This window comes from Leucopleurus acutus (assembly GCF_964270905.1).
Source record: "Leucopleurus acutus genome assembly, chromosome: 13".
Classification (NCBI taxonomy): Eukaryota; Metazoa; Chordata; class Mammalia; order Artiodactyla; family Delphinidae; genus Leucopleurus; species Leucopleurus acutus.
This window is the reverse complement of record NC_139155.1, coordinates 5,665,594-5,737,682: the sequence shown is the minus strand read 5'-3', so window position 1 is coordinate 5,737,682 and position 72,089 is coordinate 5,665,594.

The following is a 72,089-nucleotide window of genomic DNA, read 5'->3' as shown; positions in this document are numbered from 1 at the left end:
TAATCCATAAAATTTATATCTATTTTATCATTTTATTTTGTTTTTTTGTCTGAGAATTATGAAGTATAAATGGTAAAATCAGCAATTTAACAACATTGAAATTATTATTATATAAGATGTTTGAAGGATGCATTCTAACTAAAAATTCTACCCTTGAAGTTGAAGAGCTAAGCCTACACATAACACCTAAATAGTTTATGAGCAAGTTCTACCAAATGTTCAAAGAACAGATAATTCCCAACTTATACAAAGCATTCCAGAGAGAACAATGGAAAAATACCCAAATTATTTCCTGAGACCTAACTAACCATGGTATTGTGCCAGAAAATGATAGAAAAAGAAAGAAAATTATAATTCAATGTTAGTAATAAACAGGGATGTACAACACTATGTATTTTATCAAAATGCATTAAAATTTAAAAACACTCCATGATCAACTACGATTTAGCTCTGTAATCCAAGACTGTTCAAAGTAGATCATATGATATTGTAATTTTCTACATTAAACTGAGGAACATCCATGATCATTTTAGGTACAAAAAGAAAACAACTAAAACATTCAATAATGTTCAATATATATCACATGTAAGAAGGATTATTTAGGAAACATGACAAAATAATAAACTTAATAATTGAATGAAAGTTTATGACAATTCAAATAAGGAACAAAGGATGAGGTTATGTCTTTCCAGATACTAAAAAGTACATATACTTAAATCTGTATGAATTACCTATTAATTGGTGTAGGAATAAACAATAGAATGGAAACAGAGAGAGAGGCTAAAAACAGGCAAATACATTTGAATTTGATTTATATTTCTAAGAGTTAAAATTGCATTTGGTTGCATTTAACAGAAATCCTAACTAACACAAGAGTAAATAAATTATAGTTAATATTTCAGCTCTGAAAACAGTGGTTTAGTGATGCGTCAGAGACGTGGTTCTTTTCTTCCTTCCATTACAGGGTTCTTTATACATCTTTGTCACACGTGGCTTCAAGATGTTTGCACCTTCAAACTCACTTTCATATTCTAAGCTCGAAGAACCGGCAGAGCAAAGGCCAAAAGGGGCGTGTTAGTTTGCCCAGTAGATATACCTTTTGTAGAAACCCCCATTCACTAACTTCTGCAAACATCACCTTGGCAAGAACTAAATCACATGACTACTTCTACCAGCAAGGGAATCCAGCTTAGTGCATGTATAAGCCTTCCAACATCTACCATAAAGTGAAGCAAAGTGAGAAGGAGGTCTTAGCTGGCTTCTGTGTGGCCAACCCTTTGACAAACTTAGCAAAGTGCGGCATTCAGATCAATGGGGGAATACTTTAAATGATGGTATTTATACAATTGTCTATTCATATGTAAAATGTAAGATTAAAGTCACTCATCACACCATTAAAAAAACATTCCAGATCAATTTAAAGGATCACAAAACAAAAATATGAAGATATAGAGAGTTATACTGGGTGAAGTAAGCCAGACACAGAAAGACAAATATCATATGCTATCGCTTATATGTGGAATCTAAAAAAAGGTACAAATGAACTTATCTACAAAACAGAAATAGATTCGCAGATGTAGAAAACAAACTTATGGTTACCAGGGAGGAAAAAGGGGGGAAGGATAAATTGGGAGATTGGGACTGACATATACACACTACTATGTATAAAATAGATAAATAATAAGGACCCACTGTATAGCACAGGGAACTCTACTCAATACTCTGTGATGACCTATATGGGAAAAGAATCTAAAAAAGAGTAGATACATATATATGTATAACTGATTCACTCTGCTGTACGGCAGAAGCTAACACAACATTGCAAAGCAACTATACCCCAATAAAAATTTAAAAGAAAAGATACAGGGAGAAAATACTGGCATGCTTGCTTAGATGCTTAGTCTCAACAGATCCTAAAGCAAAACACAAATCTAAAAATCCACAAAGATTAATGCAATTTATTGCTTCAAGTTTTAAAATTGCTTGAAAGCAAAATATATTATAAATAAATTTAAAAGTAAAATCACAGATCAGGGAAATTATTTTAAAATAAATATCAAAGAATTCATACGCAGAATATTTTCAAAGGCCTGTATATCTTTATGCAAAACCAACCCAGTAAAAGGAATAGGCACAGGAACTGAATGATTGATTCCCTAACACATCGCTAAGAACCCTAGAAAAAGATGCTTAATCTTAGTAATAATAAAACGAAAAGTAAATAATGGGATACAATTTTTCTTAACTGCCAGATTAGAAAAATCAGGAAGTTTGAAGATAAAAATTTGTTATGACAATGTGATAAATTTTTTAAATGCTACCTATCTTTTAGTGGGAAATTTTTCCTAGCCTAGTAAAAGTTTCCCGAAACAACATAGTATTCAAACATTCAAAAATTGTGAAATTTTGTATCTATTGGGGAAAAAATACTTGCACAGATACAAAAGATGTTTATAATGGTGTATGTTGCATGATTGTTTGAAGCAGAAAAGTTGCAAATTACCTGAATTTCTACCAAGAGAGAGGTACACATATCTAAAATATATGAGGTTCTATACATAGAAATAGAAAAGCCCTCTACAGCATGTTATTTGTTAAGTGAAAATAAGCAAGAATAATTTACAGTATCATTTATATTTAAAAAGTAAAATGACAGATTATACAGACAGGTACTTAGATGATTGATAGATACAGAAATATCTGTTGTTATGTATATATTTATATTATTCATATATATACACACTATATATATGTATATATATAGTGTGTGTATGTATATATATACATATATATATAGAGAGAGAGAGGATTATAATTCACCATGACAATAGTGGCTCTTTCCAGGAAGAAGACTGAGATTAGAGTAGATGACTAAGCATCATTCTCAATCATTGAAAAAAGATCACTGAATCTTTTTTCAATGAAAATGCTTCTACTTGCATAAAGGAGCAAGGTTAGAAAAAAATGTAAGAGAAGCTGGCACGAACACAAAATAATTTTCAAGACACCATTTTCTCTGGCACTGTCATAAGGATAGAACGAAAGGTGAATAACAATTTATACAATTTACGTTGCCACATTTAAGACCGTCACTACTGCAGAGCTATGAAATTAACGTCCAGAAACACGAGCAGAAAGGCAAACATACTGTGGACATTAAACAAGGACTTTGTTCTTAAAATCAGGTGACGTCAAATACCAGAATGGCAAGAATATTTCTACTCATTTAACAAAAAAACAAGAACCTTTCCCTCTCACATTATAAATGTTCATTTGTCATGAGAATCAGACAAAAACAAAGGCAAACAACTTAGATCACTGACCTACGGAATCGAGGCTGTTCCAGAAATGAGGTCACCGTACAAATCTGTCGTAACATATGTTTTACTGAACCAGAATGGACGCACTGAAACCCCAGCTTCAACCAAGGGCAGCCTCAGCTGATGCACCCTTATGCATCTAGGCAAATAAGAAACGAGGAAGGAAACCCAAGCTTTCCTAGAATCACTAAAAGGGTGAAAATGATACTGTTCAACCCCAGTTGACATTGTGGACACTGGAGTAACCAGGCAAGTGCATGACTGCCAGCACTGAATAAGATGTAAATGTTGTTAGCGCACATGTTAACTAGGCAGAATTTTCCTTAATTACTCTAAGTTGATGATGCAGAGGTTAATTTTTCAAACTTCTCCACGACACAGGCTAAACTTGAGCACGTATTCAAGCAGTCGAAACTTCTTGGAGCTTCAGAACAGATCATAAAATTATGGAAAATTCAAAGAGAAGTGACGTCAACCAATGTTTAAAAGGCGTGTGCCTCAGGCTGAGGTTGGACCCGTCCTCAAAGCCCTGTCAGAGGTATCGTCTCTGCTGAGGTCACATCACTTAGCTCTCCTTCGGCATTTGATAGCATTTTGTTGATGGACTGACCAGAGTCTGAAGGTTGGCTTTATTTCTCCCACTTGTTAGCTGTAATCAACCCCAATAAATTATTATTTGGAGAAAAGGAACCCCACAACAGTCGTAACATAGGAGGAGATGCATCACAGTATTGCTGCACAGGAATTTCCCAGTAGCTCTTACGGTTCTGTAGTGGAGGTGGACTGGGGTTTCACAGTGACAGTCAGCTACATAAGAGCAACCACTGCTTCTGCTAGAGTAGTCATCCTCAAAAGATAACTTCCCCTTCTCTTGCCTTTTCCATCTGCCTCCAGCTGAGGCATTCTATGTATTCTGCTCTGTCATTCTGTAGAGAATGTTGCTTTTCCAATATATTGGTTCAGACATGTTGAGATTGCTGGAGAATTCCAAAATGCTCTAAGGAATAGACAGGGGAGACTCAGGATGCCTTGCAAAGGTGACCAGACATTATGTCCGTGTCATAGTGATTTCACATAAGGTAATTATTTACTTCTTGGGATTTTTATTTGTTTCATTGAAATATCATTGACGTACAATATTATGTTAGTTTCAGGTGTACTGCATAGTGATTCCACACTTATATACACTATGAAATGATCACCACAGTACGTCTAGTAACCTTCTGTCCCCGTGAAGTTTTTACAATATTATTGACCATATTCCTTATGCTGTATAAGCCATCCCCATGGCTTATTTATTTCAAAACTGGAAGTTTGCACCTCTTGGAACTTTTAAATGTGTGCAGATTAATCACTTATAGATGTTCAAAGAATCATCAAGCATCATGCCCATGATACAGCCTCGAGTGTGACTCAAACATTTTCCATAGAGCCAAATGTTTGCTCTCGGATGCAGGAGTTGGTATTATGGACCACGTACACAGTGTAACTGGGATCTCTTTCCAACTTCAGCATTGATATAATCTCCTGCAATGGTATTTGACACCACACTTTCTCCTACTGGTAGATTAGAAGGCAATGCTCCCATCTCAACATTTATTCATACTAGGTTCACAATGATTTTGTTTTTCCTTCCTTGTCTCTTCTAGAATTTCTTAACTTCCAAGGTTAAGGTAATAGGAGTGTGCTGGGAAAAAGACAGACATACTTTTGGAATAATGAACTATGGGGCCTATGCTTGCTGGAGAATAAAACTTCCCTCCTCCCTCCCTCCCTCCCTCCCTTCCCTCCTTCCTGTTGGTGGTCTCATGCTCATGTGTCATATTCCCAGTGGAGCTCCTGAATGGCTTGCTGGTCACCACTATCAATGCACATGCCATTGATCATATTCAGTACTTTCCTTGTATGGCTCGTTTCAAACCGTTTGAACAAAAATGTATCCTAAAAAAAGTTAATGGCTTAAGTTGTTTATACAAACTAGTATTTTATCATGATGATTTTTTAATAATATGACAAATATAATAAACACAAATCCATAAATTAGGAAGAACAATGAATGCTTAGTCAAAGTTAAAAAGAAAAAAATCGGTGAACCTATAACTAGACATAGCTTTTTCTTTGTCTCAGGGTAATATTACAATGGAGATAATAATAAAAGTGGGATTTGTTGATACAAAAATAAACTTCCTACTCTTCTTAAATGGAGTTCGGCAGAAATTTAATAAAAGTTATACAACGCTTTTATACTGTACTTAAAGAAGTAGTCTGATAAGATACTTATGAGTCAATTTTGTGATATTGAGAATAATGAAATTGAAGAGGATTCACCCATGAAATAAGAGCATTGTCAACACAGCCTGTTTCTTAACTAATTAGCAAATCAGTCCTAAGTGGTATTTCAGCTTCAAATGAGCTTCTTATGGCTTATTTACCTTGGCCTTCCTGCATAATTAATCAAATTCATGATAAGAGGAAACAATTAGAATGACAATCTATTTAGAAGAATAATTTAATGCTGTTTTTCCTATTTTACATTATTCCATAGTGTTGAAAGCAAAGATTCCATAAGTTGAAAAACATTTACTTGGCATGTGGGGAGATCACGAGTCCCATATGATCTTTACATTCCTTTCCTACACAAAAGTGGGACTCACTGCAGGAGCAAATGGACACCAGGACCTACTCTGTTGCTGTTACTCTAAGCAGGACATCTGGCAAATACACTCATGATACGAGCATGTCGCCTTTCAACGTATTCCATGTGCCAAGGTTAAGTTACCGAATATACGTGGGGAGCTACAAAAATAATTTTGTTCCTGTTCAGATTTCATTAAATATTCACATCAGGTTTTGCTGGAAGTCACTAATATATTAAAAATAGGAAAAAATGTTATTTATCTACAGACCAGTAAATCGACCACATAGAAAAGTAATCAGATAAACAATACCTCTTCCCTCAAAAAAAAAAAAAAAAAAGTTCCATTTTCCCTCCAGTTTATTTGTTAACTCTCTCTGCCTGAGGCCACATTAACTAACTGCATGGCAGGGGTTACTTAATCTACAGAGAGAAGAAAAAAAAAATCAAGTGTTCCTTCTGCATTTGCTTTTCTCTGATTCTCTAGCACTTACTCTGGAACCCTCTGTACTTTCATTTAATCATTTCATAATCATTCATCGATCCCTGCCACTGAGGAATGCATTGAATAGACTGAGGAAACAAAGTTTTCTGAGGCCCAGACTTATTTTATTCAAATCAAATCAAGCCCTCTGAATCAATCCTGTAGTCTCTTTAAGCACTTATTGAAGTTATCAATATATACACAGAAACTGGGCATTGCCTATACAAATTGTTCTTGGACCCTTTAAGATTTCGAATGACATTCAGAAAATACGTTCCCAGGTGAGCTAGCAAAAACAATTTGGGTATAGAAATCAGTAACTTTTTGTTTCACGCCTTTTGATCAGAACGGTACTTATTACTTGCACAGAAGCACACCTTGGGGCATGCTGGTTTATAGTAAAACGACAAGTGATCTACAAATGCATTTTGGAAATCATTCATTTGCATGCAGCAGAGATGCCAAATAAAATTTATTTAAAACCTAAAGGACATTTATTGGCTCCCAGAACTGGAAAGGTGGCAATGTTCTCAAGCACAGCTTGATCCAGGACTGGGGCCCTCAGAAACCGTGTCATGACTGGTTGCCTCCTGTAGGTTCATCCTGGGGATTTAAATGGCCCCAGGCTTTCCCCACAGGGTGCATGCTCTTAGAAGCCCCACTGTGTCCTTACTGACCAAGACCCTTCTAGACCTAATTGTGGTGCAATGAAAATGAGATACTATGATTGTTTTAAATCAGAAAAATTCAAAATGACATGAACAGATGTGGGGAGGGTTGGTTACCAAAGGAAATTTGGGGCTCCATCCCCAGGAAAAATGGGAGATGAGTTTGGAGGCAGTAATAAAAACATGTATCTATTAAAAAGTGATACATGACAGTTCTTTTATTAGAGCACAGCACACACTGTCATATGGTTATCTAGTGATATGTCCTTTCTGCTTGAAGGTGATGTGTTGGAGGAGACATACGTCTCGCTTTGAACTCTGTCTCTCTCCTTTGAGGATGGTACCTGATGGTGAGAATAAAATGGTCATTTATGAAATGAACAGATGGATGGATGAAAGAAATAGTGAATGAACAAGTATAACATGGACCAAGCTTGGATGAGGGATTTTGTAAGAAAATAGACAACTGTAGGAGGATTAAGGCTGCAGTTGAGGAAATAATACAACCCATTCAGTAGGGCTTCTTTTAGCCCAACTTGTGTTTCTTCAAATACTTCCAGCCAAAGGCAGTATACACCCTTAAGGCTCTCAGGGTGGACCTCCACCTTTCTGTAACAATGGCCCCAGGACTTCAGGGAAACACAGATGAAAATAGAGATAACTTAGTTACAGAATTATTGGCCTTAAGACATACCCTGCAGCTTTGGAGTCACTTAAAAACTGGATTAAATCTCTCTCAGAGATATAAACTGTCACAGAAAAGTAATAAAATCTACAATTCTTATAACATCATATCTTCCTTAATTATCTCTCCTTAAATGTGAACCTCTAAGTATCTGGGTGGAGGAGGGGCCGTTAAGGAGAAAAACAAACAAAACTGCTTTTTTCTGCAACTTTCACCGAGGTTAATTCCATTCTTACCTCTCTGATGACCACCTTCTCTTCTTTTTATACCCCAGCTTAGCCATTACCAAACTCATTGGCTACTGACGGCAACCCCCTGAAATCCTACCTAATTCTACCTGATGTAGGTATGTACCATTTTGAGGAAAATACATACTCTTCCTTTTTCACATCTATAATCTTGTTGTAATCTTGTTGACAGGGGTTCTGCAATTTGGCACTCATAAAAAAAAAAAAAAGAAACCTGGCTCTTGTAAACAATCAGATGGGAATAAAAAGAAAAGGAAAACTATTTTAACATAGTCAAAAACATCAATAAATTGGGTTTCAGCAGTTTTTCCAGAGTTCGTAGAATCTTCACTCTCAATATTCAGTTTGCATCTCAGAAATTCTAAAGCGAGGCCGAATGAGCTGTATCCTTTTGTTAGTTTGTTTTGGCATTTTATTTTATTGATTAAAATTTTTATTCATGAACATAGTTTTTAAAAACTAAATGATGCTGAACACTCATGCTAACAGGCAGTGGTCCCTCGCTCTCATCCTTTTTCTCCACGGCCCCTCCCCACCCCAATCTCAAGGCAACGGCTTTCGACTCTTTCGTCCATTGCTTCCCTATTTCTAAATACTGTGCTTATTTTCCTCTCTCTCCATTCATCAACCTGTCACAATATTGACTGACTTCTCATGTTAAATGAGGGTCTTCAGCCCTCCCTTCAAATGAGCTGTATTTTTTTTTTTTTTTTTTTTTTTGCGGTACGCGGGCCTCTCACTGTTGTGGCCTCTCCCGTTGCGGAGCACAGGCTCCGGACGCGCAGGCTCAGCAGCCATGGCTCACGGGCCCAGCTGCTCCGCGGCATGTGGGATCTTCCCGGACCGGGGCACGAACCCGTGTCCCCTGCATCGGCAGGCGGACTCTCAACCACTGCGCCACCAGGGAAGCCCTGAGCTGTATTTTTAACAAAAACTTCAGGAGATGCACTTTGAGAAATGTTGACCTATAAACAAAGTTAAAGGCAGACCTCGGACATATTGCAGGTTGGGTTCCAGACCATTTTAATAAAGTGAATATTGCATAAGGCAAGTCACGTGAATTTTTTGGCTTCCCGGTAAATATGAAAGTTGTTTGGTTTCACAGGGCATATAAAAAGTGTACTCTATTAAATGCGCGATCGCCTTATGTCTAAAAACACCAATGTACATACCTTAATTTAAACGTATGTTATTGCTAAAAAATGCTGACCATCGTCTGAGCCTTCAGTGAGCTGTAATCTTTTTGCAATAGTAACATCAAAGACTACTGATCACAGATCACCATAACAGATACAGTAATCATGCAAAAGTTTGAAATATTGTGACAATTCCCAAAATATGACACAGAGAAATGAAGTGGACAAATGCTGTTGGGAAAATGGCACTGATAAACGTGCTCAATGCAGAGTTGCCACAAAACTTCAACTTGTTTAAAAAAACAAACAATCAAAAACAGTATCTGGGAAGCACAAGAAAGCAAGGCTCAGTAGAATGAGGTATGCCTGTACCTAGTTATAAACATTGCTGAGCATTTAAGATCATTTAGTAATCTAGCGATACGGGCCAAATCTATCATGTGATACAGAAAGACTGGACTGCATCTTATCAAGATCCTGGTGTATTGATTCTGGGACAAATACTGACATTAGTTGTAGATTGGTGACCCATCATGACAAGTTCCTACCCTTTAATGACTCTTTTTATAAAAATACACCTACTATAGAGAGTCACCACCACAGAACAAAAATCATATGCAGCTTTTTTAGAGATTGACTCAAAATTATACCTGGAATAATAATAAATAATAATCTAATAAGATGGAATAATCTAATAATAATAATAATTATTATTATCTGGAATAATCTAAAAAGATGACTTCGTGTCATTCTCACTTTAACACTCAGCCTCTCTTAACTAAGCCACTGGTGAGGTCACTTGCCAGACAAAACCAAAAGAGAATTCTCCAGACTGAGCTGTTTTGTAACGTCCTCCTCTTTCTAACCTGGTCCATTTTCAGTGACCGTGCTATTTGTGTCATGCACCATCTGTATTGAATTGATCTTTTTCACAGATCAGAACCATTGGTTTGGTTTGTGCAAAATTCTCACTTTCTCCATTACTATTGAAATGTCATACTTTTAAGTTCACAGGCTCCCTGACCTGTGTTTACAGTCATCTTCTTTCCCATTTACACAGATACGGTCAATTTTCTCCTTTAAGGTTTTCTTGGTCTCCTTTAAGATATTTCTTGGCATATTAGTATGTTGAGCACTGGCGACATGCCCATGCTTGTAACTCAGTCATTCCAATTCTGTGTGCAGCATCTCTGATTTGTCCGGTCTCCTAGAGGTGCACAATGACAACAGAAGCGGCCGTGGTGCACCTGGACGTGGGTGGAGAGGAACAACGAGTAGGCTGAGTGTGATTCAGACAAAGGTCCCCCGTCATGCAGAAAAAAGGAATTTGGAATACCTCTTGAGTCAAAAATTCTCATTCATACTTCCTCAATACAGCAGCTTACAGTTTTATCATTTTACCATGTTACGCTCCCGACTGACAAAAGTACTTTTTCCCCTTCAAAAGGCTCTATTGAAAAAAACAGTGTCTGTGCTCGAATTTATGTTCACCACAAAGCCAAAGTCTGGAGTGATGTACAAACTTATTCTAAATAATATTTGATTAGAAAATTCAAAGGAAGAACAAGCTAAGGGTGACCTCTTTTGACAACATCTGGGGTGTGTGTGTGCACGTACACATCTGTGTAATTGGCTTAGTGCCAGGAGGCTGAAGAAAGATTGTGGCCTAAAGAAATTATTAAAAATAAAATGAGAAAAGAAAAATAAGTGCTTTTTTCTTCCTAAGCATACTAGTATCTTGAGCATTATGATCACTAGAATCTGTGTAATATTTTAATTAAATGTGTGTATTTATGAGTTAGATAAGTCATCCTCTGGAGTTCTGTCTTCCCTCTACAAGTCTAAGATTACGTAAAATTAAGCATGGAGTTTTAGCAATGAAGGAAATGTTCACAGTTAACTAAGTCTGATATCTTCATTTTATGGTGGGAAAAAAGCAAGGAACCAAAAGGTTCGCTGTTAAACGTCACATCTGGGACATCTGGGCTGAGAACCCACACTTTTTTTCACTTCAAGAATGGTATTCTTTCCTCTCTCTTTTAACTTTTTACCTACAGATACAAATACATGTTTTGAGTTTTTCTTTGTTTGAGTAAAGATAAAAGTGAAGCAAAATAACAGGATTGTTCATCTCAAAGATATACAGTAAAAAATTCTTCTCCTTGATGAGAGTTACCAGATATTAACTAATTCTACTTTGGAAGTTCAAAGCCCCAAGACTCTTATGTATTAACATATTTAACTAAGCATCGGACCTCATTGTAGAGACAAAAGACAAATTTGTAATAAAGTGTGCAGGATGGTCAACTGCATTCAAGCAAGCTGAAACAAGTTAATTCACTCCTGTTCAGTAGCTGGACTCCAAAGATTCCCTCCAACGAACCGGAGATCCCACTGTTCACATGCTGGAGTTGTCCCTCGCACGTGGGAGCTGAATTTGTCTGTTACTCAGGTCAGTGAATCAAATGTGGAAGAAGTGGACCAGTTCCAAGCTATCTTTTAGGTGGACTGACAACTTATGTTCTGTCCCTTTTGGAACACTGGTGTTTTGGGAGCCATGAACCACCCTGTAGGATGGCTCAGCCACTCTGCTAGGTAAGCCACGGAGTGACCATGGGGGACACTGTAGTTTTCCATTATAAAATAATAACATCCAAACCCTTTACTCTTAGTAAATCAGTGAAAGGCAGAGCAGCAGATTCCACAAACGAAAGACACTCAAGTGAGGCAAAGAGGAAATTGAGCTATTTGATAGGTTTTACAGTAAGTGTATTCAACACCTTCCATGAGAAACCGAAGGAATAGCACCCACAAAACAGACACTGGGTTACAAAACATGAACACAAGAAAAGGAGGTTAAGAATTATAAAAGAGCTGAGAAAAGAAAATGATTAATTTTTTATAATTTTTTTAAGATAAAGAAACCATAGTAGATATATTGAATACAAAACTAGTCACCACTGAAGCATGAACTACTAAACTGTTAGATTTAATTGAGAATGCAGCTGAACACAGAAAAGAGATGAAAAATTTTTGAAAACAAATTTAAGCTATGAAGGCTCGATCCTTTAGCTCTAACATATACCTAATAGAGAGAAGGTTGGGGAGGGAATTTCTGAAGAGCTAATGTCTCAGAACTTCTCCGAACAGAAAGTTACAAGTCCTCCTTTTGGAAAAATCAGTGAGGATGCAGGCCAAATTAATGTAAAAATTACAGCAGACAGAATGAAATAATCTAAAGAAGGAGAGAGAGAAAAATTTACGTCAACTAGAGAGAAAAAGCAAGTTGACCACCAATAAATGAGAGTGAGGTGGATATTAGAATTCTCATCAACAACATCAGAATCTTGAAGACATCTATGTTTATCTCTCCACTTCTATCTATCGATAATTTATCTGCCCATCTATACTTTTATGTATTGATATATAGTTAGAAACAAGCTGAATTAAATTTCTAGACAAAAATACCTTGGGAGATGGAAGTGGAGATATTCAGGGATATTAAAGAATAAGATTTTTGTCTTGTTTGGAAAGCAGCTAGAGATAATAATTTGCTTTAACTCTGGTAATAAAAATTCAAAATTAAAATGTCTATTAAATAGTTAAGAGTAACCACAAAAAATAATGGTAGAATGTATAATTTCCAAATCACTAAAGAAAAAAATTAACAGCAAACATTTTTTAAAATAAAATAAAACATAGAAGCATACCATCAATCCATCTGAAGCTGGAAAAAAGAGAAAAAGCAGAAATAGGACATATGGTAAATAGAAAAGATAAATATATAGGATGACAGAAATAAATTCAAATACATTCATAATAAAAATAAGTAAAAATGATAAACCACCCTAATAAAGACAGTAATTAATCAGTTAGATAAAAGCAACTACAGTATCAACAAGAGAAACAAAATTTATATGCTATCACCCAGTGACCAAAAAACAATAATACCAAAACATTGGGGAAAAAAATCTGAATTGATACATGAAATATACACAAAACAGCTGTTATGACAGACTATTTGAAGAATAGAGAAAATTTGAAGGAAACTTTAGATAGATACATACATACATATACACATACACACATACATACATATGTATATAGATGATAGATGGAAAGAAAGAAGGAAAGAAAGAAAAGAAAGAAAGATAGGTATCAGATAGATGGGTAGGTACATATACAAAAGATGGAAACAAGTATATCACTAATTCTGAATATGGCTATAGTTCCTTATTTGAATTTTTCTGTATTTTTTAAGTTGATCAAAATTAAAAACATTACTTAATCACATTTGTCTGTGTCTCTAATCAAGAAAAAGGTGACATTTTTAGATGCTTTGCTTAAGTAGGTTGAAAATCCCTCCATTTTTACTGTGTCTGTTCTGGAACAGCTCATTTTGCAAACACTGGGGAATCAGGATAAAAGAATTCGAGTGAGAAGCAGAAGATTTTTGTATGTCTTAGCTTAGGATGCTGTATCACTCAATTCTACCATAATTAGAGTGAGGCTACGAATTGTCCTTGGTCTGAGGATCAGATATAGGGGAAGGAAGACTTGATCATGAACTAGTCATGGGCTGTTTCATTATCCTGCCAGTTTCTCCCTTCCTGCTTCTGCCATACAACAAAATTATCCTTTCACTTCAAAAAGTAATGTGAGAGACCTAGAGAACAACCTCGTGGTTTCCGAGGGGGAAAGGAGGAAGGGGAGGGTTGGATTGAGAGTGCGGGATTAGCAGATGCAGACTATTGTGTATAGGATGGATAAGCAACAAGGTCCTACTGTATAGCACAGGGAACCATATTCAATATCCTGTGATAAACCATAATGAAAAAGAATATATATATGAATAACTGAGTCACTTTGCTGTACAGAAGAAATTAAACACAACATTGTAAATCAGCTATACTTCAATAAAATTTTTAAAAAATAATGTGAGAAAAGAGCAAACATATAATAACTTAACTCAAAATGAAGTATCTGGATGAGGTTCAACAAATCTAACCCCATGAGGCTCCTTCACACCCACAGGTTAATGATGTGTGAAAAAGAAGACACGTTCATACCCTTACTTTCACACCCACTGCCTCTAGGTGAGAGTACAGGACTATTCAGCTCTTTCAACACAATTTAATTGTTCACCCACCACTGATTTTTAACCCTTTAATAATTCTCTCCATCCTCTTTGGCTTGCATGGTTACTGACAAGAAGTCGAATGTAATTTTTATCCTGTTCCTCTCAATTCTGAACTGTCATGGCAGCCCATGCGGCCGTTAAGGTTTCTCCTGCTTAGCTGTTACTGTTTTCCTTCTGATGGGCTCCTTCTGCAGGTGGCAAGCAGGATATTCTGCTCATGTCCTGACCCAGGAAATCTCCTCAGGTGAGAAAATGGTCAGTGGTGTCAGCTCATCTAAGGGTGACTGCTCGCACTTTGGAATTTTAATTCATCTAATCATCTTTGCTCAAAGCTCTCTGGTATCTTGAAAAGTTGTAACTTTTATAATTTTCTTTATTTTGTTATTGGGGTAGCAGTGATGGCTTGCTGCTACCTACGATATCCCATTTATAAGTTGCAGATTATATACATATATATGAGGTTAAATGATTTTGCCAGTTTACACATTTAATAAATGAAACAGTAAATAACTTAAAAGGCCATGTGGAGATGACCTTTAGTGATATTGCCACTAACGCTATGCATTCATCTTGGCTTGGGACGCTCCGCCTCCATAACTGATTTAGAGGACACAGCTTGCAATTAGATGGACCAGAAGTACTACATCTTTCAGCAATTTTGCAAGAATGTATTTGTAGCGTGTAGAACAGGAAGCAGCTGCTCCCATCTGCTGCTGTGTAATGTTAATGCAATTCCCTGATCTGAGCATGTTACTCTTGCCATTTAATGTAGACATCCGATTACAAAGAATGGCAAACAGCTGGAATCAGCGATGGCCTTTCTATCCCCACATACACTTAACTTTTAATTAAGGTATTTTTTCCTAGTAATGACATTAATACATAAAAGCATTTAGATCTGATTAGCAAAAATCTTCCCATCATTTAGGGAGGAGCTGTAATTACGTTCCAGCCTCATGGCTGTCATTTAGGAAATTGCAAACACAGTTCATTAAAGGGCATTTTCATCAAGTGATTTGCTTTCCATCCAAGTGATTATTCACAGCAAAGACAGGTCTCCGACGTAGGTTTACCAAGGAAACCAGAATATCTTATTATTGCGTGGTCAAGCTACCGTTCATAACACGTTCACCAGAACTGGTTCAGAGAATATTAAATCTCTACAATGAAAAACTGCTTGTTTTTTTGTTTGTTTGTTTCTGTTTGTTGATGGTAGCCATTCTAATGGATACGAGGTGATATCTCATTGGTGGCTTCGATTTGCACTTCCCTAATGATTAGTGATGATGGACATCTTTTCATATGATTGTTGGCCATTTTTATATCTTTTTTGGAGAAATGTCTATTCAAGTCCTTTGTCCATTTTTGAATTGTGTTACTTCGTCTTTTTGTTGTTGAGTTGTAGAAATTCTTTATATATTTGAGATGTTAGCTCTAATCAGATATATGATTTTCAAATATTTTCTCCCATTCCATAGCTTGCCTTTTCATTTTCTTGATTGTGTCCTTTTATAAACAGAAGTTTTAAAGTGATGTTTCACTTATCTACTTTTGCTTTTGTTACCTGTGCTTTTGATATCATATCTAAGAAATCATTGTTAAAGCCAATGTCATGAAACTTTTCCTGTTTTCTTCTAGGAGCTTTATAGACTTGGGTGTTATGTTTAGGTCTTTGATCCATTTGGTTAAGTTTTATATGGTGTTAGGCAGGGTACAACTTTGTTTTGCATGTGGATATCCAGTTTTCCCAGTACCATTTGCTGGAGAGACTGTTTTTTTCCCCATTGAATGGCCTTGGCGCCTTTATTAAAGATCATTTGTCCATATGTGTAAGAATTTATTTCTGAGCTTTCTGTATGATTTCATTATATGAGGTATCCAAAGTAGTTGAATTCATAGAATCAGAAAGTGTACTAGTCATTGCCAGCGTGGGGAGGAGGAGGAAATGGGGAGCTGTATAGAGTTTTAGTTTTTCAACGTAGAAAAGTCCTGTCACTCTGTTACATAACATTGTGAAGATACTTAACGCTACTGAACTCTACACTTAAATATGATTAAGAAGGTAAATTTTGTGATGTGTTTTTGCCACAATTAGAAATAATAACAAAACAAACAACAAAAATAAAGTGCAAAAACTTACATGTAGTATGATTTTTATTTGATAAAACAGTGACCTAACACTTGGTGTGTGAATGCATATATGTGAACTACATGTGGGGTGAATTGGAAGTGATACGAGATATAACAGAGAGATAAATACTGATAAAAGAGAGAATGTGAGGTATGATCCTGGAGGTAAGTGTGGCTTGCTGTACACCTGGTGATTAAGACAAGGAAACACGTACAAGTGTATTCGCAGCACCATTTTTTTCATTTATTGAAGTATAGTTGATGTACAATGTTGTGTTAGTTTCTGGTGTACAGCAAAGTGATTCAGTTATACATATAATAGCTTGCATTTGCTAATCCTGAACTCCCAATCTACTCCTCTCCCACCCCCTCTCCCCCTAGGTGACCACAGTCTGTTCTCTATGTCTCTGAGTCTGTTTCTGTTTCATAGATAAGTTCATTTGTGTCATATTTTAGAGTCCACACATAAGTGATATTATATGGTATTTGTCTTTCTCTGTCTGACTTACTTCACTGCATATGATAATCCTTAGGTCCATCCATGTTGCTGCAACTGGCATTATTTCATTCTTTTTTATGGCTGAGAAGTATTCCATTGTATATACATACCATATCTTCTTTATCCATTCTTCTGTCAATGGACATTTAGGTGGTTTCCATGTCTTGGCTATTGTAAACAGTGCTGCAATGAACATAGGAGTGCGTGTATCTTTTCAAATTATACTTTTGTCCGGGTATATGCCCAGCAGTAGGATTGCTGGATCACATGGCAATTCTATTTTTAGTTTTTTGAGGAACCTCCATACTGTTTTCCACAGTGGCTGCACCAATTTACATTCCCACCAACTGTGTAGGAGGGCTCCCTTTTCTTCACACTCTCTCCAGCACTTGTTATTTGTAGACTTTCTGATGATGGCCATTCTGACCATGTGAGGCGGCACCTCATTGTAGTTTTGATTTGCATTTCTCTAATGATTAGCAATGTCGAGCATCTTTTCGTGCATGGTACCATTTTCAAAATAGGTAAGCTTCTGTGAACCACTTAAAGTTTTATTAATAGGGAACAATTATCTAAAAACTTCGTAAAAAATGAATTAGAGCTACAACAATGTAGTATATCTCAAAATATACTGATTAGTGAAAAAGCAGATTATCAGATGAGAACAATGAATAGAGGATGATAGCATTTTTGATCATCTGAATGATATTCTCTATCAAAATTCTATCAGATATTTTTATTGTTCTTGATTCCATTTGTGTTTATGAATTCCTTGGATCCTCTTGTAAAGAGAAGAGAACTGTAATACGATTGATTTAAGCCAACTGAAAGTCAAACAATGTCATGGCATGCTGTGCTGATCCTATTTCTCTGAAGTTCATGGAGAAATAAGTGGCAGCATTCAGTCAGCACACAGAGACGACGGCACTATGTCCAGATGCATTTTTTGAAGAGAAAGTTTATTTCAGCACCTCTCACACTAAATACATTTGTTAATTTAATTTTGGGTTTTTAAAAAATTTACCGTGTTTTCATAATTATATAAATTTAAGAAGTTTATTTCTCCTTTTATATTAACATATTTAATTAAGATTATAATAAAAAAAAACCCTACACTGGGTGTCGATGAGGCCATTTCCCTTAAAACAGGTACATAGATTATTTTGTAATAATACTACTAAGAAAAACTAAATTTATCCAAATTTACCTCAAAGACACCCACTGAATTAAGGGCTTAATTATCTCACTTAAACTTCACCCCATTCCAGTGGGAGAGCTGAATCTTAAATCGGTGTGTCAGATAGTCCTATTGTCAACTTGATTAAGCTGGGTTTGAAATGACCAAAAACATGCTTGTGTGAGATTTGGGAGGTGGAATTGTTTGCTCCCAAAGTTTACTGCTGTTAATATAGTATATAATCTAAATGATAAAAATAGGAGTTTTCTAATATATTTTTATGCATGTCTCTCAAAGATGGAAAACGTCAGTTCTCCTGAACATGTAGGAGGAGGAAAGAGAGGAGGGGGAAGAGAAGAGAGTGTGGTTGATGGTGGTGGTCGTAGGTGGTCCTTGGGTTGGTTAAAGGAGCCTGGGGAAGAAAGAAGAGTGGAGAATCTGTCCTCACTACCACCAAGCCTCTTCTTTTTGATACTGACAATGGGACTGGAAACAATATAGAGAGACATGAAAAAGAGAGAGCCTGCTTCTTTTGCTTTTGATGTGGGGAAGAATTCCACAATTACTAGTAATCCAATGCAAAATGTTATAAATGCAATAATTGAAGAGGCAGTCACGCATTATAGAATTGTGGATAGGAAAGAATCAAGACCTACTGAGAGAATTAGGGAAAGCTTTTTGCAATGAATTGTGATCAAGATTGTTTTCAAGGATGGCGGTAGCCAGGAATTAGGGAGTGGGGGAAATGGGGAGGTATTTTAAATGATAGCTCATATTTAAAATTCAAAGGTATACAACCTTTCCAGCATTTTAATTTCACTTTTGACTCTGTGCATAGCTATTTTGTTATTATCTTCTCTAATTGATTTCTTATTACTCAAGTAATGCTTCTGCCTAACTATAGCATCATACTTTACTCACCACATAAATGCATTTTGTTACCAATTCTAACCTGGAAAATATCAGGTGCTCAATAAATAGTTGCAAAAGGTTAGCAACATATCTAGTCCATTCATAGGGAGGGCGTTTGACACTTAAAAAGGTAGTAAGATCACTTGCATTTGATAAAAGTGGAATGTAGTTATTTTATCGTTATTTTACAAACCTCCCAAGATAAATGGAGTGTCTGGTACCAGGCTAAGCATTCCTTATTTCTACGTTATCCTTTGTCACCTTCCTTCTGATGCCTTTATCCACTTCCTAGCAAAACTATACCTCTCAACTCTGACGACGCAATGGAATCGCATATTTTAAGAAAGGATTATAGTTTCATGGCTCCAGAATCTTCCGTGCTTCAGTGTGCTGTTTACTTTCAGCTTAAATCCCTAACACTGCTGGCTTTGATCAGTGACATTTGTAGGATTGGTGAAGTGCTTAGTTAAAAGAAATTGTTTGCTTTGTCAAGTGTTGAAGCACTTTTAGTGTCAACATTTTGGGGGATATTAAAATATCCCCTAACAGAAAGCCGTTATTTGGGTTTATCATTCTAATGCCAATCAGGGTTATAAAATTATATGAATCCAATTTTAAGAAACAAAGCAACTTTTGTGTACAATGAGTCTTTCTTACCTCAAAGAGGTCACGTAGAGAAGGTACATACTTAACCCATCACGATCCCACGTTTTTTGAAAACCTTTTGCTTTTGGAATGACTCAACTGAGCCCTCAATGACACTCACTGATCTCTTTAATCATCTTGAGTTGACTTTCTCCAATTCTCCACAGCAGCTGTTCTAATCTCTTTCCACTTTTTTCTGCCTCTGTAATGCACTCATTTGGTTCACTTTCAAATGACCTTGCTTCCTATTTTACTAAAAAAAAAGAGCTCTCTTTACATTCAATTTCTTTCACCTTCTGTCTACTTCAAATAACATGATTTAGTAATTCTTAAACTATTGAATCATGGACCACACTGAGACTCTAATAAAAACCTTTCCAGAAAAATTTTGTGTATAATGTCAACCCAACGTGTTAAGCCAGCTGCTCTAGGGTCCCCTTCACCCTGCCTTCCTTCTGTGCTATATGAAAGAATTAAGCGCTGCTCAGAATTTTAAAGCCAACCTCTCTGTGTCTTTAGTCCTCATCCTTCACACTTAGAAAGCACAAGGTCCGGGCTTCCCTGGTGGCGCAGTGGTTGAGAGTCCGCCTGCCGATGCAGGGGACACGGGTTCGTGCCCCGGTCCAGGAAGATCCCACATGCCGCGGAGTGGCTGGGCCCGTGAGCCATGGCCGCTGAGCCTGCGCGTCCAGAGCCTGTGCTCCGCAACGGGAGAGGCCACAGCAGTGAGAGGCCCGCGTACCGCAAAAAAAAGAAAGAAAGAAAGCACAAGGTCCAACCGAAATCCACAATCTTCACACTCAAACATGCCCTCCCTTGATCCTGCCTTTATATTGTTTCCTAAGTTTCTGATGCCCCTTGAAACCTTATGCCTGCCTCTCCCCAGCTCTCTCATCGCTCAAGCACCAGGCAGCATTTTACCAACGTGGGAACCGCCCAAACGCCTCCCTTTCCTCCACTTAAACGTCCAATCAGTTGTCAAGCCCGTTAAGTGTAGTCCAAACATTCTGCCTCTTGCAATCCACACGGCCACTTCTCCCCTGAGGTTCTCACCATTTCTCCTGTGGGCTTTGCTTAGAGTTCGATAATTGTTCTCCAAGTTTCACTGGAGTTCCCTCCCTGAAATGTGTAATTTACTGGAGTACAACTCAGCTTCAAATACTCCCGTGTACCTCCAGCACCACAAGGATAAAATCTAAATGACCTGGTTTATTAATCCATCTATTAAGGCATTCAGGGTCGTACTGTTGCCAATGTTTCTGACCACATTTATGGAAATTTTATCATTTTTAATTATTATATAATTGACATATAATAAAATGCATACTTTTTAGATGCATTTCTATGAGCCTTGACAAATGATACACACATATACCACCATCCCAATGAAGAGACAGAACATTCCCATCATTCCAGAAATTTTCCTTATGTCTCATTCCAATCAATTCTTATCTCACCAGCCAGCATTTTATCATCCCTCCTCTCATTCCCTCCTCATCATCCCTCCTCTCCAGGGAAACTATTGTTCTGATTTCTATTACTGGAGATTAGATTTATTATGTCTAGAACTTTGTATGTACGTGTCTATCTTTCTTCTCTGACAAAGGGTCAGGAGAGGAACAGATCCTCAGAGACCTATGAGGGACATCCACTTCTGACCCGCAGATGGACACAGGTAGGCCCCACCAGCCACAGCAGCAGTGAGTAGGTACCCAGCCCACCTGGGGCAGTGGTGGCGGCACCTGCCAGCACCAGAACCTGGGACACATCAGCGGCAGGCCCACACTCAGGGGCATGGGTGGCCCATCTACTAGCACCTGCAACGCCAGCTGGCCTGATGTCCCAAGGCCCTTCACTCAACAGAGGAAATTGTTCAGGGCCAGCATCTCTTTGGCCTGCATATAGCGTCTGAAAAGAGACCTGGATGAGAGTTCTTGAACCTCCCACGCAAATGTGCCTGCAGAGGTTCAAATGGGAGACTCAGGGGCGCCAGAAGAATGAAGCATAACAGACTAGTATTCCAAGGGCTCTGAAAACTAACTTGATGCTGCATATGAAGCCAGGTATGGAGCCCATAAAAATATGCCAAGACCTACAAGCTAAACATGAACAGAGTGACGGTCTGCTAAAATAGATTGAAACAGATCAAGAGTCTCCTAACATCCTATCCAGAACACAATCGAAAAGTGAACATCACACTCAGACCCAGGAGAAAGCACACCATGAACGATAAAAGACAACTGATGCCAACATCACAACGAATCCCATGGTGGAGTCATCGGACAAGGATTCTAAATCAGTAAAATCGGTGAGATGCTTCAATAATTCTCAGTTCTCTTGAAACAGATGAAGAAGTTGAACGTCTCCACAACGAAACTAAAGTTACAAGAAAGGCCCAAAGATCTGACCTATTAGCGTCTGTGTGCAAAGGGGTCTTCTTGTCAATCTCGGGGTGAGAGCTCTGAGACGGAGGCCAAGGCCACAGACATTCAGAACCGTGTTACGTGTGACACGTGGCAGACGCTGTAAGCCACCCTCTGGTTCCAGGTAAGAGGTGGGGAATTTTCAGGTCTTGTTGTGGGGACAGAGACCTACTCGTGAACGTGGCTGAAGCATCGGGGAGAAAAGGCTTGACCTCAAGTTCTGCCTTGTTTGCTTTCCACGATGGAAATTTCTTGGACTTTTCTCACGTGATGACCCGTTGCAAGATGAGCGTGTCAGGTCTGAGGGTCTCAATTTACCCCTAGGTGAGACAAAGTGTTTGCACTCGGGCTGAGTACACACAAAAATTGCACTCAGAAGGGAACAAGCCTTTAGGAGTGGGGAGAAGTCCTGAAGTCCAAATGTCTAAGGGCCAGTAAAATGCCAGATAAGTGTCATCACCAAAGGCTCTAATCAGATTTCAGGTTGGTACCAGTCACTTACAGCTCCGCGTGAAAGTTTAAGAAGATAGAGTGTGTTGTGAGCTTGTATGTGGCTTCATCTGGACGTCTAAGCTTTGTGACATATATTTTCTAAGTCTTTAAATCCTCTTTCAAAGTACAAGTGGGAACACATTACACTAACGTGTTACTTCAAGAGGAAATGTCAACTCTTCGTCTCTATATTGTCAAGTCTTTATATGTCATAAAATATGTAAATATATTTTTTAGCATTCTACCAACATAACTGTGAGGTATGACTAAATTATTTATCGTCATTAATTATAGTTAATTAAGACACTTAATTTTTAATTATTTTTCTAAAATGCTGGAATTGTTTTCTTTTCCAGCTTCCTAAATATTAAAGGTGAAATTATTTCAGTGATGAGGAGGGATAGCAGTGACTCTACAAACAGTCCATTTTCTACTGATTTCTATCTGTTCTGGCATTTTATTCAGAAAAGACTCTTTTCTATTTTTAGCACTTCTCAGTCCTAACTAAAACAAGGATTTGGGGAAAAAACAGTCTTTTGTTTTCATTGCATCTCACTTGCTTCAAGGCATGATCAAAGTCAGAAATATGAGTCCAGAAAAAGTCAACCTGAATTCTAATGTGTCCAACAATAAAAAGGTTTATTATTTTTTTATCAACTAAGTTCCCTATGTAAAAATCCACTTGGAAAATTCATAAAAACATTTTGGGGTACTTTTTTCTTAAATTAGGAAAACGGATTTTATTTTTATTATTCTAACGAGATTAGTCAAGATTGAATTTCCCTACTTTAAATAAGTTACTTCTCAAAAATTTATTTTGGGCTTCCCTGGTGGCGCAGTGGTTGGGAGTCTGCCTGCTAATGCAGGGGACACGGGTTCGAGCCCTGGTCTGGGAGGATCCAACATGCCGCGGAGCAACTGGGCCCGTGAGCCACAACTACTGAGCCTGCGCGTCTGGAGCCTGTGCTCCGCAAAAAGAGGCCACAATAGTGAGAGGCCCGCGCGCCGCGATGAAGAGTGGCCCCCGCTTGCCACAACTAGAGAAAGCCCTCGCACAGAAACGAAGACCCAACACAGCAAAAATAAATTAATTATTTAATAAACTCCTACCCCCAACATCTTCTTTAAAAAAAATTTTTTTATTTTAACCAGGCATTCTAAAATTTAACTAGAGTCCATTTTTCTTTTGGATAATCTTAACTTGATGCCATGTTTAAAAACCTAATTAAACATCTAAGTCACCCTTTCAGTTACTTAAAATTGCCAGCCCCAAAGTACGACCTTAATCGACATCCAAGAGATTATATCAGAGTTTAAAATAAAAATGTATACTGTCCTTGCTATACAGCTAAAGGTCAGCATTGTGAGCATTTTTATCTCAGCTGCAGGAAAGTAAAAATACAATCAGCCTAAGTGGTTTCAAAAGCTCTAAAAGCAAAGTGAAGCCGTGTCTTCCTGGAGTTTACTGGGATTGCACACACCGTGATGTAATTAAGAGCTGGTCCAGAGATACTGAAGAAAACGACAGCTATAACATTTAAAAACGCCAGTAAAAAATTAGCTCTTTAGCCTTTACATCTGCAATAAACCAAAGTAGCTCAGAATTAGAAGGGAACTTAATTATCTTTTAATCCAGTGGTTCTCAAGGTTCACGGTGTGCATCCGAATCACCTTGGGTGAGCAGAAAACATGTATGGTTGGGTTTCATTCCTAGGGTTTCTTCACTGGTAGGGCTCAGGTAGGACCCAAGATTTGCATTTCTAGCAAGTTCCCAGGTGAGGCTGATGCTTCAGGTCCATCCAGGGAGCACACCTTGATAACTATCATTCTAGAGAATTAAATGTGATAACGTCTATTAGTTCTAAGATAAACACAGGGCTCAGAGTACGCCCTCAATAAATCCTACCTAGCTAATAAAAGTAGTCAAAGTAGCAGCAACAGAAAAAGCAGCCGCAGCATGGGGAGAGATAGCACGCATCCTTTATCCTAATACTGCAGAAAAAAGTGGGATCTCTCTTCTGTAGACCTTTTCTCTGAACAGGATGGTTTTGTCAGGCACTGGTATTTTCTACAATAATAGAAATTTCCTCTCACTCGCCATACTTATGGCTTCATATTCTCCCTTAACTCTTCATAAGAAGGGTTATAGACTAGGAGAACAGGGAGAACTTGAGTTTCTAATATTTCAATAAATTTTAAAATATACTAAAAGTAAAATAGGAGGATGAGAAGAATGAGAGGTTATAGTTAGAAACCTATGTATTCTAGTCCAAAATTATATAAGTGGCAGAATGTTTGTTGATGACAAGACTCAGGAAATGGGCAGAGCAGGAGTTCCAGGCAGGAATGGGCTATATTTTCTTAAGCCATCACTACAAACAGCATTCATTTATAGAATGAATGAATTCAGGCAACCAGAGTTGATTGAAATTGATAAACATTGGATTCTAAATAGTTAGGTGGAGGAACGTTTGTGTGCTGATTGAGAACACTATAGTGAGCTAGGTACAGCATCATTGCCACATGAAGAGAAGTGACCAGGTATGTTATGAAAAGCCCCAAAAGGAACGCTAAATGAAGGTGCCACCAGGTGATCAGATCAGTGAATTGGAGGAGTAGATGAGCCATTGCCTAAGAGAGGAAATGTACAATTAAATCAATAAGGACATCTGTAAAGGCTCACACTAGCTATATGAACAGAGTATTTATTATGAGAGGGGGCCATCTATGTAACACCCACTGAATTGGGGAATATTTTAAAGAGGTGCAAACACTTGAGGGAGATCTCTAAAGATGAGTAGGAATTTCACAGGTGGAGAAAGAAATAAGATTATGCATGTTGGAGGGAATAGTACTTGAAAATACATGAAAGCACAAAATAATAATTGCTGACCCAGAGGGAAATTAGAAATCATTCATCACAATAAAACAACAAAAATATATGTGTGGGGGTGCGCCCCTTGAATAAATTATAGTTTTATCGTAGGTGGGAATCATTCCCAGTTCCAATTACACAGGATGCAATCATCCAAAAGCCTGGCTTCTCCATTCCTTTGTCTACTCCAAGCCTATCCTCGTAAGACTGAGTGTAGTTGAGTAAAAACACAGAACCATGCTGTTGTGTCCCTTTTAAAATTATGGACACACAGTTCCAGTGATTCCTCAGCACTTCCTGGTAGTCCTAGGACAATTCCATAGTCAACTATATTTCTACTCACTGAGATGAAAATTTCCCATCCTGTCCTCTCCTCCCCTCAGCTGGTGTCCTCACTTACCGTTTCACTGAGAGCATCAATGATATAAGAAGATTATCTTGTTTCTCTGGCATTAAACCTAACAACCAACCTGTGATGGAACTCTGGGCAGGCTGAACACATGTAAGGATGCTGAGAGCAGAGAAAGCAATTCCAGAAACACGCTCTTCCTCGAAGTCCAAATCCTAACCCAGGGCACTAGCAAGGCAACCTCTGCCTTAACCAGAGCAAAGCTCTGATTGATACTTTTTGAAGTGAAACAGGCAGAATGAACAGGAGAAACAAAATTCACCCAGAATCTTTCTAGAAGTACAAGCTTAAACCAACTCCTTAAAAACTTAATTCATAGCCTTCCACTCATGACACTATTCTTGACTCTAAGCCCCTCTTAACTTCTCACCTAACCTCCCAAAATGAAGCTAAGTGCACCATAGATGGCCCTGCTTCTGATGACCCCTCCCTACCTTTACATGCGATTTTAATTTATGAAATGCCACTGACGTACATTGAGACACAATACAGTTGGAACAACAGTGCTTTTTTTTTTTTTTGCGGTGCGTGGACTCCCCACTGCTGCGTCCTCTCCCGCCGCAGAGCACAGGCTCCGGACCCGCAGGCCCAATGGCCACGGCCCACGGGCCCAACCGCTCCATGGCACGCGAGATCCTCCCGGACCGGGGCACGAACCCGCGCCCCCCGCATCGGCAGGCGAACTCCCAACCACTGCGCCACCAGGGAAGCTCCAACAGTGCATTTCTGACCAAGACTTTTAAAAGCAACTTTAACGGGACATCATTTATAAAAAATAAAATGAGCACAATTTAAGAGTACAGTTCAGTTTTGACAAATGCCACCACCAACAACGCCTTCAGTGCTAGAATATTTGCATCACCCTCAAAAGCTCTCCTTTTAGAATTTGTGTCTGACAAGTGACATAATGAAAGATAAGGGCTTCGGGGCTGAGCGAGGATATCCTTTTAAACCTAGTAAGTTTCTCTGCAGTCACACAGGATAAAAGCAGTGTGACGACCGGCATAACGATAATAAACGAGATGGACGTTATTTACCAAACAACACATGAAGTGAACGGAAAAGAAAACAACTAAGTATCCAGCATTGCTAGAGACTGAATGTTTGTACACCACCCCCTGCCCCAACCCACGGCCAAATGCACGTGTCAAATCCGAATGTGATGTATTAGGAGGTGGGGCCTTTGGGAGGTGATTAGGTCAAGAAGGCAGAGCCTTCACAAATGGGATTAGTGCCCTTAAAACAGAGACCCCTTCTTCTCTTGCCCCTTCTGCCCTGTGAGGTTACATCAGGAAGACAGTGTCGGACTTCCCTGGTGGCGCAGTGGTTAAGAATCCACCTGCCGATGCTGGGGACACGGGTTCAAGCCCTGGTCTGAGAAGATCTCACATGCCGCGGAGCAACTAAGCCTGTGCTCCACAATGACTGAGCCTACGCTCTAGAGTCCGCGAGCCACAACTACTGAGCCCGTGTGCCACAACTACTGAAGCCCATGAGCCTAGAGCCCATGCTCTGCAACAAGAGAAGCCACCGCAGTGAGAAGCCCGTGCACCGCAACGAAGAGTAGCCCCGGCTCGCCACAACTAGAGAAAGCCCGCGAGCAGCAATGAAGACCCAATGCGCCAAAAATAAATTAATTAATTAATTAATTAATAATTAAAAAAAAGAAGACAGTGACTATGAACCAGAAACAGTTCTCACCAGACACCAGATCTGCTGGCTCCTTGATCTTGTACTTACAGCCTCCAGAACTGTGAGAAATAAATTTTTGTTGTTTATGAGCCATGCAGTCAGTGGACTAAAAGAAGCATGGCCTTAGAAATAAAATTCTTTAGCAGTTACCATTTTAAATTTGTTTCCCTAAAACATAAGGCGCTGACAGGGCACACAGTGTTGTAAATCAAGCCACATCAATATTTATTGAGTAAATACTTCACACACACTTTTCTCATTGAGCTTAGCAAGCATTGAAATGTATCACACCATAAAAATGAAATAAATTGCTCTAATCTAGAATGTAGCTCTTAAATTTTCCTACCAGCCATTTGAAAAGCTAAACTATCTGCTTTGGGGGAAGATAAAGCCAGAATTTTAAATATCATCCAGTGAACTCAAGTTGACTTTTTAAAGAAATGTTTTAAATCCTTTTAAACAAATTTATTCCATTGATTGCTACTTGCAGAACGGTGAAATACCACTGTTTTTCTTTGTTTCTATATTTCATTCTGATGTGGTGAGGTCCTCTTTTAGGAGACTCTAAATCTCTTCTTGAGATGGTTGATCCAAGATGTAATTAGTGCTGAAATTCAGATGTGCTTTGAGTGGTAAGTAATCAAAAATGACATGAGAAATTAGGCTAAAGTTAACTCAGAGAAAATATGTAAAATACAAATTACTGAAAGTCCTCTCTTTAACTTTAATGATATGTCTTAGAAATGGTCCAACTCATATAAATTCAGGCAAGACCAGTAGAAAAACCCGAAATATAAAGAGATATATTTGAACTTAGTTTAAAAAAGAAATCATCAACCTCTAAATGTTGAACGAAACACTGACAAAATGACAAAAACTACGGGATGGTGATGGGGGGCAGGGACTCCATGCTCCTAAGTGTCTGAAATTGCTTTTGCAACTAGTATGTCGTTAGATATTCATAAGTATCCTGGAGTAGAGGTAAGGGACAGATAAGGTAAGGGACAGATAACAGTTTCCCGTTTTATAGATCAAAATATATGACAGTGATTAATTCAGTGGCTTTCCAGTGTTGACAATGCTATTTATTGCCGGAGAGAGGACTAATATTCTTCTCATGATACAATACTCTCAGGACATTTTTCTCTTTGTGATAATGATGTAGCATTTAGCACTTATCACGGGCTCAGGCTCTGCTCTCCATGCAACACACGACCAACTATGTGTTTAATTCTATACTGTGTGCTCATCTGCCAGGCTTTGCACAAGACCTTGAGGAAGCCAAGAAAACAAGGAAAAAGAGAAATCCTCTTTCACTGGAATTCCATTCTACTAAGGTGACAGGCATCAGACAAGTGATCATTCCAAGACGTGTTCAATCGACTTAGTATCTGTGCATATTTACAAATAATTCAGGTGTAATTCTAGATCTATCTTTCACCAGCCGCGTACCTGGGCCACGTCTCAAAGCCTCTCTGTGCCTTAATGTGCTTCACCTGCACAATGAGGTTAATAACAGTGTCCACGATTTCTTTCTTTCTTTTTTTATAAGTTTATTTATTTACTTTTGGCTGCACAGGTTCTTTGTTGCTGCGCACGGGCTTTCTCTAGTTGCAGTGAGCGGGGGCTACTCTTCTTTGTGGTGCGCGAGCTTCTCATTGCGGTGGCTTCTCTTGTTGCGGAGCACGGGCTCTAGGCGCGTGGGCTTCAGTAGTTGCGGCATGCGGGCTCAGTAGTTGTGGCTCGCAGGCTTAGTTGCTCCATGGCATGTGGGATCTTCCTGGACGAGGGCTCAAACCCGTGTCCCCTGCATTGGCAGGTGGATTCTTAACCACTGTGCCACCAGGGAAGCCCAGATAACAGTGTCCACGATTAAATGAAGATTAAATGAAAAAAAAAAAATGTGTGTGTGGTGTTATACACTACCCTGAACACACAGCAAGTTTTCAGCAAATATTGTTACCACTCAATAATAATAACTATGATTACTACTCTACATAGAAAATACTGTTCTTACATAGATGAGATGGATTTAAAGTAATATCTATACAATTGTTTAGATGAATATACACATTTATTCAAGGGAAGATTATAGTTTTACATAAATTTCTCAGTGAACCATGTTTTTTACATCCTGAAGGGGCTTTAAGAATCACCAACAAGCCATTACATTATATTTAGATTAATTTAAGTTGTGAGGTAAGGGATGTCCCTGGCGGTCCAGTGACTAAGACTTTGCCTTCCAATGCAGGGGGTGCAGGTTCCATCTCTGGTTGGGGAGCTAGGATCCCACATGCTTCGAGGCCAAAAAACCAAAATATAAAGCAGAAGCAATATTGTAACAAATTCAATAAAGACTTTAGAAAAGTGGTCCACGTCAAAAAAAAAATCTTAAAAAAATATGCGAGGTAAATATATTTCATATATGAAGTCGATTCTCAAAAAAGTCATCACGAACACGGAATTAGCAGAACACTGAAGCATTGCTCCTAAAGGAAATATGGGGTTAGGTTCCTGCAAGATTCTGGTCCCATTTCCCTCCACAGATCAATACATAAACTTGTTTTGCATGTGTTTGTGTTTGAAGAAACCTTATTGACTAGCTACTGTTGATTCATCAACCTTGACCTCTGGACCAGAACTACGACTCATGCCTGAACCAAGCTTATTTAACACACATTTTCCCTGCCAGTGACATCCCAGCCTTCTTGAACTTCAGAACGCTGGGCAGCACTTCGGCAGCATATCTGGGGGCAGTTTTAAATGCAGAATCACCAACCAAAAGCACAAAAATGAGAGAAACATGACGCAAAATCGGCCAAGAAAAGGACACGTGTTTACAGAATAAGAGCTGAAACAAGAAGGCAGAGTGTGGCCTTGTACCTCAGCAGCTGTGGATGTGCATGTCAGGTGATTCAAACTTTTTTACCACTGCACACGCCCAGGAATAACCACCACAAGTACTGACTTGGGGGCTACAAATAAATTTTCTAAAGGAGGCAATTTCACAAATATAGAATCTGTGAAATGAGGGTCTACTGTACTTTGCTCTTGTCACCTTTTTCTCTAAGTGAAACTTGGAAGAATTTAGAAAGAGTTTGGATAACCCTGAGTTACACTAAGTGGCTGGAGGATTCTGTTCCCAGAGGGACCATATGAAACTTCAATGCCAACAGAAAAACAGCATGTACATAACAAAACTAGTTATAACCACATATGGGCTATGATTCCTTAAACTGGGGTTGATGGCCATAATCATCTGGTTAGCTTTAAAAATATATATGTTACAAGTCTCACTCCCATTCTGCTGAAGCATAGGTTTAAGGACAGTGGGAAAATAGACATTTTATTTTTAAAAACACAGGCAGATTAGGGGATTTGCGGAGGGGGTCAATAATTACAAAAGTATCTCAACATCTCATATAACGTTGTGCTCATTAATAAGTACATCCGTTATAATTAAGTATGCCAAAAAACGTCCCCTTGCTCATTTTTATTCCAGAGCATTGACTTAATTGTTTGACACTTAATAACAGATTTCATTTCAGTCGGACCTGATGGCCCAGGTTACATTGTTTCACATTATTATTTGAAGTTGAAAGAATCCTAAAGCAAGACATTCATCTTTAAAAAGAAGCAAAACATTTTTAACACACAGAGCAAAAACAGAGTGCTGTTTCTTTTTTTGTTTGTCTGTTTTTTGTGTGTTTTTTTTGCAGTACACAGGCCTCTCACTGTTGTGGCCTCTCCCGTCGCGGAGCACAGGCTCCGGACACACAGGCCCAGCGGCCATGGCTCACGGGCCCAGCTGCTCCGCGGCATGTGGGATCCTCCCAGACCGGGTCACGAACCCGTGTCCCCTGCATCGGCAGGCGGACTCTCAGCCACTGCGCCACCAGGGAAGCCCTGAGTGCTGTTTCTTGAGACAGAATTTTGAACTTCCATTTGATCAATTTATACAACATTGGGTATTTACAAATTTCAGAATCTCTCTGTGGCATATACATCTGTTGGCTTGGAGAAAATTATGCTTTATTTAAAACTCTATCATGTTAAACCCTGAATAACATCTCCTATTCTTGAATTGTTTTCTCATTTTACTTCTTAAATAACTGTTTTTCTTTTCTTTTTTTCCCCTTTCTTTCATTTCCTCCTTCATTTCTTTTTCTATTTGTTAAATAAATTCCTGTGAAACAAAATAAATCTGTCTGGCATACTACAAAAGATTAAAATTTGTTTGTAGGTGTGTGTGCATGCAAACACACGAAGCACACACATGTGCTTCTGGTCAAAACACAAGCACATGTATAATACTACCTTAAAATTCTAACTTCAGGTTGTACTATAGCATTGATAGGCTGGTTAAACACGCCCTTAAAACTATTAATTTTTCACTTGACAGGGCCAATGTGAAAAGCTTAGAAATCATAGGTCAGGTTGGTTTCGTACAACAAGTGATTTTTAGTCAAACTAAGGTATCTCTTTGTGATTACATTCTTTCTGTAAACCAGCATTTAATAAGAACATTCTCACTAAAACTTGCCTGAAAATGCAGTCTGACTAATTTGCCCTCTGTGTATAGCTTAAAATAAAATCGATTGTGTCCGCAGGCATCTTGGCCCTCATGGAGACGATAGATACTATTCTACCAGAATATTATATTATAGCCCCCATGCTTTTGTAAATGCCTCCACGGCTAATGGAAAACAGAATCAAACATCAGTGAAACATTTGTGGTGTAATGATTCTCCGAGGTGGTGGTTTTAGCATTCATTTTTGTCAGTGAAATCTGTCCTTTGTTGATAGGAAAGGATGTGTATCTTTGAAACTCAGCTTGCATTTAAATGAGGACGTAGAAACAATTAAGCGCCAGGCTCTATCATTCCTCACCAGCTTCTCCCGCACAGCTAAAAACTGAACATCTTGAACTGCATGGTACCTGGAGATGGGCCATGCAGCCTGGAATCATTCAACAGATCTGGGACTTGCCAATTACTCCGTCCTCCACATTCTGTCCCAGGAATTTCTGATTCCACCTGGGGAAGGTGATTCTTGCTTAGGACACAGTCATCCATAAACTATAAGAACTGAGATTTTCTCAGTCACTTGAGATAAGGTTCACAAACACTTTTGAAGGACACATCGTGCCAGTCCTCAAAGGTCAAGATACACAAATGGGAAATAGATGAGTAAATAATAAAAGTGTAAATATTGTGATAAAAATAGTAATCACAGGAAAACAGCAGCACCACCAGTTACTAGAACTTGCTAAGCATTTGCTCTGTGCCAGGCGGAACCGGGGAGAGAGTTTTCCTTTTTCTATTTAATCATCATGGAGACCCCTTGAGATAGATGCCATTGTCCCTGTTTTTGTCTAAAAACAAAAGCAATAATAGATGTCTGTACAAAGAACAGTGAGAACGGTGAGCATGGAAGAAAGACTGACTAACAGGAAAGAGGGACTTAGCACCCAGTACATGGTTGTAAACATTTCCCCTGATCATTGCTACGGGGCCTCCACACATAGTATCTTAGATTTATTCTCATGGAGGTTATTGCTCCTATTCTACAGACTTAAGAACTGAGGTGCACGGAGGTTAGTGACTGTCCCAAGCGCATAAAGTCTAAATGCTAGATTTCACATTCTGATGTTCTGGGGCAGGGTCCTCCACTCTTTCCTTAGTTTGTGTCCTCTCCTGGGCCACCTCATTGTAAATCCTCAACCTGTAAGTTTCTTAAAAGGTTTAGTTTTGCAAAATGACAGTATTACTGGCTCAGAGAAAATCTGCTTGTTTGGTCGGAGCTTACTAAGAATACTGCCTTGGAGGCAACAGAAGGACATTTCCATGCCTTTATCTTTGAAAATCCCCTGGATGTTTCAAACACTAACCTCAAAGATCAGTCACTCCTAGGGCTTCCCTGGTGGCGCAGTGGTAGAGAGTCCGCGTGCCGTTGCAGGGGACGCGGGTTCACGCCCCGGTCCGGGAAGATCCCACGTGTCGCGGAGCGGCTGGGCCCGTGAGACATGGCCGCTGAGCCTGCGCATCCGGAGCCTGTGCTCCGCAACGGGAGAGGCCACAACAGTGAGAGGCCCGCATACTGCAAAAAAAAAAAAAAAAAAGTATGCTCCAAGAGAAAAAAAGGCTCTCGTTGGAATCATTGTCTTTCTGTGTTGTTTATATTCCTAGGTGTGTTCACACCGTTATTAGAAGCAGCAATTTCTGGATAAGATATGCTGCTCCAGTAGTCTTCCCGTTGTGCCTTCTCTGTCATTAGCCCCTGGCTGTCTGTAATTGGAAATGCTCTTCCAACCATCTGTCGACGTGATTCACACCCTAACGTCTTTGGCAGGCTGACCAACTTCTCCACGGGACTTGTGCAGGGGCCAGACACTATCAAAGTTTCAGATGAGAACCGCCATCAGAAGTGTCAAAGGGAATCATCAGCAGTAGCCACTATTTAAATATAAAAAGTGTTGAGAGTTTATTCGCAAAGAGTTGTTTCAACAGGCAAAATCATTCCTTAGGGTGGATTCTGAACTGGGGTGGCAGACAGAGAAGTAAGAGATGATTAGTAACCAGAGAGAGAGACTGATAAAATGTTATGATTATTAAAACTTTGTTTAAAACAATAGTGAAAAATTCTGTTCTTAGCAGTTATCTGATATAGTATGGTAACATATGCTATTTATAAGGAAATATATGTTTGTGCCTATATGTGTACATATATGTACACATATACGTATATGTGTATATGCATACGCACATGTATATGTGTGTATTCCATCATATTGGGAGAGCAATCGGAAGATCCCTAGCAATGTTGGAACTAAGCATGTTTGAGGTACAGTTCATACCTGCTGAAGAATATACTTGGTCTATTAAGTGGAATGAGGTTATAATCGCATCCAACTTCCCCAACAAATGTTTTGATATTAAACTATTCATTTCTGATATCAAAACCAAAACTACAAAACCTTCAAAAGCCAAAGACTTCCTCTTTCTCTGTCACCTGGGATGCAGGCTTATTACAAAGCGCAGCCAATGACAAGCTGCCATTCAGGACTTCATATAGAATCGGTACTCATAAATATTTCATGCGTATTAGAAAAAGATGCACATTCTGCATTTGTGATAGCCTTCTACTTATGTTCAGTTGGCCAAATTTGCTAATTCTATTGTTTAAAACATCTGTATTCTCTTTGAATGTGTTTCTCCACTGGTTTTCTCAGTCTGAAGAAGGTGTGTTAATATCTCCAACTCTGATTTTGAAGTGGTTTGTTTTTCCCTGTAGTTTTATCAATTTTTGCTGTATATGTTTTGAGACTGTATGATTAGAAGGATACAATATTCAAATTGTTTTATATTCCTGGTGAAGTTGGATCTTTTACCACTATGTAGTGACAAGATTTGCTGTCCAGTTATTGTTTTTGCCTCAAAGCCTATTTTATCAGAGAGTAATATATCTACACTAACTTTCTTGCTTCGTATTTTGTTGCAACATCTTGTTTTGTTGTTTGACTTTTAGCCTCTTTGTATTTCTACGTTTTAGACTGATCTCTTATAAATAAGTCATAGTTATATTTTTTAAGTCTGACTATACTACTTGCTCTGTATTCCTTTTCTCTGTCTTCCCTTGCCTTCTTTTAGACATCAAAAAATTATTATACTTATTCTCTCTCTTATTCAGAAGTTAAACATTCTTGCTTCTGTTACATAAATTACAGCCAGCTTTTTTTAGAAGTATTTTTAAATTAATTAATTAATTAATTTTTGGCTGCCTTGGGTCTTTGTTGCTGCGCGTGGGCTTTCTCTAGTTGCGGCGAGCGGGGGCTACTCTTCGTTGCGATGCACGTGCCTCTCATTGCGGTGGCTTCTCTTGTGGAGTATGGGCTCTAGGTGCATGGGCTCAGTAGTTGTGGCGCACGGGCCCCAGAGTGCAGGCTCAGTAGTTGTGGCGCACGGGCTTAGTTGCTCCGTGGCATGTGGGATCTTCCCAGACCAGGGCTCGAACCCGTGTCCCTGTATTGGCAGGCAGATTCATAACCACTGTGTCACCAGAAGCCCCCAGCTGGTGAAGTATATTTTAATTCAATATTTGTTAAATACCATAGAGTATTATTTTATACAGTTAAATTAATTTAGAGTTACCTACTTCCTTTTTTTATTTTTATTTTTCAACCCAGAGCTACTATCAAATCAAGCTGAAGTAGGTCCTTCTGTATTGGCTTCAGAGTCAGTTTTCCCCATCCTCTCTTTCTATTCATCCTCGGACTTTCATGAAAGTCATATTAGATCTCCTTTCATCTCTATGACCCTCACTCTATCTTCTATGGTTTTTCATTATTGTTTTCTCTCTGGGAAATTTCTTTTGACTTAGCTTAAGTTTCACTATTTCTCTTTTCAGACATGTCTAATCAGTTTTTAAACTCTTAGAGGGAGTTTTCAGTAGAGTCTTGCATTATTTCTTGAAGGTTCTTTTGAAATTTCTTGAATCTGTATTGCCTCTTTTTGTAATTTTCATTTTATATGTATTCAAGCTTGCTGTTGATTTCTTTTAACACACTCTTTGTGAGTCTGTTTTCTTTATTTGTTGTTGCGTTTTATTCAATGATTCCAGATTGCTTATGTGCCCAGTTATTTTTGACTCTGTCAGACAAAATCATGAAGAAATATTTGTTAGAAGTAACATGAGGCTCACAGCAAAAAATATTTTGCTGCCGACAGGATTCGAGTTTGCTGTTATTGGTTGCCTAGGAATATTATTTCAGGACAGTTCTAAGCCATATTCAAGATTTGAGGTTTTCTTATAACACAGGGAACTGTATTCAATATCCTGTGATAAACCATAACGGAAAGAATATGAATAAGAATATATATATATGTATAACTGAGTCACTTTGCTGTACAGCAGAAATTAAACACAACATTGTTTATATACTTCAATAAACATTTTTTTAAAAGATTTGAGGTTTTCCAACACTTTTCAAGGCACACAAAACAATGCAAACAAACAAAAACCCCTGTAAGGCGGGGTAGTTTAACTCCAGTTTGCCCTGAAGTGTCGAGTTTAGGGATGTCAGGTGAGAGTGGGAGTGGTATTTATCAGTTTTCCCTCTTGGGTGGGCCCTGGGCTTTCACTCATCACCATCCGCCAGCTGAGCGGTCCCAGACCCTCTACTCACAGGCAAATGGCCTCAAGCTAAATGGCTTTGAAGTCTCATTTGACCTCTGTGGGTCCTCATCTTCTCAGCATTTCTTACTCTGCAGTTCCTCCCTATCGTATTAGTTTATAGAAACTTTTGGGAGGTAAATACATTTCGTCTAGATTTATAGTTGCCCTTAGCAAAACATTTTTCTTAGTTTTCCTAGCTCACCATGAGTTGAAGTAGATGTTCACCATATCTCTAACACATGAACTTCCAGCTACATTTCATGGTTTTTCTCAACTTTAACAGATTATTTTGAAGACACGAATGCTCTCTGGATTTTCCTGAAGATAAACATGCCCAGGCTGACCTCTAGGTATTCTGATTCAGAAAGTCTGTAGTCAAGGTCGGACGCTGATTCCCGGGGGATGCCGACATGAGCTCCCTGACTCCCATCCCCACCAGCAACATCACAACTTGGAACCCCTAATACAAATCATATGTTCTTCACAGAGGACTTCAATGTTTTCAAATAAACATCCTTGAGGCATTAACCCTTAATCATCTAGAGCAGTGGCTCACGGCTACAAGGATACAAGGGTTTTTCTCACAGGTAATAGAATCTTGGGGGTAGGTGGATTCTTAGTTTGGAAAAACCCAGGGGGAGATTACAATGTGCTCCCCACCTGATTTGCATTGCATGTAAGTATCCTCCATACCTTTCTATCGTAGCAGACTGCTTTTTGTAGCTAGACTACACTTTTAGAAACCAAGAAAACAAATAATAATGCTATTTTCTGTCCATAAAGATAATTGGCTGCCTTCCCCCTTCGTGTATTCTTTGAGTATCATATTTATCATTATGTTCCTGTTCATTTCAAATGGTGATGTGCGCATGCAGATAACAGAAAAGAGATCTTTAAAGTTCCTTGTTTTCCCCAAACCTATCTGATGTCCCACTTGAAAACAACTTCAACAAAATAAAGGGGGAAAGTAGGTAGTTTCTATTATTTTCTCCTCTTGGCTTTTATGAGCTTGGGAGGGGTGGAGGGGCAGGGGGCACACATATCAAACAATGATTTCACACAAGAGTCATTGAATACCCCAGATCACATTTAACGAAAGCACAGTGTTTATAACAGATCTACTACCATCTGTCAATAGCAGAAAATGACAGAGAACAGAGGCAAGGCAATGAAAGAAAATGATCTTTATGACACCTCGTTTTCAGGCACTTTTTCCTCACTCACACAGTAATTTCAAGAGAAGCCTAACTCAGATTGGGTGGGCCACACCCTGAAAGACCCTGAAGTTCACTCCAACTCTCCTTTGGGCGAGCGTGAGTAACTATTCAAGCAGAAGAGGGAGAAGCACAAATTACATCCCAAAGAAGCCCTGGACAAATGATGGGTTGAAAATTACATTTTTATCCCCTTCTAACACTCTCCGCACCTCATACTGTGCTGTATCATCTTTGACAAAGTGTCCCCGCTCTGAGGGAAGGACTCACAAATGTTCCTTTCAGCAGTCAGCGCACACAAAATGGGACGCTGATTTGGCTACAGGAGGACACCTCGACAGTCATCATTTCACCCATTTTGTTGAGAACAATATATTATTTATGATAATGTTGATAATGGCTGCAAATGTTCTTTACTTTTTAGACTTGCAGCAAGACCAAGAATTTTATACCATTTCCTTTTTAAAAAGAAGTACATGTGATATGACGTACTTAATGTGATGTGATTCTTAAAGTTTTGAAATGTATTCTTTTGACTCAGCGAGATGATCTCTAACAACATTTGCAGATATATCTTAAGTTCATGCAACCCTGATACAAAAAAACAAAATCAGGTGTCCTTAAAGTAATGTAGCAGGAAAGACAGCTTTACCAAAATATCACTATAGAATTCATTTAAGTAGCAAGTTCTCTTAATTAACACTAGCTAGGATGGTGAAAAAGACTTGGCTTTCTGGAAGAGAAAGGATGAAGGTATTGTAAACTGCTAAATGGAATTTGTGGGATATCCACGGGAATCAGTAGGAAACATGTTGACCAGAGTGGACAGCCGACCTGGCAACAAATGGTCCTTCAGTATATTGACTATTAGGAGAAACTGGGGAGATGGTTACAGTTTGAAACCACAAAGGAAATTTAGAGACTGCTGCCCACACGATGCTCTGGCTGTTGCTGTCTCTCTTCTGGGTGGGAGGACTTCCTGGTTAATTAGGCCATAAGTCTCAGGCTCATCCCACAGTAATGACTAGTGCTGAATGTTTTCCTGAGTGGGCAGGATATTCTAACTCCACTCAGGCTACTGTTAAAGAGATACACAATTGCACTGTGCATGATAAAATGAGAGGAATTCATGACTGCCATGGGCAGACACTAGGTGAATGGTTAGAACTTTGATGGTTTGATTGGAGGATGTCAGGTTGGGTTGCATAAACCTTTTAAAGGAGAATGGCCACACCCATAGCATTTTACAGTTTGTGATAAACCCTAACATCTTTAAAAAGGGTACAGATGAGCTTATTTACAAAACAGAAGTAGAGCCACAGATGTAGAAAACAAATCTATGGTTACCAGGGGATAGGCGGGGGGAGAGGGACAAATTGGGAGGTTGGGATTGACATAGACACACTACTATATATAAACCAGATACCTAATAAGGACCTACTGCACAGCACAGAGAACTCTTCTCAATACTCTGTAATGGCCTATATGGGAAAAGAATCTAAAAAAAGGGTGGATATGTGTATCTGTATAGCTGATTCACTTTGTTGTATACCTGAAACTAACACAACATTGTCAATCAACTGTACTCCAATAAAAATTTAAAAAAATAAATCCTAACAGCCAATGTGATGGGACCTTAGGAGGTGGGGCTTTTGGGAAGTGATTAGGTCAAGAGGACAGAGCCTTCCTGAATGGGATTAGTGCTCTTATAAAAGCAACGCCAGAGAGCTCCCTTGTCCTTTCTGCCACATGAGGTTACACAGGGAAGACAGCTGGCCATCTATGAGCCAGGAAAGTCTATGTCAAGAAAATGAGAAGACAGGAAACTGACTGGAAGAAAACATCTGCAACAGACACGTCTGATAAAGGACTGTCATTCAAAATATAAAAGGAATTCTTAAAACTCATCAGAAAACAAAAACAAAACAAAACAAACAACCTGATTAAAAATGAGCCAAAGACCTTAACAGACACCTCACCGAGGAAGCTATACAGGTGGTAAATAGCACATGAAAAGATGCTCCACATCATATGCTATATCAGGAGGATGCAAATTAACTCAATAGAGTTACATACCTATCAGGATGCCCGAAGCCGAGAACACGGAATGCTGGTAGGGATGTGGAGCAACAGGAGCTTCATGTTTCGCTGGTCGGAAGACAGAATGGTACCGCCACTTTGGAAGACGGTCTGGTGGTTTCTTACAAAATTAACCGTAATCTTGCCGTATGATCCAGCAACCGTGCTCCTTTATGTTTGCCTAAAGTGTTTGAAGGCTTGTGTTCACATAAAATACAGGCACATAGATGTTTACAGAAGCTTTAGGCATAATTGCTAAAATGTGGAAGCAACCAAGATGTCCTCCAGAAGGTGAACGGATAAATAAACTGTAGGACATCCAGCCAATGGAATGTTATTCAGCAGTAAAAAGAGATGAGCTATTAAGCCATGAAAAGACATGGAGAAATCTCTAAATGTATATTCCTAAGCGAAAAAGGTGATTTGAAATGGCTACATATCTTTGAAATTGATACATACTGTACCATTCCAACTCTATGACATTCTTGAAAAGGCAAAACTATGGAGACAGTAAAAAGATCAGTGGTTGCAAGGGACTGGGGTGTCAGGGAGGGATGAATCAACAGAGGACAGAAGATTTTTAGGGTGGCAAAAATGCTCTGTATGATACTGTAAGGATATTTACGTGTCATCACACTTTTGTCCAAACCCACAGAAGGCACAACACCAAGAGTGAACCCTACAGTGAACTATGGACTTTGGTTGATTCGGTTCAATTGTAATAAATCAATTATAACAAATGTACCACACTGGTGAGTGATGTGAATAATGGTAGAGGCTTTGCACCTGTTGTGGTAGGTGATCTATGGGAAATCCCTGCACCTTCCTCTCAATTTTGTTGGGAACCCAAAACTGCTCTAAGAAAAGGAAGTCTTGAAAAAAATGCAATCTTTACATAATGTTGCCTTATTTCTCTCTAACGTTTTGGAACCAATCTCACATAATCCAACACAAGCGTATATGTAAGAATAAGAAAGAGTGTGTCATTCATGTTCATTCTAATGTACCAGCAGGGTGTCAAACCAAATATATGCTTTGCATTTCAGAATGTCCTCATGCTGACAGGTTTAAACTACAGGATGCTTTTTTTTCATAAAAGACGTCTTATTTGCTCAGCAATGGTTGCCTTTTCGAAATGAATACCACCACAGAATTTGAGCAAACCCAGGAGGGTTTCTTCTTGTTTAACGAGTAAAATTAATTCAGCTCTATATGGAGTGATCATTATCTAATTCACTAGGCTAGTATGAATTAAATGAAACACAGGTTAAAATGCATTGTAAGCTACAGGGTGACAAACGTATAGCACGATGTCAATTTCTTGGCTATATCTATTATTTCTGGGTAGGTAAGTAAAACTATTCTTACCAAAAGAAAGGTTAAGGACATATTCTTGAGTTTTGATCTCTACAGATTTTCTACATGCGTCAGACGCCTGGGGATGTTAGCTTGCTGTTGAAAATCACCCCTTACATGTCCATTTGCCCTCAACTTCAGTAAGGAGAAAAACATTACAAGCTTTATGAAAAATATATATGATCAAATGTCCTTTTCATTAAACAGTCAATCAAGTGTGTTAAAACTGTCAAAAGTAATGGATGGCAAACATACCAATTCACCACAGGCTATATAGAAAAAGTCACTGAATTTAGCTCCATAGCAAGGGGACAATTTGAAATGAAAGAAAACATGTGCATGACTGTTCATAATGTTCATAAAGAAACTGATACTTTGGTATACTGTTCACCAGTCACTTGTTTTTTTCTTCAGATTGAAAACGTGAAAGATAGAATCCGTACTTCAATTTAGGAAACACAATGAGAGAAAGATATCATTTCCCAATGTACCCATAAGAGTTTCCCTATTGCAGTATAACATCTTGCAACCAATGTCACATACCCAACACAAGGATAAACGCGAGGATAAGAGATGGTGGATTTACGACTGATGGTTCCATAGTTGGGTATGCCCCAGTTAGGGTGGCCGAACTTAGTCAAGCATGTGATACTTAATTAGTTCACATTTCAGATAAAAATTTTTAGGACTATGTCTAAATAGTGCAGATATAGCCCATGCGATGTTGGGGTCAAAGCTCTACCAAAAAAATTGTTCGTATGTGTATCCGAAATTCAAATTTAACTGGGTCTTCTCTATTTGATCTGACAACCCTAAACCCAGTGAACTCCAAGTATTAGGTTAGCTTTGAGAAGAAACATATGGTCCACTGAATGAGGAAAGTTTGGAACGTTTGATCAAATGCTCACAAGACACCTGAAGCAAAACCTCAAATAAAATTCACTAGCCACTCACATGGATGAGCATGCAACATAGTCTAGTTTTAGGAGAGCATATTGCAGTCCGACATTTAAGGTCTATATTCTGTGCTCCACCACTCACTAAGTGGATAATACAGGCCAATTATATCATGTTTCTTAGCCTGTTATAGCATCGTTAATGTGGGAAAAATAATAATAATGGTAATATTTTGTCTTTGTTATTACCATAAAATTGTCCAAAGAAAATAGGTGTGATATAAATTATTGTTCCATTTCTTTTATTTTTATTTTGGTGAGAACAGGAAGGCTCTGGTGATTCCAAAATATATCTCTATGACTACATTTTATTTAAATATACGTCACTAGAAACTTTACTGGCTATAGAAGCTTTAGTCCCTTTGAAAATGGAAGTAGTCATCGCAACCTGATAATCCTTGGAGTTGTCTACATCTTAGTGGAGAGAAACCTGGAAGATGTTTCAGTCTGCACTGGGAGAAGTCACCATTTTACAGAATCCTTAGGCAAAAAGAGGAGCCCAGATGGACAGGCGAGATAGGAAAAAAACAAGCTTGGGTTATCTTTCGATTTAGGAAAAATACAAGCTTGGTTTATCTTTCGACTCCTACCTGATCCACTCTATCTGTGACTACTGAGGTGTGTGTCTAGACAGCAAAGTGACTTCTTGGCACAATTTTATTCTGTGAAAGCTCTAACCTATTTAAAGCAAGAGGTGTATCTAGAGGCTCATTTCTGTCCAGCCCACGTGAGGGTCCTGAGTTTTAAAACCATGTTGTGTGGTGACCCTGAGCCGTTACAATTCTAGGGCAGCCTAAGATTTCATTCCATTTTATCAGAACTTTACACGATCCTGTCTGGTTGTCTAGCAAAGTTTTCAGGATTTGTTATGTATGAGACTGCTCTGTGAAGAAGAGGATTGAGAAAAAGAAAAGATTTTTAAGAAACAAAGGTATGGGTTACAAAATGGATCACCTGTAATTTTCTTTCCAATATGTAAATAAAATATTGTGACTCTGGTTAATACTTTTGTTTTCTGGAGTGTGTGTGCGTGTGTGTGTGTGCATGTGTGTTAATGGAATTCTTGAAGATATGGGGGCAATGGTCTCAAGTATATATTAGAGTTACATCTGAAAGTGATATTCCTGAAACTTCAAAGGATTTTGTACAGAGAGTAAAAGTAGCCAGACCTAGGAAAGAAAATAAAAGCTAGAGCATTTTAATGTTGTTTTCCTAAGGCCTGAAGAACCTAACATAAGATCCTAAAATGTTATGTTCTATAGGTAAGATATAATGAGTATAATTTTCACTTGTTAGTGTTTAAGATGTATGAGTTTTTAAAATGTGTTTTCTATCCAATGTCTATATATAATTTTGGAGGAAAGGTACTGAAATATGTATTTTCTACATATGAGTTGTATTGGTTTGAATGTTTGAATAAGGACATCCTTATGATTAGAGAATGTGGAAATTAATTGCTATAAATCTAATTGTGGATTAAAAAAAGCTTAAACAAAGAGAGTTATTTAGTGATAAAGATATTTCTGGGTTTCTCATCATTGATTGCCAGTGCTAACATCCTCTGAGAGGTACCATGCTTAAATTATTGGAGCCATTTTTGAAGTGTAAACAAATATTCTAGGACTTTGATTAAAGGAAAATGAGCAGACGTTTCACCAAAGAAGACATATAAATGGCCAACAAGTATGTGAAAACATGCTCAACATCACAAATCATCCGGAAAACACAAATCAAAACCATAATGAGGTATCATCTCACACCTGTTGGAATGGATATTATCAAAAAGACAAAAGAAAACAAGCGAGGATGTGGAGAAAAGGGAACCCTTGTGCACTGTTGGTAAGAATGTAAATTGGTGCAGCCACTGTGGAGAACAGGATGGAGGTCCCTCAAACAATTAAGAATAGGACTACCATACAATCCAGCAATCCCACTTTTGGGTATAAATCCGAAGGAAATGCAATCGAGGTCTTGAAGAGATATCTGCACATCCATGTTCATTGGAGCATTAGTCACAATAGCCAAGATATGGAAGCAACCTAAATGTTCATCGGTAGATGAGTGCATTAAGAAAATGTGACATACAATATATATATACTGGAGTGAATAATGGAATATTACTCAGCCTTAAAAAAGGAGACAATCCTGCCATTTGTAACCACATGGATGGACCTGGAGGGCGAGATGCCTAGTGAAATAAGCCAGACACAGAAAGACAAATGATGCAAGATCTCACTTACATATGGATCTAAAATTGTCAAATTCATAGAAGCAGAGAGTTGAAGGTGGTTTGCCAGGGGTGGGGATGTTGGGGAAAATGGGGATATGTTGCTCAAAGGGTACAAAGCTGCATTTATGCAAGATAAATTAATTCCTAAGATCTTATATAGAAGAGCATGGTGACCATAGTTAACAAAACTGGATTATATACTTGAAATTTGCTTAAAAGGATAGATCTTAAGTGTTCTCACCATGAAAAGAAAGAAAGAAAAAAAGGGATGGATGGAAGGAGGGAGGGAGGGAGGGAAGGAAAGAAGGAAGGAAGGAAGGAAGGAAGGAAGGAAGGAAGGAAAAGGTAATTCTGTGCAGTGATGTGTATCTTAATTAACTTTACTGTGGTAAAGATCTCACTTTGCATACATACTTCAAATCATCATATTGTACACCTTAAATATATACAATTTTTATTTGTCAATTATACCTCAATAATGGAAAAAAGATAAATGTGCTGAGTTTTTAGGAGCAATTTGAATTTAAATAAATTCAATAACATTAAACGTTGGCAGGACATCAGTTTCTCAGAAAAGTATTACTAGGTATGAAACTATATTTTGTTAATTTTTTATATAAAATACATGTAATCTGCTGTCATCTTGTCTATTCTAATGAGACTGAAGAACTACACAGAACAGGACACTTAGTGCACTCCTGTGTTCACAGTGGGATATTTGTAGGACACATTTAATCTTCGTATAATTATTCCTTTGACTTTTGAAATAACTAATTAGGTAAATTTTTAGTAAAGTACACTTTTCATTTTACAGGCAAACAATTATGGATTCCAAGTGGAAACCCCCTTTTAAAATAACTTGTGTCTACGAGATAACTGAAATGCACGTTGTATGAGGTAGAAAATCTTCAGCAGGGTATTTAAGGGAAAACAACTGGGACACAGCCGCAGGTGGATACACCCACAGTTATTCTTTTATCAAAAATGCTCTTTTGGCTTTAAAAAAAACTAGCTAATGAGAGATGAATATTTCTTTACAAAGAAATGTAATTTTTAAAATATTATAAAAATAGGGGATTTATTTCCTACCTAGTGGGAAAGTCAACATGGAAGTTGCAGAATTTTGTCCCTTTCCATAAGAAATAGGACAGCTAGGACATTTCCTCTAGAAATCACACCTTTTATTTAGAGCATCCAGTTCAGAGATAGTTGAGCTTTCTGCAAATAGAAACGTACAGCAAGGCTGGGAAGTGAGTACTTTTTGATTGACAGTAGTTCATGCTGGATTTCTCTCTGCTTCCTATTTTTAAAGTAGAGTAGTATTGTCTTTTTTCCCCATTTCCATCTCATTCTGACCCATCTATTAATAGAAATATTTCTGAGAAATTCAATTTCCCTTTTTTTTATCAGCTTATCACAGCCTTGGTTAGTAGGATGAAATAAAAATAACTTCTTTCCCCCCCCATTCCCCCAGCAAAAGGCTCTACTTTAATAGATTATATGGCAACGGACAACTCATGTCATTGGAAAGGATTTCACTATACCATAGCAGTATTTTGCAATAAACTTTACAGCAAAAAATGCATTTCCAAGTATAGTACTCTAACTTCTGGACTGCTTTTATTTTTTAATTTATTTCAATTTTTTTGTTTTTAATTCAGGTTATATATGACTATATAATTTGAAAATAAATCATCCAAAGATAGATAAGATTTTGAAAAACTTATCAAAAAATCCTAAATATACTTTGTGTTTAATAGAAAATATTTAATAACAATTTGTCACAGTTTAAATAATTTTTTCGATTATTTGCTGACAGCTAACATCCCAAATTGAAAATTGAGGGTTATTACATTTCTTTATTTTTAATGAATGTATAGCAATTTTATTTTTTCAATTTAAATTTTTAATTTTATATTGGAGAATAGTTGATTTACAATGTTGTGTTAGTTTCCAGTGCACAGTAAAGTGATTCAGTTATACATATATCCATTCTTTTCCAGATTCTTTCCCATAGAGGTTATTACAGAATATTGAGTAGAGTTTCCTGTGTTATACAGTAGGTCCTTGTTGATTATCTATTTTATACATAGTAGTGTGTATATTTAATCTCAAACTCCTAATTTATCCCTCCCTACTACATTTCCCCTTTGGTAACCATAAGTTTGTTTTCAAAGTCTGTGAGTCTGTTTCTGTTTTGTAAATAAGTTCATTTGTATCTTTTTTCTTTTTAGATTCCACATATGAGTGATATCATATGATATTTGTCATCTCTGTCTGACTTACTTCACTTAGTGTGATGATCTCTAGGTCCATCCATGTTGCTGCAAATGGCATTAGTTCATTCTTTTTTATGGCTGAGTAATATTCCATTGTACATTTATTATTACATTTGTAATCCTGCATTACACCTTCTATTCTCTGAGATCCCTGAAACATTATGTGCAACATTTCAGGGAAATCAACCATCAGTGTGCTATTTAGCCAGGATTTCACATTGTGCAATATCATTCCTCATCAGACAGCAACTGAAACTGGGAAATAAGAGACTAAAATTTTACTCATGATGGTGATGTTGGCTCAGATGCTTGGGCTGAGGCTGTAATTCAAAAACACAGTTTTATCCAAATATGCATCAAACACATAGATTTAATTAGGGTTTTTCAGCATTGGCACAATGTCTTTCACACCATAGAGAGTTAGTATCTATGAATGATGAATGAATAACTTAAAAAATATGACAAAATATTAATGCTTGTATGTTTTGCACGGAAAATCCAGGGTATCATTTTATTAATGCATTCATTAAATGAACTTGCGTTGAATCCCAACTTTGTACAAATCATTGTCCTTGGCAGCAAAACATTTATATTCTATTAAGTAAAATACATTACTTCAGAAATTGTGTGATATCTGGGAACTGTGGCCCCCTGACTCACTTTTTTTTTCAATTTAAGAATTTTAGTGTAGATTAGCAAAACTTGATAAATGATTTATTTTACTTTGAGTGACTTGGAATTGCAGACTTTTTTTCCTTCTGTTTTCCACTCTAGACCTTGCTAATCGGGCATAACTAATGTCAACTCAGAGAATGGGTTTGACTTGATTAGAATTAAATTAGAAGTTTCAGGTGGGAGCAGCCATTTTTCCCTCTAATGGGCCTACTAGCTAATTTTATAAGGAGGCAGAGGGAATAAGAAACTAATTATCAGGCGGCGACATTATATGTGTATTTTATACTCTCTCCACAAGCCCTTATTAATGCCAGAAAGCATCAAAGTTCATGGAAACTTTCTCTTATCCCCCAGATTATACTGAGAATGTGTATTTACCACAAGATTAAAATTGTCATCATTATTTTTCCAATAAAATTGCATTATAATCTGGAGAGAACAGTCATTTAAAATGTAAACTATATTAATAATGACTCCAATAAAAATTAGAAATAATGGTTATGTTGATGTTTAATAGTTGGCAATTATGCCATAATTATGCTTCAGTCATTTTATTCATAATAATGTCACCTTAATTGTGAACCTCACTAATCCTAAAGTATAGTTTAATGAAGTGCAAAATGCATTTTTTATGTTTTAGATGGTTATAGAATAGAAGAAAAGGACATATGAAACAGACAAAGTTATTTAAAAGGTGAAAAATCAAAAGACACGAATTTTGATATAATAAATGATCTAACATCCTCAGCTAAATAGATCTAAATTTATTTCCACTGTGAAACGCAATTTTTATGAGTAAATATTTTAAGCTCTGCCTCGGGTTACATATTGCTACATGGTTCAGTTATAGCTCAGGTGAGTCTATGAAAGAAAAATGCAGTGGAGAGCTACTAGGTAACCAATAAATTCACTTAAAAGCTTGGGTCATCTGGATAAATCTAATTTTTTTTTAAAAAGTAAAAGTACACTTTAGTTTCAAGAAGATGGATTTTGTCTGTGTCACTCTTACAGTTACCTTAATTTCCTCATTTATTCTAATCTATACAAAACACAAAATTCACATCCTAAAGTATGTCAACTCAATTCGTATGATTCATGGACTTGGAAAAGCTCGGAAAATGACAGCATTCAACATTATCCATCTGATGGTTGGCTCTTAAAAATACATAGCCTTGAGATTCTTTTTCTGCCAAGGATGTACAAAGACAGAGAGAGCGCCCTTCTTACCCTGAGTAAGAAATCATCATTTTTCTTGATCCTATTGGAAAGCTGAGGGAAAGCAACCAAGTCCTCTGAAATTCAAGAGAAGATGGAGCCCAGTGAAGAGAGAGAGGACCCGTGAACTGGGTCGTGTATGCATCTGTGCTTGGGAGGAAGAGGAAGGAACCACACACCTATGTAAGGATGCTCCTAAATTTGAATGAGTTGGTACAGGCTGAGTGAAGGATAAAGTCACAGCAGAGAAACCATGGAAACCCCAGACATGAGGGGGAAATCCCGCTTACCCTTGGACCACGGGGATGCACAAGGAGGTCATTGTGGACAGAGTGGCCCACTGGACAGGGCCTCCTGTATCTGTGCAGGAACAGGGGAGGGGATGGTGCTACCCGGGGAAGGCACAAGGTTTCTCCTCCCTGCGGATCCCTTTCTTCCTCCGGAGCAGAGGCCTGGAGGTGCTGATGGAGGCCCAACAGATCCTCAACTCCCAGCTCCCAGAGGAGACTGGCAGCAGCTGAGGAGGAGAGAGGTGGAGGACACAAAGCCCTGACAATGTCCTGACCTTCTCTTCTTTGAAGAAGCCTTAACTGGGGGTGCGAGGGGGAGCAAAGCCTCTTTCCCAGACATCACAGGGTGTGGCTGGAGGAAGAACGTGCTGCTGTCCACCTGGGGGTGGCGGGGGAGCAGGCAACTATCCTGTGGTCAGGTAAGAGGAAAACAAACCCGCTACCCTGCGGGAGGGCCAGAAACATCCTGGTGCCTGGGATTCTACTTCAGTGCAGGAGGAGGCCAGCAAACACGGGGCAGGGGTAGGAAACTCTGCCCCTGAGAGAGACCTAGCAGAGGCATCATTGTGTGGCCACTGCAGCAAGGAGAGGCAGGAAGGGGGAGAAAGCCACACACACACACACACACACACACACAGACACACACACACACAGACACACACACACACACACACACACACACACACACACGGAGCCTGGCTATGCCCCTGAGCTGCAGCGCGGTCAGGACAACAGCAAACTCCCTGACACCCCATCACCAGCCCAGAAGGCTACGGATGGGAGATGAATAAGAACATGGAGAAAAGAAACCCCTCCTTAGTGCAGACACTGAGAAAATGCTAAAGGCTGCGGGTAGAAGAGAAACACTGAGACAAACCCTCAGGTGCCACAGCCTCCTCCTTAAACACAGCACAGAAGCAATGACCTGGGAGAGGGCTTTGAAGATTCTGATGCACTGAACATAACCGAGCATAACTGTGAACCCCGGATCTAGCCCAGATCCTGACCACTTCAATTCTCATAGGACGCACGCTCATTTCTAGGTGTAAATACTACTTATCTCAGTCTCTGATGTGCTTCATATGATATTCAATATTCAACCAAAAATGATGAGACATAACAAAAAGCAGAAAAAACAACTCACTGTCAAAATGAAACAGTGAACAGACCCAGATGTAGAAGTGGTCCAGAGGTTGAAATCTAGTGGAATAGATGGACTTCACACAGGAACAGATGCTGGATTTCAGTGGAGGAGTAGGCAGAAGGAAAGTGGAAGGCAAATGCTAGTGATGAAGCATGGCTTTGACAGCTTCATCAGCAGACTGGACCCAGCTGAGTCAGTGAACTTGCAGCTAAATCAAGAAAAATACCCAAACTATGACCCAAAGAGGAAAAAACAAAATGCACAATGAAGAACAGAGAAGCCGCGGTGGTGGCTATCAAAAGGTCTAATATGTATATAAATTTAGGTTCCAGAATGAAAAGAGAGAGAGAATGGGCAGAAACTATATTTATATTCAAAAGATAATGGCAGAGAAACTTCAAATATAATGAAAAATGTCAAGCACAAATCAAAAGTAGCTCAGAGCCCGGCTCAAGCAGGGTAAATAGCACACAAACAGATAAATAAAAACTAAGAACCAAAGATAAAAAATGATAAAGAAAAAAATCTTTTGGTTCTGTTTCTCTGGAGAACCCTGATAACACAACACTTAAATTAGAAACAATTCAAGTCTTAAAGAATATTTTTTGGAATGATTAGAAAATAACAGATATCCAAGCTCTGGGTTTTATGCGTTTGATTTTTGAATTAGTAGATAAGAAGTGGCAGTCTGTGAGATGCAGAATATCATGGTGGACAGACACACTGGCTCTAAAGACAGATTTACTGCATTTAAATCGCAGCTCCAAAATGTCCAGTTATGTGTTCACGAGCAAGTTACACGATTTTTCTGTACCTCATTTTCTTCTGTGAAATGGGATAATAGGAGAACTCGTCTCATATGGTTGTTATATTGAATGACTTAAAATATAGTCCTTCAAGTAGTGCCTGGCACATGGAAAACACTAAAAATTGTCAACTAGATATTACTTATTATCACATACTGTGATATTGGTTTAGCAGAGACCATTGAGTTTCCTTTTCCTTTATTTAAATACATTTACCTTACATAGCATATTTCAGGGGATTATTATCTAATATTTGATCAATACTGCCCAGTACCTTTAAGAAAAGTGATGCTCCGGTTTGTAGCAGCTTCTAGTATCAGGGAAAAAATATACAGCTAGAAAATAAACCCTCTCTAAGAGTATTTATATCCTCCTGCAGATACTTTACTAGCCCATAATGTAATTTGAGCATAAAGTAATAAAGGTGACTCTTACACTCTCTCCCAACTTTGAGTTTTGTTTTGCTTTTTAACTTCAGAAGTAATTACTTTCAAAAATTACTCTGATTTCATTCTATCTCACTAAAAAGTTTCAGGGGCATTGTGTGCACTAAATTGTGTACAATTCCGATTTTACAGTGCTTTACAGAGGGCTGAGAAACGCGCTTCATCTTAGGAAATTGCCGTGTTCTTCAAAAGGGTGCACGTTTACAATTATAACTATAGAATGCAAGGCAAATCTTCAGAGAATAATTCTGCAGTGACTATGAGGCATGGAATGATGCCTTAGATAAAACATGAGACCACCTCCTGATGTCTGCACTTAGATCTCACGTATCTAGCTACCTGTCCTTCTATGAGTCCACTGTTTATTCCCACACTCTACCATGTAAAAAGAGTTTGCTAACTTTTGTAAATTTCTTCTTTCCAGTATTGTGAAGATCCAGAGCCCTTCAGGGCATTTTATAACTTATAAACCACGATCCAAAGACAATATCTTATTTTGAATCACTCTATAAAACAAAGAAGCATTTATTTCCGATGTGGTTTAGGCTTATGTGACAACGGAAAATCCCAGATTGCAAAGCCGTCTTTAAGCAAAGCACTGAATGTTAGTTTTAAAACTTCACAGAATTTCAAGTTTAGACGTTATTTCATGAAAGCAGAAGTTCTAGGGGTGCCAGTTCTGAAGTTCTTACTTTGTCTTCATAAAGAAAACTGATGGGTTTAGCCCCAGTTGGAATAGGAAAAGTCCTAAATTCATTTATTTCTACCAGTAAACGGTAGTTTCATTTAGGGAAGTTTCAGATGTAGTTTACATTCATTCAGTCTTGTGCTGGGCACATTCTCTGATTTAGATACCCTGCCTTCATTTGTTCTGTGCTGGGTAATAGAAAGGGAGAGAGATTGAATACAAAGTTGTAATTTAACCTGTAGATGGTGATGATGTTTATGATATTATCAGTACCTCGAGATTAAATTACAATTTGCAATCCACCTTCCCTCTCTTTGCCCATTTGTTTTCCTACTATAGGGGAAAAAACTCAAAGTTTTGTAAGCCCATAGGAAAATAAAAAGAAATGTATCCTAAAGTTTCTGAAATGATGTAGCATTGTTATGGGTAATTAAACCACTTTTTCTTTAAGGAAACAAACTGATAAATTAGTGGAACATAAAATAAAAACACTAGAGCCATCACGAGAGTGATTTACTATCATTAAAATTTTAAGCTCTGGGCTTCCCTGGTGGCGCAGTGGTTGAGAGTCCGCCCGCCGATGCAGGGGACACGGGTTCGTGCCCCGGTCCGGGAAGATCCCACATGCCGCGGAGCGGCTGGGCCCGTGAGCCATGGCCGCTGAGCCTGCGTGTCCGGAGCCTGTGCTCCGCAATGGAAGAGGCCACAACAGTGAGGGGCCCGCGTACCGCAAAAAAAAAAAATTTTAAGCTCTATGAAAACTGTACTAAGACGTAGAGCAATGATAACTTTTAACAACTCCGCGTAGCTTTCTCTGCACAACTGTAACTGACGGCAGCTAATACTTTACAGTCTCTGTAAATGTGAGGTTCTTCATTTGCACCCTGAGCATCTAGAATCCTAGAGACTCTGTAAGGCTCTCCTTGGTCCTTCACTGCTCACTTGCATATGAGGAAGCTGAGAACAGGCACCGCTGACGAACTTGTCCAGGAAGATCTTAAATCTTCTAGCTGTTTTATTGCCGTCTGGCTGATTTCTATTTAATAGTCTTGGGTAGGATACTGTCTCTCAAAATTGAATGTGCATAAGAATTGCCAGAAGTCCTTTTTCAAATTATACGCCACCTCCAGACAGGGGCTCAGGTGTCTACGTATTCAACAACCATATTAACAAGTGATTCCAACGTACTACATTTGGAGAAACATGAGTGTAGAAGTATAGCACTTAATCAAAATATCACAAAGGAAGTGTTGAATTCGTTCTCAAATCTCTCCCCATTAGTAACTGGAAAAATATGATACAGGATGATAAAAATCTATTGGTCTTCTAAATCTAGATATTGTTTTTGAAGTACTCAATGTTACTTCTAAAGATGAAAAATTATTCCTCTTTGCTGAATAAAATACATTTAAATGAATTGACTTATTCTCCACACTCTTTGGAAATGTGTCTGCATACTCACATTTGATATTACAACTGCTTTAATGTGTGTCTCATTTGGATTTCCTTTTTTATCTTTTTAAATAATAAAATTGAACCATCCATATATCCTCATATTTATCATATATCCTTATACTTATCCATCCATATATCTTTATACTTACTACTAACTAAGTAATAGAGTCTGGCTTCATTTAAAGTTCTTTGTCAACTGGTAGTTTTCTATCAGGATATTTTATTACACTGAGTTCTAAGTAAACTCTCTCAAAAGCATGCATACCGAGCACTGTTATGTTCCCATCTGTGTTATATCCCATAGGTGAGCACCAGAAAGAAATGTAAAAAATGTGTATCTAGCCTTGCCTCAATTATCTAGAAAGTAGAGACAGACAGTGTAAGCTATAGAAGGATCTGAAAAAGCAAGAACAAGATACAGAAACATATACCCAGGAGACTAATAGAGAAGATAAACCAGATTTTTTGAAAGGCCTCTTTTAGCCCTGGACTTGTGGCCTGTCAGAGGGTCTCAGCAAAAATGCACACTCAAAGGTTTAACTGAAAAAAGTTAAGATAAAGAGAATCGACCAGGGCCGCGATGCGCTAGCAGCGGGGAAACTGTCTCCCCCCCAGGACTGAAGACACAGGGAGAACATGTATTTCTGGAGGGACTCTCAGGGAGATAACATAGCAGCCAGCCTCTGATGCACAGAGCAAGACAGAAAGGGGCAGAGAAGCGATCTGGGGATGGATGCAAATGGACGATAATCTGCAGACGTTCTAATTGTAATTGATTAGGCAGAATATGTTGGCTATTTAACAGGGTAAATTAGAGAGTGAGCTCCTCAAGGGGTAATATATTTAGTCACTTTTGCAAACCCAGTGTCAACCACAAAGCTTGGCAAACAAGAGGCATCATGAAGTTACTTGCATGGATGACCCAGCTCTGTCAGTACACACTATTTATGCCAATTAAAATTACTTGAAGTCAGAATATATGTCATCTAAAATTTTGTACACTCAACGGTAGGATATTAGGCATGTGGTATATGAAATGTGACTGCCAGGTAAGTAGATTTACTACACATGTGAGGAATACTTGATGGTCCCAGTTGGTACACTAGGTAAAAGTGTTTGAATGCACGGCGGAATGAATAAGGATTTCTCTTAGTTGTGCTATAAACTCCTGCAGGTACTGGGAAAATCCCAGGTCCAGTATCCTCCTGGCTCATCTGAGCTGCTTGAGGAATGCTCTGTATTTTTCTTATAAGAACTGTTTTCAAAGCACAGAGAGGCATTATACATGCACAATTCTTAGAGACTCGAGTTTTTCAATGCAATAACATGGAGTAGCCAGGAGCCCAGCTAAAGGTGGAGTCTTTCATCATGCAACACCTTCACCACAGGAATAATTTATCTCTCTTTCCAAGCAACATCTCCTTCTGGATGATCAGTGAAGCGACATGTGCTCTGTAGGTTTAAAGGGAGAGAATATTAATAGAAGGTACCATACATAGAACTGGAGTGGAAAATAGCATGTGAAGGGGAATTTAGGTGGAAATGAATTAGAAAATCGGTTAAATGTTGAAAGGAAGAAAGAAGGCAGCACACTCACTCATTTCACCACATTGAAAACGAAAACAAAACCGAAATCGTTAGGTGGATTCAGCCTTGACCCTTTAGGCCATCATGTTCTAGAGAAAGGCAAAGTAATGGAAGTGTTTAAAAGTGGCAGCTCCCCTTCCTCTCCCCAGGGGAGTTCATCATGATGAGTCCAGGACAATTAGACCAGAAAGTGTAGCAAATAAATGAACCTATCTACAAAACAGAAACAGACTCAAACAGACATAGAGAACAGACTGGGGTTGCCAAGCGGGGTGGGAGGTGTGGGAGGGATGGAGAGGGAGGGATGAGCAGGTGTAAACTATTATGTATAAAATGGATAAACAACAAGGTCCTACTGTATAGCACAGGGAAACATATTCAATATTTTGTAATAAACCATAATGGAACAGAATATGAAAAAGAATATATATGTGTGTAACTGAATCGCTTTGTTGTACAGCAGAAATTAACACATTATAAATCAACTATACTTGAATAAAATAAATTTTTTTTAAAATGTAGTAAAAACTCCTACACTTAATTGTTTACTACTGAATACCACAGGAGGCCTCTCACTACTTTCCTGTGATCAGGGCATTCATTCAGTTAGCGAGCATGTGTTGATACCTACGGGATGCTAAGCACTGTGTGAAGTGGAGAATGAAACTGAATGTCCAATTCATACTCTGAAGGATCTCTAGTCTGTGAATGAAAAAGATTAGTAGAACATTAATTAAATGCAGTTTACATGTTCAGATAACATCTTCAGGGTGATAGAGAAACAGAGAGGCCTGACTCAGCTTCAGGAAGCCTGGATATACTTCCAAGAAGAGGTGGCACTGGAGGTGAGATGGAAGGATGCACCTGGTGGAGAAATTAGCATGAACAAAGACAAGGTGGGACAAAGGGTGTGGTGCTTACAGACAGCTCAAACAGGTGCACAGGGCTGTGGTGAAGGGTAGAGTGGTGGGTGGGAGAGGCCACAGAGAAAAGGCCTCTTTTGAGGCCTTTTGAGAGGATGAAAGAATATAAGGCTATCAGTAGATGGGATAAGAAATACGTAACAGAATGTATGAAATAGATAAATGTCTAGCTAAAGAGGTGAAACCATTCTGAAGGTAACCGAGTGAGACCAGAAAGTCTGTACATTAGAGGAATCTCTAGCCACCGTTTAACAGATGAATTGAAACAGGAGGATTAGAGGGAAGGGACGAAACTGGGTAACTACTGAGTAACCCAAAAAAAGGAATACAACAACCTGAACTAAAACAGTAGCAGTGAGAGTGGAGGGGGGATGACAGATCACCCTGAAAGATGATGAGCAGGGTCATTTAACATCACTCAAGCCCAGCCTCGTCCACGCCCGGGGACCCCCTCCACGGCAACAGCTGCTCCTTGGTCACCTCTCCAGAGTCCCACTTCTGGAATCTTTAGCTCCATTAAGCCACCTCTTGCATAAACAATTAATCCTCAAAATCTCTCCCATTACATCTCTTGTTTGGCTTCATCAAGACCACTTCCGCTCTGCTTACCTCTTGCGTGTATTTTTTCCCTAATTCTCACATTGGCTGCAAAACCTTAGAAATTGCAAGTTTAGTATACTGTGGCCCCTGAAACATGGATTGCTGCTCTGTGGAACTGTGATACAAATAGCTACTTTTCAGAATTATTTTGAAGACTAAACAATTTATCGTGGGCCAAGTTCTCACCACGGGTCTGAAATAGTAAAACTTCTTTGGTGAACTGTAGTTGTGATGATGGTGAAGTGGAGCTGGGGGCCTTTGAAGCAGGTGGTGGCACCCATGGCAATAAAGAAGGGAATGAAGCAGGAGAAGGAGGAGGTGGCGGAGGACGGGGGAGGGAATAGGAGGGAGGAGGGGAGGGGAGGGGAAGGGGGAGGGGAGGGAGGGGAGGGGAAGAAGAGGGGGAGGGGAGGAGCCATTTGTTACTACCCCTAGATTATCCAGCTACCTAGCTGTTACCTAGAGCCATGAATTTGGAACTCAGGCTGAAGTGGAAATAACCAAGTTTGTACGTGAAGGAAAAATACTAGCATGAATATTAACGAAAATTGTGGTTTGCCAAGGAAAAGAAAAAGTACTTTATGAACTGAAATTTTCCTGGGAATAATCAGTTAATCTTTGGAATCAGAAGATAAAATATATACGAGTTATTATTTCAGACTCTCTATAAAGCTAAGCCGTGGGTACTCGTTACAAACATCCATGGCTGGAAAAGGAATGCATAATATACGTGTGACTTTTGTGTCTTAAAAACAGCCACAGCCTGAGAAAAGCCCTCTGATGACAGAAGGAACATGAGGTGACGTGTTCACACCTTGTGATTAACTGTTATGTGACTTGAGCACCCACAACTGGAAACTAAGAATGTACAGTAAGTGAAAAGTTTTTCGCTTAAAAAATCTAACAGTTTCAGATGTACAACAGAGTATATAGATTCAATATTTTTATACATTATGAAATAGTCACCACAATCAATCCAGTTACCATCAAGCACCGTACAAAGTTGTTTCAATATTATTGACTCTATTTCCTATGTATACATTATATCCCTCTGAAACAAATATAATATTGTATGTCAAGTATAATTTAGTAAAAAAAAAACTCCAAAATACCTGAGGCAAAAGTAAGTAAAACTAGGAGAAAAAGACTACACACACACACACACACACACACACACACATCTAATGGTTGTCAGAGGACACAAATCAAAGCGAACTATGAAAAGGGTTTCTGTATTCTTTCCTCAACCGAACTCAGTACATTCAACAAAAGATTAGAAATAGTCATGAGAATGAATTTTTTTTTTTAAGATGTCATCCTTATAACTGAGGACGGTTCCTCCCTTCTGTGCTTGTGTGCTGTGTGTGTGTGTGAGAGTGTGTGAGTTTGTGTGTGACTGTGGCCTCAAGGGCACAATGCTGAGTGTCAGACTGTTTGGATTCGAACTCCATAATTTACTAGCTGTGACGCCTTAAGGAAATTAACCCCTTTGAGCTCAGTTTACTTTTATATAAAATTGAAATAGCAATAATGCCCACCTATAGAAATTGGTTACATCTACCTTATATTAAGCAGTCCATAACTGTTTTATTATTATTTGTATGTATACCTGTTTAATAAAGACACACTTTTAACTCATTAATTCTTGTGTCATAAATGTTCAACTCAAGAAGAAAAATACCAGGAAAAGAGAATAAACAGCACAAGATATATATGATTATATACATACACATATATTTTTATATATATACATATACAGAATACATATGTAATGCATATATGCATATATAAAATGTAAATATATACTAAAGAAAACTTTTATAGTTATATATTTTATGTATAATTATACATAAATTATGGTTTATGTATTATATGTATATATATTACACTATGAATTAAAGGGGATTCACACAAAAATGATGAAAGTGGAAACTTAGGAATTGAAAAACACATTGTTTTTCAAAGTAAAAATGAGGTGGTTTGCAATGACCAGCTGTCAAGCAGATTTTCCTTCTTCCCTTTTATGTGGCATAGCATTATACAAAATGATCAAACACTGTAATCAGAAAGACATCAAAAATAAAAGTAAGTTCCTTTAAAACTCCAGGATCAAGTTAGTCTAACATAAAAAATAATTTTCAATTCAACCAGTTTCAATCCACTTGACTGCAGAAACTAACAAAAGATTCAGATTAGAACGCTCATGATTTTTAAATTTGCCTTATTAGGGGAAATGGTAACCCTTTATTTTAATCTTAGTTAATTCATAAAAGACAATATATGATTGGTTTCAAATAGGAGGAACATTTTTTATTTCAAAAGAGTTTCTATCTAGACCTGCGTTAAGTTGTCAACTCCTTTTATTCGATACTAGACTCCATGCAAGTTCAAAGATGTGTAAGGCATGTGCCCTCCACAGGGTCAGATACAGTAGGAAAGAGAAAAAAGTCACAAAATAATGAGAACACAGAACTACATTCCCCTGTTCCTTGGTCCACTAAACGCCTTCCAAGACAGAGAAGAGTTTAATCAACAAGCTAGAAAGAGTATAATTAAAATCATTTTAAAATTATTGTTGTGGAATGTTTTTCATAATATACTTTTTCCCTTAAAAATATCAATGTGGTCTATTTTTTCTCTCTGGGGAAAAAAGAGTATAAATTACTACACAATGAAGGAAGCCAGTATAAAGTGTGGGCTTACCACAACTTTTGCTATTTCATCATTAAGTATTTCTCAGGCATAGGACAGCCGTGGAAATTAGCCCATGCTTTTAGGTAAACATCAAAATAATATTTTTTTAAAAAATAAAAGGTCAGATAATGAACCTAAAAAGATTTTAATAATCTGTTACTGGGTTACTGATGACACGCTCTACGCAATCATCTCCACGGCCACCGGGACACTGCAGGACCTGCTGACCGCAGCTGCTCCATCAGCCCCACCCCCGCCATGGCTGGGCAGCCCCCAGCTCTAGCCACACTGCTCCTCAGGACTTTGCATAAATGTCCTTCCTGACTTCGTCATCTGGGCACCCTAAGGCCCTCTCCCTTTTGCTCCCTAAACCTGCCCCTCCGCCAGACTAACTCCTGCTCAATCTCCTGGTCTAATGAGGAAGGAAGAAGACAGAGTTCTTCAGAAAGACTTCCAACCCCTCTGAGAGGGCTGGACCCCTCATATATGTTCACTGTGTCCATTGGGCATTACTGTATTGTAATGACATAACTGTTTCTGCAGTGGCTTTAATTGTTTAATGCTTGACCTCACTGACAAACGATGGATATATCCTCGGGATTACAGATAATCCCTCCAATCTACAAACCTCTAAGTTGCAGAAACACACCTAACAGTGTGTAAACACTTAAGGGGTAGTTTTCTCTCTGTGATGTACACTGCGATGCACAAGAACACGTGTGAATACCCACTACACTTACAATGTTTGGAAAGCTCGTTCTCTCCCTTATTTCACGGAGAAGTAGGTCTGGCCTGGGATACAGGAGTGCACTTGCAGGTTAGTCAGGACTCCACAGGACTTCAGTTAGCCGGCTAAGACACGTTTCCTAGCGGCCGTGCACCGTATCATATATATGATACGATTATATCATCCACAAGATTCTGGGGTGCGTCGCAGAGAGAACCTAGTCCTGGCCCCGCCTCAGAGATGGCCAGAGCCAGAAGGAGCATCACTGGGGTGGCTGCCGTTCCCTCTCCTGGATTCTAGTCCAGTGTCCTTGCTACTGACCCACCCTGTGTCTAACCCCTTGGAACCTTCAACTCTGGATCTGACTTATCCAGTGTTTTGGGAAGACAAAAGAGCATTAGAGGAAAGGACATGCCTCCCTCAGTTTCTATCATATGATTGCCAGAATTTCTGGTGGAATTGGACGGTAGTAATGTCACGTGGCTGTTGGTATGCATTTACATGTAAGAAGCTCACATTAAAATTTGGTAAATATTGGTAAATAGAAATAGATGTTCAGAATACTGTCTTTATTTCCTTCCAAAGTTCGGATTGAAAAATGTACGTAAGGAAGGGTTGCTTATTCCAAATAAGTGTATATTGTAGGCAGAATAACTGATGAGCAGAATATTAGTGTAAATATCTATATACTTCATTAACATCTATTTCTCTTTTCTATCTATCCATTTGTCTTTACAATAAAACTGCTTCTTGAGTTATTCTCAGCATATTGTTTTATCCAAAAAAACCACAAAACCAAGTCCAAAAAGCCTAGAAAATTAATTTAGCTTGTTACTAAAAGTTACCCAACAGAATGATAAGCAAGACACCTGCCTTCATCGAAAACACAGGCTCTGTGCGCTTTAGAGTTCACGAGACACAACTACTGAACCCGCACACTGCAACTACCGAACCTGCGTGCTGCAACTACTGAAGCCCGCGCACCTAGAGCCCCTGCTCCGCAACAAAAGAAGCCACTGCAAACGAGAAGCCCGTGCACCACAACGAAGAGTAACCCCCACTTGCCGCAACTAGAGAAAGCCCACACGTAGCAACAAAGACCCAATGCAGCCAAAAACAATTTTTTTTAATAAAAAAAAAAACCAAAAACACAGCCTCTGAAATCAACTTCCCAGGTTCTCACACCTTCTCTGTCACTTGAGCACTTGACCTCTCAGTGCTTTAGTTTCCTCATCTGTAAAATGAGGATAATAACAGGTCCTGTCTCATCAGTGGGAGTGTTAAGTGAGTTCATTTAAAACTGCTCCTGGTGGGTTGACTGCGGTATTGGTAACATGATGCACTTTGGTCAAAATACATAGAACTGCACACTTAAAATCGTGGCTATCCCCACATATAAATCATACCCAGTAGTCCTGACATTAAGAACTGTTCCTGTTTTATATATAGGAGTTTGTATCTCTTCATCCTATGCTCCTTACCTATCCCTTCCCCCTCCTTTTCCCCTTCGGTAACCAAAAGTTTGTTTTCTATGTCTGTGAGTCTGTTTCTGTTTTGTATACAGATTCATTTGTATTATTTTTTAGATTCCACATATAAGCAATATCATATAATAACCTATAATGGAAGATAATCTGAAATATATATATCAATCACTTTTCTGTATACTTGAAATTAACACAATATTGTAAATCAACTATACTTCAATAAAAATAAATTGTTCCTGACACAGGTAATAACTATATTCAAATTACTACATCATCATCATCCTCACACAACTCAGAAAAAGGCTTCTGGTATGGACTGAATGTTTGCGTCCCCCAAAATTCATATCTTGAAACCCTAACCCCCAATGTTATGGTATTAGGAGGTGGGGTCTTTGGGAGGTCATTAGGATTAGATGAGGTCACCAGGCTGGAGCCTTCATGAATAGAGTTAGTGCCCTTATAAGTGCCTCCAGAGACCTAGTTCTCATTCTCTCTCTCTCTCTCTCTCTCTCTCTCTCTCTCTCTCTCCCCCCCTCCCTGCTCTCTCTCTTTTTCTTTCTGCAATGTGAGCACACAGAAAGAAGACAGCCTTCTACAACCAGGAAGAGAGCTCTCACCAGAACCCAACCAAGTTGGCACCCTGATCTCTGACTTTCCAGCCTCCAGAACTGTGAGAAAATAAATGTCTGTTATTTAAGCCACCCAGGCTATGGCATTTTGTTATAGCAGCCTGAACGGAGTAAGGCAGCTTCCTAAAAATTCAATTTGTGTTCCTCTTTCCTAAATTCCGTATCTCGAGGCTGCTGATCACTTTCTCTCCTCTCTTCTCATTCCCACTCTTGCTGTCTTGCCTTCTCATCTTCAGGCTGATCCTTCTCTCCCCATCATGCCTCCCCGCCTGTCTCACTCCTCATGCATGACAACTTGGAACCAGACAAGAGGAAGGAGCATGCTATACATGTAGTACTGTACCTTCATATGTGTATGTGTGTAAACATATATGTCCAAGCATTTACATTGAAATAAACTGTGAACTCAAACAACCTTGAGCAAAGAGGGGAAATTTTTTAGAAAAGTCCTCTGTTATTGCATGGAAAAATGAAGTAATGGGAGCATCTAGGCTCTTGGGTACATCTTCTACTACCAGTCCTTCAAAGTCAAAGTATTTCATTCAGCTCTTCACCTTAACAGGACACCTGCTAAAGAAAGTTAAAACATATTTGTAGAAAAGAGCTGAACATGCGTAAATACTATTATCTAATCATATATAATGGAAATAAATAATGATGTTCACTGTTTTCCTTTCATTTTGTCTTAAACTTTTATTAACACTGGACCCCCCAACACTTCACTCATCTTTATTTTCCCATAACATTGTTTCCTTTTCTTTTTCTTCTCTTATTTATTTTTTTTCCACTTTCTCCAGCTTCACTTTTTTTTGGTTTCTCTTTACTGTCTATATTTTTGCTTTAAAAGAACTCCTGAAACATATTCTTTTCTGCTTCAAAAAGTGTCTAATTCAGAAAGTCTCAAGGTGTCTAAGTTATTCAGGTATGCAAAATTATTTGAGAAAATCCACATTCTTGGTGTTGCGAGAGTGCACAGAGTCTTATGATTTTAAAGATGTTTTAATCTTTCAGTTGATTTTCTTCAACCACTCCTATTTCTCCTAATTCCCCTCCTTTGGTGCTGGACTATTTTTATGTTTAGCTCCTATATAAAAACCCATAAAACAAGCCTGTGGAACAATATATTTTTGATCCTTATGTGATAACAGTATCAACCATGGCTTTTTTTCAGTTGTCTAGGGAACAATGGGATGTGTCTAATATTCCCTGGAGGATTTTCTATCTTCCTTTCTCATTTTCTAGAAGCATCTTTGGTAACCTTGGAGATGCAACACTCGCGAGTAATTGCCAAATGCCAGATCTCTATTAGAAGTAACATTTCATGAAAATATAATCTCACATGAGACACTTAACAAGAGAATAAACACTAATGAAAAATCAAGGTTAATGGTTTAGAAGTTGCTGTGACATATACCCATTCTTAGAGAATGATTAAAATCCTGGGGTAAATAAGCTATTTGTGTTAGAAACAGCAGTCCTTAACCTATGGCATTTAGGATGTACCTCTAAAAGCTCTGCATAAAACCTCTTGTCCACTATTTTACCTGCTGTCAGAAGAAATGAACAGAATAGAGATTGATACCTTAATTACAAAGCTAGAATAAATAAGAAAGCATTTTATTCAATAGTGAATAGTCTCTGGGAAGAAAGACAATCAGATGAGTGTATAAACTTTCTTAGTAGAGAGGTGTTGAAGAAAACCACAGATAAATTACTGGTACTTACTTTTAACAAAGCCTCATTGAAAAAAATGTCCCCAGAGCCACTTCTGAATATGCAGGTACAAATACAAAGGTGAATCAGTTTCAGTTTCTACTAGGAAGTTAGATTAAAAAAATGATCTCTTGGGCTTCCCTGGTGACGCAGTGGTTGAGAGTCCGCCTGCCGATGCAGGGGACGCGCCGGTTCGTGCCCCGGTCCGGGAAGATCCCACATGCCTCGGAGCGGCTGGGCCCGTGAGCCATGGCCGCTGAGCCTGCGCGTCCGGAGCTTGTGCTCCTCAACGGGAGAGGCCACAACAGTGAGAGGCCCACGTACCACAAAAAAAGAAAAACGATCTCTTTTCTCTCCTTTCTTTTCAGCTGTCTCTTCCCAACTGTCACTTCTCCTCAGAATGTAAACATATTTGTCTCACTTATCCTAAAATTTAAAAGTCCTCCTTTATCTCTTATTCTTTCATTTATTCATCCAGGAAATAGCTATTGAAAACCAGCCACCTTAACAGCATTATTGAAATATAATTCACATACTACAACTTCACCCAGTTATACAGTGTACAAGTCAATGGGTTTGAATATATTCACAGAGTTGTTCAACCATTGCCACAGCTGATTTTAGAGTACACATAACTGTAATGGGCTTGTTTGCAGAGAACAAATTAGAGAAGAACATGAGTGGGGATGGGAAACCGAGTCGTGAGGCCTGACCCAGGGAAGATGACGATGGTGTGGGTGTGCTGTCAGGGAGACTGGAGAGACACGTCCTGGATTTGAGAGCATTAGGAGGTAGAATTAATAGTTTGTTGCCGAAACAGTGGGCTTCCCTGAATCTTTAACATTGCTCCAGGATTAATCTCTTCTTCCTTCTTCACATCTTCCTCTTGTTCTTCGAGGTTGTCCTACTTTAATGGTTCTCTCCCACCTTCCTGATCATTTTTCTTCATGAATTTTTCATCAGGTGGATTCTGTCTTCAACCCACAGTTTCTCTCACTACATATACTCCCGGCCAATCCAGCCCTTAATCATCCAGATGCCAACAGCTATTAAGTTTATGCCTCCATGTATATCGTGCAAGAGAAGGGTGCTTTCTCGGGTGGAACCAAGAAAGGTTTGAGGACTGGGGGGGTTTCTCCTTCTCTCCAGAGGGTCTCATCTCACATGTCAGCTACCATTTTGGAAATCCGTTTCCTAGGTCCACCCCGGTAACAAACGCTGCATCATTCGTGGGCCCAAAAGAAAAAATGGCTAATTCAGAGGGACAATTAATTAAGAGATTATTTACAGAGTTACATAAGATTTAATGGAACCAAGAAGGAGTAATGAAGCACTCAGGGACTAGCAACAGTAGGAAGCCATTATTTCTGCAGAACTCAGGGAGAATGACAGCCATGATCCAAAGAGAGCTGCGGCCACAGGGAGGGAAGAAGTGAGAATGATGAATTCTCTGACCTCATTCTCTTTCCTCCTTCTCAAAGTCCTCTGCTATCTCCCACTGACCAGCTCAACTAGAAGCCAGAAGGTAGGGGGGTCTGCGTGATGTAAACAATAGAGGACATCATCTCAGACCACAAAGCAGGTGAGTAGAAGAGGAAACAAACGTAACAAGCACATGATTTAAGCTACTCACCAAACCTCTGTAGTCAGTGATTGCTTATAAACGATGCCATAGCAGAGAATGCTGTTTCCTTATGTGAGGCAAGTCACTCAATATTCTCATTCCTCAATGATGACGATAAACTGAAAACAAATAAGCCATTTATCCTCCATCATAGAGCTTTTCAGATGGTAACTATAGCTCTGAATTTCAGATGGGGCAAACGGATAACAGGAAGGAGGGGTTTGGGCTGTTGTTCAATTTGAGCTCCTCATTTCCCACTCAGTCCAGAGGACAAATAGGAAGTTTACAATAAACACAAGAAAATTAGTACCTGGGTAAAAGTATCCCTCAGAATGGTATTATTATTTATGAATTCTTCATAACAGTTATGGGCAGTCCCTAAGCCATCAAGGTAAACACTTGAAATTGGTCATTTCTCAACTTGCATGGGACCTGGGAGAATTAAAATGCATTTCTCATAAAGTATGTGTGTCCTCTTCTTTAGTATTAAAAATTTGCATCCCCTGTAAAGGACTAGGAAGTTTCTAAGTTATGTCTTCTCCAGAACCAGAAGCACGTGTGTCCTGGACATGGGAGCCTCTTCTCACTCCCTCCTCCATCCTCCCCCAAGCCCTTCCCCGTCCATAAACCATTATGAAATCATCCCAAGAGAGAAATAAGACTGAAACATCAAAACCTCTTTTGATCTAGCGAATACTTTTGTAGCACAACACATTACACGTTTAATTGCCTGAAGGAAGGAAAGGAAAGCAAAAAGGAAAAGGAAACTATTCCTTTGTTAAAGGAATGTTCTATCGCAGTTTCTGCTTTCACTACGCTAAAACCAGATGGCAAGCTGAAGTGTTCAGAATACCTAAGAACTACAGATAACCAAGGCACAGTCACATAACTTTTGGCTGACACGTAAGTGTTTAATAGGAGGGCTGGGCCCAGGCAAAATAAAGATGGCAAGTTTTGGTTTTGATTGCTTTACTGTTTTCAGAATCCCATCTTTTTCAGCATTGACCCTCCAGAAGTTCCTAACTTCTTCAATTATACAGATATCCAGATCTCTTGCCTCAGCTCCTTACAGTATTCCTAACCTTAAAGTCATTCAAAACTGATAAGCAACTAATTCATATTGGGTGTTGTGATTGCTGCAGCCCCTAACCTAAAGGATGACATAGCAGGAAATGCGGACAAGAATCAATAAAAATGCAAAGTGATAAGAAAAGTGAAAGCTATGTACCGAGGGCATTATAAACATACAGAAAAGGAGAAAACACAAAATAAGTGATGCATGAATATGGTCTTGAAAACGAAATCATAGCCACAGCGCCACCATTTTTTGGAGTGACAAGATACTACTGACTTTATTTAGTATACATGATCATTTGTTCTTCACAGCAGCCCTATGTGGTAGATATTGATATATTCACTTTACAGATGAGGAAATGGAGGTACAAAGAATTCATTAAGCATTCTGCTCAAAGTCATAAAACTGCAAGTTAAAGTTGAAGGGCTAGGCTAACGGAAGAATGTGTCTTAAAGAAACAAACAAAAGAGAGTGTGATAGTAATGTGGTGTGAAAGGAGAACTTTGTATGCTCCCTAGACCTAGGACTTAATTATGAATAAAGATAAATAAACCTGGAATCAGAGCTCCACTGAACTTTCAGTAGAGTCTAAATTGGATTTTAGAACCATTGGTTCCGGGAAGTGTGATCTCGTCAAGAGTGGAGATGGGGAAGGTGCGTTTCCTTGGCCGTCCTTAAACCATCCCTTTAGGATCCTCCTCGGGTTCTCATTCAAAGGAAGATATTCGTTGAGCTCATAATACATTTCAAGCCCTCTGCTAGGTATGAAACACAGAAGTGAGACCAAGATGAGGAAAGCACTAAGACGTTATACTAACTTGTACAAAATTATATTCGTTTGTTTCTGTATCTCCTCTTCTCTCTAATGCATATTAGACATTGGCTCCCTGAAGACAGGACTTGCCGGTTTTGTCTAGCTCATAAAAGTGACTTTGATGATAGGAATTAAAGATCACGTAAGGACAACAGTGACAATTTTATTATAAAGAGTTGCAATGGGGGTATTTAAGGCAGCTGAGGCCGACTGGTGACCTTGGGTCACATCTCAGATGCACTCCCTTTTCTCTGCTACTCATTAAATTGGCTTCCTTGGGCTGCTGTACAAAGTGCCAAAACTAGGTGGCTCAAGACAACAGAAATCTATTGTCTTACAGTTTTCAAGGCTAGAAGTCCAGACCAAAGTGCCACAGGGCCATGCTGCCTCCGAAGGCTCTAGGGTAGAACTTCCTCACCTCTTCCACTTTCTGGTGGTTCCCAGCAATCCTTGGTCTTCCTCAACTTATAGACGCATCACTTCAATCTCTGCCCCTGTTATCACATGGCCTTTTCTCTGTGTTCCTGCTTTCATAGTCCTGTCCTCTTACAAGGACATCTGGTCGTAATGGATTAGGGGTCTACCCTAACCCAATATGAGCTCATCTTAACTAATTACATCTGCAATAACTATTTCTAAATAAGGTCACATTTTAAGTACCGGGGTTTAGGACTGCAGCATGTCAGCGTTCACTAGTTACTTGATTAATGTTTGTCAGCTGACTCAATGCGATGAGGTATAATCATCAGTTTCCTTGAGAAGAGAAAGTGTTCTTTTTCTTTCTGGAAAATGTTCTTTTTTTAGCTTGATACTTTTCTAATTGTAATTCAATTATTCTTATCTCATATTGGGCATACTAATTAAACAAACAATTAATATTCTTTTAGGACACAGAAAGACTACTATAAATAACTAGGTGCATATGATTTGAAAGCATTTTCTTCAGCCACTTTGAACGAGTTGTACATTTTTTAGTGAATTGCAAACTCTATTTTGTGTATGTAAAATGTATATTACACAACCAAAATATGAAATATTAAATAATGGAGCAAGGATACAGAAATTAATGATCCCTATACTAGGTATCCTTATAAAAATATAATGATTGATGCATTTGTTTTTAGACTTTTTATACATGTTGTATATGAATGTGTGTGTTGTTTCTAAAGAGAATCACATCTACTTAACTTCTCTTTTATAGTTACAGTTGGCAAACAAACGAAAAGTAAACAAACAAAAGAATTCCATGCTTTGGGTGAAATTCGACTTTTAACTTCTTTATCAAGTACTGTTTCTCTTTATTCTATGCCCTTCAGTCAAATGCAATGCATGAATTATATACGTTGGTAAAGACAATAACCGCATATCAGAGGTTCAAAGGGCAATATATTTTTTTTATTTTTTGGCCATGCCCCTCAGCATATGGGATCTTAATTCCCCGACCAGGGATCCACCCGGCGCCCCCTGCATTGGAAGTACGGAGTCTCAACCACTGGACTGCCAGGGAAGTCCCCTAAAGGGCAATATTTCTGATACTGAATATAGCGTCCTTTACATACGTGTTAAACCAAACATAAGAGCTTTATGAGATTAGCAGATAAGTGATAACATTTTCAATCTCAAGAACTGGTTATCTCAGGATTCTAATTAAAATTAACTCAGCAGTCCAATAAAGGGAAAAGGTTATAATAAAATTATGCCTGGGAATATATATATGAAAATTTTTTTTATAAATGACGGTACTAACACACCTTTTGCAGCACTGAAAAAGAGTAACTAAGCAAATAATTTTCTGTGTGTTACGTTAAGTGACTTCTTGAACTGAACACCATTGGTGCCGCATACGTTTTAGACCAACTCCTAAAATTGCCCTACTCCACTCTTAACAGCTTAAAATAATTAAAATAGAAAAATGTTAAAAGAAAGATCTAAGAGTCCATCTCTGAGTTTAAAATGTTATGACCCTGATTGAAACTCTGAAACTAATACATCAAATGTAATAAAGTAAGTGATCAAAAATTGTGGCAAAAGCAAATAAAGGTTAAAATGTAAACTCTAGGGTCAATACTCTAGAAAATGAAAAACAACACGGAAAGACGTGGGGCTGTGGAGATCTTTGTTAAGTTGCTGATAGAAGCATTGTTATAATAGAATGACTTCAATAAAAGACCTCCTTCGCTTGTAGGAGCTATTACTTCATTATTTAATGGACAGTGATGTGATTATTAAATAAAGTTATAGCATCAGTTATAATAATATTTTCAAATTTACTTTTTTTTCAATCTGGAGTTTTTTTCTCTATGTACCCATCTGGACCCATCTAAACAATATTGAAAGTCATCTTTATTCAATATACGTATTTATAAAACTCAGTTTAGTAACACCTTGGCTAGCAGAGCTAAAGAATAGGATATTTGATTCATGAATTTTTTCAACACAACTGCCATCATTACGTGGTCACAGACCTTCTAGTCGTTCTCTCATCTCATTTACTTAATGGTAAACTACTTAGCAGCTTAATTATAGCAAACTTCTAATCTAGAAAAATACTAAAATTTGGAATGCTTATCAAATAATAAGGTCGATTTTTTTCTTTAAAATAAATGTAGGGGGAAAGCCCATGAAGCATTTTATCACCTAATTCAATATTTTTTTTCGATTGGTTGTGTTGCTAAAAGACTATTGATTTCTCAATGTCATTTTTTCTAGCTCCTCACCGGCAGGCTTCAAGGATTGTATTAGGTACTGGCTATAGAGTAATAAACTATCTGCTTGAAAGCGTCTGAGGTTCACACTAGAACTGTATCTAGAGTCAGACATCGTTCCCTTATCTGATTTAAGCAAAAATAAACCTTGCTAGGATTCATTCCTTCTGAATGAACCCTTCTTGTTGATCAGGTAGCAAGGTCAACAGGAAGGGTGTCACGTCTCCAGCTGACACATCAATCACTTTATTCATACATGGAGAGGAAATAAGGTGTACTGCATTCAACAGTCAATGTCAAAATTTGATCTGTTCCGCCTTCAGCTTGAGTCAATATCAGATAAGTCATATCACTGAACGTTTGTATTAGAAGAGGTTAACTGAACAAATACATAAATGCTAGAACTAGTAAAGATGCACGTATTGTATCTGGAAAGGGAAAATACAAGACTCATTTTTATTTCAAACAGAGGATATGTTGATTCTCTGCAGTTGTTTGAGATTGAAATCTTCATGATGATAACTGCATTCTAAATTTCTATATTCATGGTGGATTAAAAATGACAAATTCTTTCCACCTCCTTCTGTGAGGAAGTGAGGTCTATCCCTCTCCCTTGTATGTGGGCTGACCCTGTGACCTGCTTTGACAAAGAGGATGTGACAGAAGTGATGCTGTGTGACTTTCGTGTGTTGGTCTCACCTTCCCACCCTCTTGGAATGCTGCCTTTCACTTTGTGAACAAGTGAATGCTAGTGTCAACGAGGATGAGACACCAAGTGGAGAGAAAGGTCTCTTGGGGGAGAGGTCCAGCAGTCCCAGCCACTCTAGACACAGAAAGAAGGTCCCAGACCCTCCGAGAGGGACCAGCCATCCCTCGACACACTCTGAGTGACTGCAAGTGCATGAGTGAGCCTGGCCGATGCCACCTGGAGCAGTAAATATACCCACTTGAATCCAGACCAGACTGTCAGCTCAGAATCTTGGACAACCAAATGGTGGTGGCTTTAAGCCAGGTTTTGTAGTGGTTTGCCCCATGGTTATAGATAACTCACAGAATATGTTTCACAATGTCAACACGAACACACTTGTAAAATGCTTCAAACATCCAGATAAATATCTGTGATCTTAAATGAAGCTCAACCATAAACAGACACACACACACACACACACACACACACACACACACACCATCAGCACCACCAACAACAAAACTTGGAATTTAACAGTGATTCGTGCTTTTAGTGTGTAGTCAGGAGTCCTTAGTTAAGATGCTAAACTTAGGAATTCAAGTGTCAGAAACTTATAGCTACGAGGAGCAAGCTTATAAAAATGACCAGGATGCAGTAAAATTATCTTGAAAATGAATCCATTGCTTCCTAAGCAGATGTGTGAAACGGGATGACTTTATATAGTGAAACGGGATGACTTTATATAGTGAAACGGGATGACTTTATATAGTGAAGGGGGATGACTTTATATAGTGAAACGGGATGACTTTATATAGTGAAAGGGGATGACTTTATATAGTGAAAAGTTACAGACTTTGGAATAAAACAAACCCAGCTCAAATGCCAGCATTGCCTTGCTCTAGCTTTAAGAGCCTGCTTCTACTAGGTCTGCTACTTAGTATCTCTGTCCCATCATTTGTAAAAATGAAGATTACAGTGCCTACTTTAGAGAATTAGTGTAAGATTTAAAGATACAATGTATAGAGTTTGCCTAACATTGCCCCCCACACACAAAACAAATATTAGTTTCCTTTCCTGGCCCTGCTATTTACCTGCAGTGCTGAGAAATACTGGAAGCTCTCTTTACATAATCTATTATAAATATACCCTTTAAAGATCTAAGGAAAGAAAGTGAAAATACGTAAGAAATATGTAAGATAAATGCATAACATAACAAAAGATATATAAAATATGTAATAAAAATTGA